Source organism: Armigeres subalbatus, chromosome 3, assembly GCF_024139115.2.
Source record: "Armigeres subalbatus isolate Guangzhou_Male chromosome 3, GZ_Asu_2, whole genome shotgun sequence".
Classification (NCBI taxonomy): Eukaryota; Metazoa; Arthropoda; class Insecta; order Diptera; family Culicidae; genus Armigeres; species Armigeres subalbatus.
This window is the reverse complement of record NC_085141.1, coordinates 328,664,184-328,736,272: the sequence shown is the minus strand read 5'-3', so window position 1 is coordinate 328,736,272 and position 72,089 is coordinate 328,664,184. Positions and strand designations below refer to the sequence as shown.

The 72,089-nt window shown below is 41.5% G+C and overlaps 3 protein-coding genes and 2 long non-coding RNA genes across 7 annotated transcripts; 1 reads left to right on the top strand and 4 right to left on the bottom strand.

Annotated features, from left to right (window-relative positions):
* Positions 1-3,403: 3,403 nt before the first annotated feature.
* LOC134221188 (large ribosomal subunit protein eL27) lies at positions 3,404-10,952 on the bottom strand. Its single transcript, XM_062700382.1, has 3 exons — positions 10,803-10,952; positions 10,214-10,435; positions 3,404-3,701 (listed from the first exon to the last, which is right to left on the bottom strand). The coding sequence occupies exons 2-3, from the start codon at positions 10,430-10,432 to the stop codon at positions 3,510-3,512; spliced, it is 411 nt and encodes a 136-aa protein (XP_062556366.1). The 5' UTR covers positions 10,433-10,435; positions 10,803-10,952; the 3' UTR covers positions 3,404-3,509.
* Positions 10,953-13,680: 2,728 nt separating this feature from the next.
* LOC134221187 (uncharacterized) lies at positions 13,681-14,508 on the bottom strand. The gene is made up of 3 exons (XR_009982247.1): positions 14,356-14,508; positions 14,219-14,296; positions 13,681-13,991 (listed from the first exon to the last, which is right to left on the bottom strand). It is a non-coding gene; the product is annotated as an uncharacterized LOC134221187 (long non-coding RNA).
* Positions 14,509-19,373: 4,865 nt separating this feature from the next.
* Positions 19,374-21,344, top strand: LOC134221186 (dynactin subunit 2). The gene is made up of 4 exons (XM_062700381.1): positions 19,374-19,558; positions 19,664-20,062; positions 20,306-20,828; positions 20,891-21,344. The coding sequence occupies exons 1-4, from the start codon at positions 19,523-19,525 to the stop codon at positions 21,076-21,078; spliced, it is 1,146 nt and encodes a 381-aa protein (XP_062556365.1). The 5' UTR covers positions 19,374-19,522; the 3' UTR covers positions 21,079-21,344.
* Positions 21,345-36,010: 14,666 nt separating this feature from the next.
* LOC134221184 (mitoguardin) lies at positions 36,011-38,587 on the bottom strand. 3 transcript variants are annotated; one of them, XM_062700377.1, is made up of 5 exons: positions 38,205-38,587; positions 38,047-38,135; positions 37,333-37,971; positions 37,063-37,269; positions 36,011-36,903 (listed from the first exon to the last, which is right to left on the bottom strand). In XM_062700377.1, the coding sequence occupies exons 2-5, from the start codon at positions 38,092-38,094 to the stop codon at positions 36,286-36,288; spliced, it is 1,512 nt and encodes a 503-aa protein (XP_062556361.1). In that variant the 5' UTR covers positions 38,095-38,135; positions 38,205-38,587; the 3' UTR covers positions 36,011-36,285. The 3 variants fall into 3 exon arrangements, with proteins under 3 accessions (XP_062556361.1, XP_062556362.1, XP_062556360.1); XM_062700378.1 differs by having other exon boundaries at positions 38,254-38,587; XM_062700376.1 differs by having other exon boundaries at positions 38,047-38,587.
* A 2,313-nt stretch (positions 38,588-40,900) lies between these two features.
* Positions 40,901-65,221, bottom strand: LOC134221182 (uncharacterized). The gene is made up of 6 exons (XR_009982246.1): positions 65,100-65,221; positions 64,997-65,028; positions 64,382-64,820; positions 44,337-45,308; positions 42,848-44,269; positions 40,901-41,108 (listed from the first exon to the last, which is right to left on the bottom strand). It is a non-coding gene; the product is annotated as an uncharacterized LOC134221182 (long non-coding RNA).
* Between the last annotated feature and the right edge of the window lie 6,868 nt (positions 65,222-72,089).

Genomic DNA, 72,089 nt, shown 5'->3' with positions numbered 1-72,089 from the left:
GACAGCTTACTTTGGAGATTCTTTGACACTCGTTTTGACTCTATCCGCAGCTCCCAGGCTGTGGCAGCTAATGCACAAACACGGATTTCCGGATAAACTGACACGGTTGATCAAAGCGACGATGGATCGGGTGATGTGCGTAGTTCGAGTATCAGGGGCATTTTCGAGTCCCTTCGAAACCCGCAGAGGGTTACGGCAAGGTGATGGTATTTCGTGTCTGCTATTCAACATCGCTTTGGAAGGGGTAATAAGAAGAGCAGGGATTAACACGAGTGGTATAATTTTCAATAAGTCCGTCCAGCTTTTTGGCTTCGCCGACGACATAGATATTATGGCACGTAACTTTGAGAAGATGGAGGAAGCCTACATCAGACTGAAGAGGGAATCTAAGCAGATCGGACTAGTCATCAACACGTCGAAGACAAAGTACATGATAGGAAGAGGTTCAAGAGAAGACAATGAGAGCCACCCACCGCGAGTTTGCATCGAAATCGAGGTGGTAGAAGAATTTGTGTACTTGGGCTCACTGGTGACTGCCGAAAATGATACCAGCAGAGAAATTCGGAGACGCATAGTGGCTGGAAATCGTACGTACTTTGGACTCCGCAAGGCGCTGCGTTCGAATAGAGTTCGCCGCCGTACCAAACTGACAATCTACAAAACGCTCATTAGACCGGTAGTCCTCTACGGACACGAGACCTGGACGATGCTCGTGGAGGACCAACGCGCACTTGGAGTTTTCGAAAGGAAAGTGCTGCGTACCATCTATGGTGGGGTGCAGATGGCGGACGGTACGTGGAGGAGGCGATTGAACCACGAGTTGCATGAGCTGGTGGGAGAACCATCCATCGTTCACACCGCGAAAATCGGACGACTGCGGTGGGCCGGGCACGTAGCCAGAATGTCGGAAAGTAACCCGGTGAAAATGGTTCTCGACAACGATCCGACGGGCACAAGGCGAGGTGCGCAGCGGGCAAGGTGGATCGATCAGGTGGAAGATGACTTCACGCACAGAAATGTATTGTAGAAACAACAATATTTCGGGTCAAATTCAACAATAAATATTGTTAGCTCAGGGCTAATAATATTTACCGTTTGAGTTAATCCAGAATATTGTTGTTTCTACAATCAAAATATTTAGAGTTCAATCTTTCGCTATTGTTGAATCAACAATATTATTGTTGAAATAATTCTAACTGCATTGTTGATTCAATATATGAATACGATAGATTCAACAATATAATATTGTTGAAATAAAAATCATTTATATCTAGCTTGTATTTTTTTTTTCAATTTAGAAGAAAAGTAAACAAAACGAATGAATGTTAAGTAAATTCTTTATTTTTCAATCAAATGATCATATTCAAATTTTTCAATTGTGGCAAATCTGTTGATGCTGCTGATCTGAGACTGCTGATGATCTGTAGGATGAACAATTGTATCAATGAAGACAATCCTGAAAATAAGATATTGTTATAAACCTATTTATGATTTTGCTTTCAAGGTTAAAATTTACATCTTTATTCACCAGCACTTTTTCGCCATATGTTTATTGGAAAACATAAAGTTATTCTCAGCCTCGTTCTTAGCAACGCGTCACAATGTAGCTTCCTTCATTTTTCAATCCGTTTTATTCTGAAAAAGTTCAAGAAAAATCCATATTTGATTTTTAATGGCAATGTGTTTCAAATATTTGAACTTACCTGAGTAGCCAGCACAACCAGATAATGATAATCTTCTAAAAAAATGTTGTCTTTAGGATGGAAAAAATCAATTTTTAAAATTTAATGGTTGACACAGGTTGACACAGGAACACAAAAGGAGAAAATACACGTAGAAATATACACGATTAATCATATTCAAGCAAGTAAGAAACAACAATAAATATTGTTGAAATTCAATTATTATTGTTGTTTCAATCAGTAAATATTGTTAAAACAACAATCAAAACTTTTTAATTCAATAATAGATGAATTATTGAAATCAATAATACATATTATTAATTCAATCGTGAGAAATTGTGCTGCGTGTTGCGGACCCTCCGTAGACTGCGTGGTTGGCGACGTGTAGCTATGGACCGAGCCGAATGGAGAAGACTCTTATATACCGCACAGGCCACTTCGGCCTTAGTCTGAATAAATAATAATAATAACCAAAAAGTGTGTCTACAAAATTTTGTACACATACACACACAGACATCACCTAGATGAGCTGAGTCGATTTGTATATAACACTATGGGTCTCCGAGCCTTCTATCAAAAGTTTGGTTTTGGAGTGACGTATACTTAGTATACGAGAAAGGCAAAAAGATCTCTTCAGAATCGTCATTGTCGTTTATACGGAAAAATTCGAAAAGTTAAGCCAAAAGATATTTTAGTTACCAAATAAAGATTGTCGCTTCAGTTCCCTTTGTTCTGCTGTCCGAAACATGTGTGGTACCTCACTGTCAAATCGTATGTATTTTTCCTTCATTGACATTTAGATCCCCTATCCTCGCCAGCAAAAGATGTTCCGGACAGCGACGACAGCGACAATCTTTATCTGGTAAATAAAATATCTTTTGTTAAGCCGAATAGTCTCTTTGTCTGGGTGAAGATTTTTCCCAACGGTCAATTCCTTTTCTTGGATAAATTGTTTAAGTCCTGAAAAGGACTGTGGGTAATGAATTCTCGAAGTTCCTCTCACTTTGCCACCGGCGCCATAGAAAACGATAAATACACGTACGCTTCCATCGCGGGCGGAAACCGAAAGTTACAAATAAATATATTTTCGTTTGGTTTCGCGCCACTTCCTTCTTCTTCTTTTTGCATTCGTATATCATGAGGCTAACACGATGATACTTTTATGCCCAGGGAAGTCGAGACAATTTCCAATACGAAAATTGCCTAGACCGGCACCGGGAATCGAACCCAGCTACCTTCAGCATGGTCTTGCTTTGTAGCCGCGCGTCTTACCGCACGGCTAAGGAGGGCCTCGCGCCACTTCCGGATCTGCTTATTTTTCCTTTATTTCGGACATTTTTGAGGATGGTGTCTTTTAGGATTGTTATGTCCTCCCATGAAGACCAGTCGAGTGGTTTCAGCGGCTGATGAGTCGTGTAAATCCCTTTCCCACGGTTGGAGACTTTTATCCAATTGGGAGCTTCTATTCGGCTTCTTGATTCAGTTGACCTCCGAGCAGGAACAAATTATGATGACAAAATACCTTCCGTTTCGTATAGCTATAGCTATTAGTATACGCAGTCCATAATTAACAACTGAAAGCTTGGTGAATACTTCGTTACGATTCGTTCCAATCGTAGGATTCAATGAAAATATTGTTTCAATATACCCTTTTTTCGTTATAAACATGTTCAATATTATACCTATTTCTTTCGAGAATAAAACTACAAACACAGGAAAGCTCCAGACATTTTCCATTCTTGTTTACGGTTTTATTACACAGCACTCTCCCTCAGAAACTCATTCTTCCTTAACGATAAAAAGAAACAAATGGGATTCCCGTTTTTTTTAGAACCGCAGCTTCTGGAAGAACCACTTGTTCTTGCCAGACTTGTGACGTTCCTCGAACTTGACGCGAACCTGGAAGCGGGCCTTCTTGCGCTTGACTGGGTCCTTCAGGTCCTTGGCGGAATATTTGTTATCCAGGCTGACGTCCGGGACGCTGTAGCGAGTGGGCATCAGGTGGTTGTAGTTCAGCATCTGTAAATAAGCATTATCGAATGATTAATTATGAATGATTTGTCTAGTTTACAACAACCAGGTCCAAGATATATCTCCCCCATCCCCCGCATTTTTGTATACCTAGTACATATATGTACTGTCACAGTATCTTAGTACACCCCCCCCCCTCCCAGTCTCATAAAACCTGTGACGTTATTTTTGAATGACCCATCTCGCTCTTTTAAATAAAAGTGACCAGCAAATGATTTCTTAGCGATTTATCACCTTAAAAAGAAAACTCTCATTGTTTTATATAATTCTGAGGTGATTAACTCCAAACAAATCCTTGTCACCTTTTGTTTAAAAGAGTGAAAATTTCAAAGCTCCATTATGCCATGAATAGTGTCTTGTGTGGTAAGAACAATAGATACACTATGCCCAGGAAGTCAAGAATGTTTCCCACCCAGAAACATCCTAGACCGGATCGAGAATTGTACTCGTCATCTCCGGACTGGTAATCCTACGCCTTTGCAAGGCTAACTTGAAAGACCCAGTTAGATCTAAAGATGCATCAGTTAGATCCAATAATCTTCGTAACATATTCTCACGATGTTTAAATAAATTCACCAAAATTATTTTCATTAGTGCTGTCCAATGAGTATTTCGAACTCGAAATTGTTCCCGTACTGCTCGCTTTTTTGTCAACAAATGGACGTGAGTGGATGGAAATAACTTCGAGCTGCTCATTGAACAGCATTATAATAAACATTTGTAAACCCTTAGAATTGGTGCTCTTATACTAAGGACACACCTGTGGTACTTGTACCATGGTACAAGAGAACAAGAAAATTATTCGAAGACTTTCTTCCATAAAGACAATAATTGGTATGGTAGGGGAGGAGGTTCGGTTGTGGGCATCGTTCGGTTATGGGCACCCCTATGTATCTTTTGACAGATAAGAGATGCTGTCATTCTGACAACCGTCATTTGTTTGCTATAATAGCATGATGTTTTGTGCTCAATATCAAACCGGATGGGCATCTCTACTTTGAACTAGAAACAAATACATAAATTTTTCGTACAAGAAAAACAACACGAAAGTTTTTTTTGGCCTTTTTCAAAGTATCATAAATTAAAGGATTTAATTCAAAAAGTGAGTTCTAATGCGTATTTACACAGTAAATTTAATCTATTTTGAGGCCCAATGTCGATTGCCATCAAAATTTTAGCGCGAATTTTTTTCTTCTCGTTCCAAAAAGGCTGCGAAATTCGGTTGTGGGCACCTTTATTGGTTCGGTTATGAGCACCCTCATTTTATTGACAAATCATTCAATATCGTTTTACTTGTCCTTTAACTTATTTTTAATAACGTTTTAAGGCAGTTTTTATAATTAGTTTGACATAATTGTTCGAAATAATGAGTTTATTTAATATTTTTGTTTTTTGGGCATGTCTAGTCATTATACACACACTTTTTGGAACAAAGCGTTGACCGATTTGCTTGCAACAAGTTGCATTCGACGGGGAATGCTTTCCCATTGTTTCCTATTGAAAATTGGTTAGATCGAACTATGGGATCAAAATTTATGGCCAAAATATAATTTTTTGTAATGAACGAGAAAGGCACTATTACCGCTAGGGTGATTAATCAGGATTTTTTGACTGTGATGCATACCAATAAAACGTAAATCAATGAAAAATTAAAACCCATTTACCTAAAGTGCTATTTTAAACCTTTCTTATGTGATTTTTTTCAACATCCTCCTTAATGCACCGAGGGAGGCATCATCACTGCTAGGTGAATTGATTTGAGTTTTTTTAGCGTCTCCTGGCTTTTAGAATGAATAAACTATTCCTTGTCTTTAAATCTTGGCACGGCAAATGCTGGGTAAAGCGTACCATTGGTACTTCGCGTACCTGAAGGAATAAAATAGACCCCATCTCGCGGTCCTTAGCCTCTTACCCAGCAACTCCTATCCCTACCTCCCCGCGGTGCTGGCCGGGATACGAGCAACCTTAGGGAAGATCGGGTAACCAACCCCGGTGGGAACTATGGTCGTATGCTGACAGGAAGGGGGGTTTGCTCTTCCGGAGGTGCAAATCTTATTGAGCGTCTGTTCTCCATGTCAGGATCGGCTCACAACAGCGTCTGTTCTCCATGTTAGGGGCGGCTGATCATCGTCCGAGTGCCAGCGAGGGACTCTATGAAATTGTGCACCATGGTCCACCGGAAATAAGGAGGAATGTTCCTCCGGAAATTTAGGGGTTTGGTGTCAGGCCCTGCAAGCCAGCCTTTAAAAATCATAAGCAACGAACAATCAACAAGAGAGTACGGACCGGAACCATCGGCGAAGACCACTGCGACGAAAAGGGACTAGCGATTGGAAACTCGGTTCGTGGAACTGCAAATCTCTCAACTTCATCGGGAGCACACGCATACTCGCCGATGTGCTCAAGGACCGTGGATTCGGCATCGTAGCGCTGCAGGAGGTTTGTTGGAAGGGATCAATGGTGCGAACGTTTAGAGGTAATCATACCATCTACCAGAGCTGCGGCAGCACACACGAGCTGGGAACAGCTTTCATAGCGATGGGCGACATGTAAAGGCGCGTGATCGGGTGGTGGCCGATCAACGAGAGAATGTGCAGGTTGAGGATCAAAGGCCGGTTCTTCAACTTCAGCATAATCAACGTCCATAGCCCACACTCCGGAAGCACTGATGATGATAAGGACGCATTCTACGCGCAGCTGGAACGTGAGTACGACAGCTGCCCAAGCCACGACGTCAAAATCATCATAGGAGATTTGAACGCTCAGGTTGGCCAAGAGGAGGAGTTTAGACCGACTATTGGAAAGTTCAGCGCTCACCGGCTGACGAACGAAAACGGCCTACGACTAATTGATTTCGCCGCCTCCAAGAATATGGCCATTTGTAGCACCTACTTCCAACACAGCCTCCCGTATCGGTACACCTGGAGATCGCCACTGCAGACAGAATCACAAATCGACCACGTTCTGATTGATGGACGGCACTTCTCCGACATTATCGACGTCAGGACATATCGTGGCGCTAACATCGACTCTGACCACTATCTGGTGATGGTTAAACTGCGCCCAAAACTATCCGTCATCAACAATGTTCGGTACCGACGACCGCCGCGGTACGACCTAAAGCGACTGAAGCAACCTGATGTCGCCACTGCATACACGCAGCATCTCGAGGCAGCGTTGCCGGAAGAGGGTGAGCTCGATGGGGCCCCTCTTGAGGACTGCTGGAATGCAGTCAAAGCAGCCATTAACGACGCAGCGGAGAACAACGTCGGGTATATGGGTCGAAGTCGACGGAACGATTGGTTCGACGAAGAGTGCAGACAGATTCTGGAGGAGAAGGACGCAGCGCGGGCGGTCGCGCTGCAGCAAGGTACCCGGCAGAACGTGGAACGTTATAGACGGAAGCGGAGACAGCAGACCCGCCTTTTTCAGGAGAAGAAACGCCGCCTGGAAGAAGCGGAGTGCGAGGAGATGGAACAGCTGTGCCGTTCTCAAGATACACGCAAGTTCTATCAGAAGCTCAACGCATCCCGCAAAGGCTTCGTGCCGCGAGCCGAAATGTGCCGGGATAAGGATGGGAGCATCTTGACGGACGAACGTGTGGTGATCGAAAGGTGGAAGCAGCACTACGAGGAACATCTGAATGGCGCTGAGAGTACAGGCAATGAAAGTCAAGGCAGCGGAGGAGATGACTACGTCAGTTCAGCGGACGATGGAAGCCAACCAGCCCCCACCTTGAGGGAAGTTAAGGATGCCATTCAACAGCTAAAGACCAATAAAGCAGCTGGTAAGGATGGTATCGGAGCTGAGCTCATCAAGTTGGGCCCGGAAAAGCTGGCCACTTGCCTGCACAAACTGATAGTCAGAATCTGGGAAAACGAACAGCTACCGGAGGAGTGGAAGGAAGGGGTTATATGCCCCATCTACAAGAAAGGCGACAAGCTGGAGTGTGAGAACTTTCGAGCGATCACCATCCTTAATGCCGCCTACAAAGTGATATCCCAGATCATCTTCCGTCGTCTGTCACCATTAGTGAACGAGTTCGTGGGAAGTTATCAAGCCGGCTTCGTTGACGGCCGCTCGACAACGGACCAGATCTTTACTGTACGGCAAATCCTTCAAAATGCCGTGAATACCAGGTCCCAACGCACCATCTGTTCGTTGATTTCAAGGCGGCATACGACAGTATAGACCTCGTAGAGCTATGGAAAATTATGGACGAAAACAGCTTCCCTGGAAAGCTTACCAGACTGATCAAAGCAACGGTGGATGGTGTGCAAAACTGTGTGAAGATCTCGGTGGTACACTCCAGTTCGTTCGAATCGCACCGGGGACTAAGACAAGGTGATGGACTTTCGTGCCTGTTGTTCAACATTGCGCTAGAAGGTGTCATGCGGAGAGCCGGGTGTAACAACCGGGGTACGATTTTCAACAGATCCAGTCAATTTATTTGCTTCGCGGATGACATGGACATTGTCGGCCGAACATTTGCAAAGGTGGCAGAAGTGTACACCCGCCTGAAACGTGAAGCAACAAAAGTTGGACTGGTGGTGAATGCGTCAAAGACAAAGTACATGCTTGTGGGCGGAACCGAGCGCGACAGGGCCCGCCTGGGAAGCAGTGTTACGATAGACGGGGATACCTTCGATGTGGTCGAGGAATTCGTCTACCTCGGATCCTTGCTAACGGCTGACAACAACGTTAGTCGTGAAATACGAAGGCGCATCATCTGTGGAAGTCGGGCCTACTACGGGCTCCAGAAGAAACTGCGGTCGAAAAAGATTCGCCACCGCACTAAATGTGTCATGTACAAGACGTTAATAAGACCGGTAGTCCTCTACGGACATGAAACATGGACAATGCTCGAGGAGGACTTGCAAGCACTCGGAGTATTCGAGAGACGGGTGCTTAGGACCATCTTTGGCGGTGTACAAGAAGACGGTGTGTGGCGGCGAAGAATGAACCATGAGCTCGCCCAGCTCTACGGCGAACCCAGTATCCAGAAGGTAGCTAAAGCCGGAAGGGTACGATGGGCAGGGCATGTTGCAAGAATGCCGGACAGCAACCCTGCAAAGATGGTGTTCGCTTCCGATCCGGCAGGTACGAGACGACGTGGAGCGCAGCGAGCGAGATGGGCAGACCAGGTGCAAAACGACTTGGCGAGCGTGGGGCGTATTCGAGGATGGAGAGATGCGGTCTCGAACCGTGTATTGTGGCGTCAAATTGTTGATTCAGTGTTATCTGTATAGATGTAGACTAAATAAATGAATGAATTCAAGCATAATTTTTCATAACGACGTATGTAACAATTATGAGGATTCGAGAAATCCTTTGCAGAAAGTTGGCAAAACTTTTTCTAAAACTGTTTTAAAACTAAATCGTTTTTCAATACTTTTTTCCGCTGGCATGCATCATTACATGACACGTAATAAGCGTGCTTCACAGCAAAGCTCAGTTCATTCAAATTCACTGTGAAAAACGATAAAATTATACATACCCCGGTATGCGGCACGTACGTCGGTGGACATTGGTCGGTTTTCCATAGATGCACGATTGACGCAACTGCAGTTTTGTTTTGTTTTGCTTTTTTGTTACATAGGTCGCTCTCAGTTCCCATATGTTAAAGCGACGTATGTAACAGTGAGACTTCAAAAATAGAAATTTTTACATACGTCGATTCGCAAAAAGATCGAATTAAAGAATTTTAAGATCTGAAATCAGTAAAATCGATGCGTATTATATAAAGCCGCGTGTGATTGTCACGTTGTATTAAAAACCCCGTTTTGTTTACTTTTGTTACATACGTCGTTATGAAAAATTTTGCTTGAATTGTCTTTAAATCTGGGTGGTTTTTATTCGTGCTTCTTTATTTTTAGCTAAGTTTTCAAGGTGCCCACAACCGAACCACGAAATGAAAATGTCCAAAAATGTCAAATTTTCTAAATTGTCAATATTTTTTTCTAAATCGATGAAATCATATTAATTTCTTTGCTAGTAGTAAGGTTATAAGTTTAGCTTTCGATTGCTATGCAAATGTCGACATAAGATCAACTAGGGCCAAAGTTATGGACCAAACACAAAAGGGTGCCCACAACCGAACCTCCTCCCCTACTCATTTCAAGATTCTTGATGGTACTTATACCACCAATGTGTCATTAGTATTACACTTATTCACTGAACGTAAAAATTTAAAAACAATTCAAAATGTATTTTATCCAAAAATAATATTTTTAAATAGATTCAATATTTAATTTTATAAATGAAAACAGAAACACAAAAAAGTGATCTGATCGAATGTTTGCTTAAAAAGATAATTTCAATATCTAGTAGCAATGTTTACTTTTGTGACTTGACCCTTATATACCAATATATAATTGTCTTTTAAATACCAGGCCTGTGAAGTTTCAAAAATCTGGTACATCTTGTATTGTGCTGTCCATTGTGACACGCACTGTCCTCGCAATAAAACGAAAAAACGTGAACCCACAAACACTACTCACCTTGATGAACGGCTTGATCTTGGAACGCTTGTGCAGGCGGGTTTTGTTCATGCGACGCGTCACTCGTCGGGGATAGCGATCGATACCGGCAACGAGGGCATGTCCGAACTGCTTATCGGAGGTACCGTCGTCGAACGTCTTGAGGATGATGGCCTTGCGGCCAGCGTACCGTCCGCCGAGGACGAGCACGACCTTTCCTGTTTTCATAATCTTGCCCATGATCTGAAAGTCACAAAGAAAAATCAAAATATAAAGATCAGTTTCCACTTATTGTATTTTTATTAGAACATAAAGAACGAACGGCATGAAAATGTACGGATTGTGTCGTCCCAGTTTCAAAATTTCATTCTACATCGATATCCAATGTTCCGATGCAATGTTTGTTTGAGTTGTCAAACGTCAACTTCAGCGCCGATCCAAAAATCTGTCCCAAACATCGCAAAAATGTATCACTTTTCACGCCAAATCCGGTACATTTCGCACTTCTCTGCACTGGCGCTTGCTAGCCGAACTCTTCCTTCATGGTTCCGTACATTTTCCGGCCGTCGTACTCTTAGAACAAAGCAATTTTTGGGAAAAATTTACTCACTCAGTGAAATGTGTTCACTTTCGATCCCAATGGCCGACCGGAAAAAGAACTAGAACGGGACGGAGTACGTTGACATTTCGAATGGATGTGTCAAACACGAAAGCTGGTATAAAATTCGATTGATTCGAAATTTTCGAGTACTTGGAACCATGTGGCAATTTTTAGCTACACTGAGGCAATTTTTGCTTGAATTTTTGCGATCGATGAAAACTCGTTTAACTTTTTAAAAGAACCTAAGTAACATTTTTTTCATGAATTAATTTGAATACCACTCGAAATATAATGTGAATATATTTGTTACAAAGAATGCAAAATTCAAACTATTTATTTATTTTTATTTTCCCCAGATAATATAACAATACTTCTCAATATAAGATCTAAAACGAACATAACCACAATTTTCAATGTTTGGCTCCGGCACAATAGAAAATTTTGGCTTCAGTTTGACAACCAAATCGATTCTATCCGCACCACCCAGATAAATATTATTGTCAGATTCCCTGGATGTGATACACTGCGCGGCGTTTGTAATGTTCCCAAAATGGGTACTTGCACAAAACTTCACGCGGCGAATCACTGTCGAAAGGTATTGCCTGATTTTCTCAAAATTGCACGCGGCGAACCCTTCATGAAAGGTACCGCCGCGCTTTATGCACCCCGTTTTTTTTTGTTCGGGATGAACCACTGCGTCCATTTCATTGAACTTTTGTAGTATACCCGTGTCATTTGTTTTGTGCATGTCTTTCTGCTCCATTTCTATTGAGAAGAAATGAAGTAGTCGTTTTTTATTCAGATATTTTCTCAAGCTTAATGTAAGGCCTCTTTAGATAAAGGTACCGCTATTTACACCCTTCCAGAAACGGCTTATACCAACTCTCAAAGGCGCGCCCCTCAATCAGTTTCGGCTCAACAATAAGTGGGATAATACTGATTTTAACCATGCATCGGTACTGCAGTTCAAACATATTTTTGCGTCTTCTTATAAGTTCCGGATTCATTTTTGTACAGAGATCTGATTTCATTGCGTTTGGCAATTCTGAATCTCACCTTTACACAGAGCTCTAATCAGTCAGAGGGTTCAGCAGATCCACCGAATTCGTATCCGCTTCTTTCCTAATTAATCAGCGCTCTGGAGCTTGGAGATTCATGTCATCGACTTTAAAACCAGCCTAAGATTGAGTTACGTTTTTATAATTTACTCCATTGACTCCATCCAAAAGTGGCAAAAGTTGGGTCATCTAAAAGCAGATTATTGTGTCGCCAGCACTAAATTGTATTCCGACTTCCGACGTTTTACTTCCGAACTTACTTCCGACATCATGAACGTCAGAACAAAATTTGAATTTGCTACCAAAACATTGTCGGAAGAGCGTTCGGAAGTGTGAAAATCGACTTCCGAACCTCAATTTGGTGCCAGCGACGTTGTCAGCGACAAAACAAACTCGATTTTGTGACAGATAACACCGTGCAGTGCTGCATATTTATTTTATTTTTCCGTGTGAATCTCGTCGGAAGTGGGCCTTGCTGCCAGTTCATCAGCGTCATATAAACAGTTTTGGTCTAAATGCACAATATAGTCGTTCCATACTCTTCCGACCATCACTCATAAGTATTAACAAGAATAGTAAGAACTAGAGCACAGTGTGGTAGATCTTTCACCATAATGCACCACAAAAAAAGGTGTCTACCCAGCATTACAGGCTCCGTTAACTGCCTGGCTAATTGTTTCCCCCCAGGCCATTCATCCCCTCGGCACGGGTCGCCTGACACCTTGGGATTCGGGGTTAGGGACGTCATATTGTCAGTTTCAGTGTTTAACCGAGCCTGGCGATATGACTGGATTTACACCGTTACGCACTACACTGAGCTCAAAACTCCATTATATTTTATGTGCAGCAAGCATATAAAACTGATTCACAGTATTCCTTCTAGATTTTATGTGCAGCATTTAAACTGTATTATATTCTATTTGCCTTAACTTCAAATTTTATTGGTACTACAGATAAAATTTCAATGTATCGACTAATAGTTAAATTCTATCTGTTCTCGCATATATAATTCATAACCGCACAATGAACTGAAAATAAAAACAAATGTCAGAGAATCTTCTCGCACTCCCAGGTACATTATTCAAGTTTGTCTTGGAAAACAGGATATCATCTTGTCCAATTTAATTTCCTTCATTTTACAGCAACGAATAGTTGGTAATTGTTAATTTGGTGGTACATCTATTCTACTTGGAAAGAAGATAATACGACAGTACGGGGGTCCGGATTCGGATACAGGCACATCAACAGTGGAGATGATTCCCCTAGCTAAAACTGAACCTACCAGGTAAAATTTCAATTTACAAATTTCTGCTGAATCGAAAAGCTTACCAGAAATCCCGAATAGAATGAAATTATACAACTATTTTTCTAGTTATCGTTTTTAGATTATAGTGAATTGAAATTGAATTATTGATGGAATCATAAAAAATATCGAACGTTAATTACACCATGAATAATATTTATGATAGCGTTTATAATAATTTGATTTTAGACGATACACTGAACGGGTTGTTAAGTATCGTTACCATTAAAAATGTCAACATTTCCATACATTTTTGTTAAGCGATTTTACCAGATATCGTTAATTTATCATCATTATTTTTCTTGTTATGATACGGATTATAATTGATTTGAACAAAGAAGATAATTAGTATGATTTTTCAGAAAAAGATGTATAGATGAAATAATGATTCAGTGGTTAATCCAAATTGATAGGTGTATAATAAACATTCAGTTATATGATAACCTTATTATAGGATGTATCATGCTATTCTCTGAGCAACGATACTGAATATGATAGTCAAAGGAGGTGCTTTCCAGTTATTAATAAATCATTGAGCATTTAACAAGTTTTATTTACATTGTATTATCTTTTTTATATTTTTTTAACTGTTTTCTTATACTATTCAAAAAGATCACCGGAATGTATGTGATTCTCTTATTATCGATGCATCACCGAGCCGTACCGGTCTCATAATTCCTAAAATTGTTTCTTTTTAAGTTTTTCTAGCTTTAAGTTCACTTGTTAAACTTCTGCCTCATGATTATTTGAAAGCTTTGCGCTTTTTTGTGCGTTACTTGGATCACCTTCCATCTTCCATCAGTGACTCTTCGCAAATTTCGATCGTGCTGCTTGATCCTGTGAACAAAAATCAAAGAAAGCAATGAATAAAAATATAGGTGTTGAGTCCAGCGGTGAGCATTTTTTATGCCTGTTTTCTTGATAGGCATACCCCGGAAATAAGACCATTTTAACTAATCAAATTTTGGTAGTAGAATAGAATAAATCTAATCACGTCCGAGATCACGTCAAAATTTGAAATAGACTTCTGACCCATCATCTTGCGCTTCATAGGCAATTCTTACCGTTTTTTCGCGGCTCAACCAAATCCGATCGTACAATGACATACCCTTCGAGTTTTTTATTTTTTTTTGTAGATGCATCTGAAAATAAACAACAAATATATAATATTTATATTTTGTATAATATTGTTTCCACTTACATGAATTCTGATCCGTTTTATTTTCGTTTTCGGCATACATATTTCGTTTTATATGCTCCACCTCGTGCTCCACATCGTTGTTGACTTTGTAACAAAAACTTAAATGGCAGTTGGAACTGATGCCGGTGCATTTGTCACTACTACACTGAAAAAGAAAACAACTAAGTTTTTGTGTTGGTGAAAAGTTATCCAAATTATTAATGGTATGATATGTTTACAATGAAATGATATCAGGTAATCCTTATTACAGCATGTATAATCTGCAAATAATTGTATATGATCGGGTTGTTATTTCTGTCAATCAAAAAATTATACAAGTATCATACAGTTTATAATGATTACAAGTGGAATGGAAAGCTAATAATATCAACCATTAGGCGTACAATTTATTTCTATTCGGGATAGTGGTTCACAATAAAATGTTTTCATTTTGATCTTACAAGACGAAGGAATCCAGGAGGAGCGGTTACTTAGCCATTTAGTAAAGTGCAGGGCATAAGGTGAAGTGATGGCGTCCGTTTTACCGATGAGATCACGTACTGCACCTTGAACTGCCTGCGTCGTTTTGTAACCGGAAGCCGCGGATATCAAGTTAATCCTTCATCATGTTCAGCGAAAGAGAACCGCATGTTGTTGAAGTTTTCTTCTACAGCAGGAAAATTACCAACGAATCGGCGAATCAAAAGGCCTGCTCACAAATTACGTAACGCTAAATAAAGAAATTTTATATCCCTTTCCTCTCTTATGTATCACCTTTTGTATGGATAATTAAATTTATTCGTATATGAAGCGTATAACAACTGTACTGACCATTACCGCGTTACGTAATTTGTGACCGGTCCTGAATGTTCACATGTCGGCGAACTTCGGCTAGAAGACGGGAAGTTTCCGAAAATGGTAGCAGGCAGTAGAGGCCTGAATCCAGGCTTCTAGTAGGCAGTAAGTTGTGTAAATGATGAATTTAAATAAAATGAGAGTTTCTTCGCATTTATTGTTTTTTTTTTCGTTTCAAGGAATTGAAATGCTAAATCAGCTTAAACGATTTTAAAAACCGGGTAAATGATTATTATTAGTTGTTGCACTTAAAACATATTGGAATGAACTAATAATAAATATTTCAAATGCATTTGAATTCTATTAATGAGTGCACATAAAATATAAGGGTAGCAAATTTTCTCATTCTATGTGCAAGACCAATAAAATATATTTGCGAAGCTTGATTGCAAAAATATATATGCAGTGCACATATATTTTAAATGGGGAATTATCTCAGTGTACTTCAGAGTATCCATATCCCAGCGTAACGGGAACCCCGTTTACTTGATTCTTATGGGTGAATCGAGGGTGAATAGCATTGCGGTGTATCGTTTGGCGCGGCCGTACCTTTCGACAACCATTCGCCGCGTGAAGTTTTGTGCAAGTACCCATTTGGGAACACTACAAACGCTGCGCAGTGTATCATATCCAGAAAATCTGACAATACGGCCGCGCCAAACGATACACCGCAATGCTATTCAACCATAAAAATCAAGTAAACGGGGTGCAGAAAGCGCGGCGGTACCTTTCCTAAAGGCTTCGACGCGTGCAATTTTGACAAAATCAGACAATAAGCGTTGGAAGAAAAATTGGGATTCACGCCAAACCACATCAAACTAATATTTTCCTGGCAAATGATCAAAGGCAGCTTTGCCAAATTATCGTTACTATGTTTACTTACAATGTGTCATTCAGAGGACTAAGTACATAAAGTTGACTCATATGTCATATCAGAACTATAGTCGGGATTCGCTGGTTGGGATTTTAATACTTGGAACACTTTTCAGTTGGAGCTCCGCTGGTTGGGTCATGGCCTTGGTAGCGGCGCGTTTTTCGTAGGGCAGCATGTTGTTAGTTTGACCGTTTTGCAGGTTTGTAAAGTTGATATTAAGCAAAATACGTAAATGTCCCGAAAACATCCTAGACTAGCCCGAGAATCGAACTCGCCATCTCCGGATTGCTAATCCTACGCCTTTGCACGAACCAAACTTTCTTCCGAAGTTATATCTGTCAAACCTATTTAGGCGAATCCAGCGCACTACTTCTGAAGTTGGGAAAGTTGCCTGTATCTTCTTCTTATTGGCATTACATCCCCACACTGGGACAGAGCCGCCTCACAGCTTAGTGTTAATTAAGCACTTCCACAGTTATTAACTGCGACGTTTCGAAGCCAAATTACCATTTTTGTATTAGTATATCATGAGGCTAACACGATGATACTTTTATTCCCAGGGAAGTCGAGACAATTTCCAATCCGAAAATTGTCTAGACCGGCACCGGGAATCGAACCCAGCCACCCTCAGCATGGTCTTGCTTTGTAGCCGCGCGTCTTACCGCACGGCTAAGGAGGGGCCCAACTTCGGTATAAATAATTGCGTTCTTTGTTCCGGATAGACAATATCAACACCTGTTCGGGGTTGTTCAAAAATTTCGTCCAAGGTTTGAGGGGGGAGGGGGTCTAGAATTTGTGACAGTTTGGTGAGAGGGGGGTATCATCTTTTGTTACGTCCGACAATAAAAAGTACTTAATTACATTTTAGAAACAATTTGATTAGCAAAAAAATTCTCAAAAGTTTTTAGTAAAAATAGTGCACGAAGACGAAACATTATATATTGTCAGATTTTCTGGATATGATACACTGCGCGGCGTTTGTAATGTTCCCAAATGGGCACTTGCACAAAACTTCACGCGAATGACTGTTGAAAGGTACGGCCGCACCAAACGATACACCGCAATGCTATTCACCCCAAGATTTACTCATAAGGGTCTGTTCACAAATTACGTAACGCTTTTGGGGGGAGGGGGAGGTCCAACTTGTGTTATACTTTGTTACACTAAAAGGTGGGGGAGGGGGTGGGTACTACCAAATGTTACGCATAACGCGAATAAAAAATATTTTAAATGTTTTTAACACTGATTGAAGTAATTGCTGACATGTCATGATCAAGTCGATAAATACGCATCAACCTATCCTCTTCAAAACCATACTAACCATAATTGTCCCATGTTAGTCTTTGTAGTTTTTTACTTTTTATCTCAGAGCTTACTATTTTGATGTTTTTTTTATTCTAAAAGACATCGACTTTTGTTCGAAAAATTGTTGCTACATTTCGAGGATTTTTTGTCTCACGAAGAATATTCACGATTTTTACAGATTACATTATTTGATGGAACGACCTCGGGAACGTCGCTTTGATTGGTATTGTATTTCATGATTAGATCTTCCAAACTAAGCCAAAGTTAACAGAGGAAACCCAGAGAGTTTTCATTCTAAGCAGTTGCATTTTACACTAATAAAAATCCACACATTTTTATTGGCAAAAATCTAAAGAAATTTACAAATAAATTTTATGTGTGCGTTAATAACCACCCACTATTGGAAAATCCACATAAATGTTAATAGTTAATAAGGGTTATGTGTGTTTCCACATATATGCTATGCAAATTCATATAGCCGTTATGTGGAAAATGCTATAGTCGAAATTTATGTTTGCCACACATAATGGATATGATTGGATTTTTGTCAGTGTAGCTCAACCACTTCAAACCTGTTCAAAAATAGCAAAACCCACATGCTTCAGAGAAGGAAAACAAATCTGCCTTTAACATTTTCACACTTACATACACGTTACATAAGGGAGGGTGGCGGTATGAAAAATTTTACTTTTTGTTATAAGGGGGTAAGAAGGGGTCAAAAACTCGGATTTTTGCGTTACGTAATTTGTGAACAGACCCTAAGAATCAAGTGCAGAATCAAACGGGGTGCAGAAAGCGCGGCGGTATCTTTCATGAAGGGTTCGCCAAAAGATATTTTAGTTACTAGATAAATATTGTCGCTGTCGTCGCTGTCCGGAACATCTTTTGCTGGCGAGGATAGGGGAGCTAAATGTCAAAGAAGGAAAATCCATACGATTTGACAGGTATGTACCACACATATTTCGGACAGCAGAACAAAGGGAACCGAAGCGACAATCTTTATCTAGTAACTAAAATATCTTTTGGTTCGCCGCGTGCAATTTTGAGAAAATCAGGCAATACATTACTGTTGTACGTGCAGGGGGAGGAAGGGGGGTCAGTAATTTGTGACTGACAAGAGGGGGGAGGGAGGTTGAAAATGCTGAAAAACGATGGACATAATTATTGAACGATCCCTTCCGTGCATGAATTCAAGAAAAAAATTCAAAACGACTTATCTGCTTTTGTAATCAAAGATTCAAACGACGATTTGACGAATCTGATAGCTCTCCCACGCAAACCAACACCATCAACAGGTAGCGGAATCCTTCACCTACTTTTTGATGGTATAAGCCATTTTATGAGACAGATTCGAACAGCTGATCGAAATTTTGAGTGGAGGGCTCGGTCTTTGTTTTGGTAAATTTGCATGTAAACCATCATCATTTCGTCATCATCATCATCATTTCATTTCATTTTCGCAAATGTTCCTTGTAAAATGTAAATATTACACTGGCAAAAATATCTATATAAGATATATGTGTCGCCGTTATAAATTTTTGCAATAGCTCCACCCTAATATAATCGATATAGAACCACACATAAATTAAATAATTGCTAACTCGAGACCACACATAAAGTTTATTTGGATATATATTTTATAAGTAGTTCGCATGGAGAATGGTTATGTGTGCGCTGATATACATCATAAGTTAAATCTATGGATTTTTGCCAATAAATATGTGTGGATTTTTAGTAGTGTAGTATTTGGTCTCCTGTCATTTGAGCTTTCTATGAAATGGCTTATTGGTTTGCGTGGGAGAGCTATCAGATTCGTCAAATCGTGTTTGAATCTTTGTTTACAAAAGCAGATAAGTTCTTTTGAAAATTTTGTCTTGAAATAATAAAATGACCACGTGGCACTTTTTATTCGAAGTATTACTTCCGTTGACAATCCCCCGACTTTTATACCACTTTGATATTTCAAACTTTTAATGCAAATTTTTACAGTGCAAGTTTTGACAGCTGTTATTTTTTAATATTTTTGATGCAGAAAATTTATAGTTCTCTGGCTGATGTCATCAGTTTTTCGAAAAAAATTGATTTAGATCAGGAAATACGTTCAAAGTTGAAATATTATAGCAAAACAATAGCACTCAGCTCTGTATTATTGTGATGGCAGATCCAAAGTTCCAATTTTTACCTTACATCGTAAGTAGTTTTACTAATGGTTTGTGCTGATGGTGTTTACACCCCACATCGAAGCCCAATAATCATAATCGTATTTAATACAATAATTATGATTTCAAAAACTAGGCTCACGATCAACCAGACGTGTACGAAACACCGGACGCACCAGAATCGGAAACATCGGATTTCTACGAGGAGGAACCTTCGAACGATAGTATTGAGCGGTTGCACATCTCCACCAAGGATTCGTACAACAAATTCAAGGGAAAGTATCTGACGGGAAATGTGGATTTTAGCGACCGAATCGGGGGAAAGATTCGAATCGGATACGATGCCACAAGTGGAGAGTGGGACCTCGCTGGCGAAGGAGAGAGGGAAACGCCAGTTCAGAAGTGTCTGCGTTTGCAGTGCGAAATGAACGAGCTGATGGAGGAGATTGCCGCTTCGCAAGCGGACGACAGCAAGACAAAGGAAGAAAAGGCTTCTTATGAAGCCGTGTTCGAAGTCGTTGGCACTGCCAAGAAGGTAATATTTTGGGTGTATGAGTTGTTCCATAATTTAAAATCATGATTTTTTTTATTCTTATAATTAAAACTATTGACAATGTTTTTAAGAAGTGGATACTATTCTAACAGTTCTGTAAATTTATATAAACCATTGAGTAAAAAAAAAATTAAGAAATGAAGGTGTTTTTTAGTTTTTTACAGATATGCTTATTATTTAATGAGTAATAAATTATGCATTAACAAAAACAAATTCATATTCCAGGTATTGGAAAGTCTGAAGTTGGAGCAAACATTGGGTAGCGAAACAGTGGCTATGGGGTCGGACACCGAAGCGAAAAAACTGTTGACGAAAATTGAAGGCTATAAGAAATCCGGTGGAACTGATCCTATCAAGACGGCAACCGAGTTGGTCTACAGCACGAGAATTGCCGAACTGGAGCATCGCCTACATGAGCTGGAAGTAGCCGTAGGAGCCAAGCCTGAAAAAATCAGCCGCTTAGCTGGTTCGGCTGGGGCCGGAAATCTGATTGAAGCCGTGCAATCAATTTCGGCCAAGGCAGCTCTTTTGCAGCCTCAACAGTTGGATCTGATCGAAGCCAGGCTTGGCAATTTGGTCACCAAGATGGATGCGTTTAACGAGAAATCGGCTGCCAGCGGGCAGGATGCTAATCGGGAGCAGAAGATATTGGAACTGTATGAAGTAGCCAAGACAACGGAACCAATTGTGCAGATTCTACCTGATATGCTGCACCGGATGCAAACACTGGAATCATTGCACAAATATGGTACAAATACACAGGATTTTGCGATAGAATATTTTTAAAAAAATCTATACTTTTCTTCACAGCTACTAATTTTAGCAAATTGTTCGCCGAATTGGAAACAACTCAGGCAAGCATTTTGAACGGGATTGCTTCGAACAAGACGCTGTTGACGGGAGTCCAGGAAGCGTTTGCTCAAAATCTCGAAAACGTAAACAAGGAGGTTAAGAAACTGGAGGAACGCATGAAAACGCTCCAGGAGAAGGTCAAGTAAGTCTGGAACAAATTATCATTCCCCAAGCAGGAGCATCTCTTATCGGTAGTTATTATTATTATTATTTTGAACGAGTTTCACAATTAGAAATGCTAGATCTAACACATTTAATTATTTATTACTCAAATTTATGCTTATGACGAATGTAGTTTATAAAAGGCAAACAATTTTATATTTGATTTGATAACGACTGCATTCGTCTTTACTAGAACTATGCTAAATAAAATACCAATGTGATGAAATCGCATTCGCTGGAATGAGGAAAACATAGTCTACCAAAAACAGTTCTTTTGATGACCTTCCTTGTATTTCGAAGACATATTGACCACATGTTCTTGGATTCGAAGTCTGATAACAACTTGTTGATCGGAGAAGTTCCTCTCCATGAAGCGGAAACACTCAACAATCAACGTCATACTTCCAGAACTACGAGATTTTCAACTGCTTTTGCTAGTTTGATTTTCGGTGCAGTTCAATCAAACACCCCATCCAATGACCAAAAACTCAAAGGTGCAGCCCAAACGGGTTGTACGCAAAGGTGACGTTGAACTACGTAGCTGTATGTAATGAACAGTGCGTAATGAACTTTTCTGTGCGATGAGACCAAAGCAAGCGTTTTTCAAGCCCAGTGTGAATCAGCATTCGTTGTTTATCCTGTGCTCCTGAGATTGAGTGAACATTACGAGCCCTGGTGATGTATATAATTTTCTAACCAACATTTGAATTAAGAGTAAATAAGAGTAAGAATTGTTCGATAATTGTATCTCGATTGGAATCATTGGTAAATAATACTATTGAACTTATTTTCATATATAACACCAAAACACAATGCCAAACATCCGATTGAACTTCATTGTTGACATTAAATTGGTATTAGTTAGGTTTACATTAAAATTATAATTTCTTGGATAATTTTGTGTTAATTATCAAACAATTCCAAAATTTGAAAAGTTATCGTCGATGACAATTCGCCTTCTTTCACACCTGAGAAGTTATCAAATGATATTCCCAATAACTATCGTATGAGAATGGTTCAGCACAACCCTGGTTGATAGTGTACCGCTACAACCATTACCGACGCAAACTGGAGCAGAGACTAAACACCCCCACTAAGTCAATTTAAGACCCCGGTAGCTTAATACAGTAAAGCCCATTGTAAAAGCTAAACTGTCAACGGCGTTTGGTGGTCATCCTATGGAGGAAGTCAGAGTAGACACGACAATGCAGTTCGAAAGCTTATTGGTAATAATTATTATTCCTTCACGTGAGTTGCGTCGGACTTTGCCAGACACCTAGGAATTAGCGAAAACGAGCTGAAGAAAGTTTCCCAGAACGCATCCACTGCAACAGCGAAGAAGATTACGAGCCCCCCACAGTAGGGTGCCAATGGAATGTATGGGAAAAAAATTGGACATGATTTAGGGGTGCCTAAAATTCATCAAAGTTTTGAAATTTTTACCCAGGAAAATTTTCCCATGGGGCGACCAAAGGAAAAGTCGAAAATCGAATTTTTGTTGTTGGGAAAATTTTCATGAGAAAAATTTCAAAACTTTGATGAATTTTAGCCACCCCTAAATCATGTCCGATTGAGCTCAAATTTTGTATGGGGTCATATTTTGGGGTAATGAAACTTGTGAGCAATGTCGTTTTTCGAAAATGTCATTTTCATTGGCACCCTACTCTACAGGCATCAACAACGAGAAGCTGCTGTCAAACGCCCCCAAGTTTTCGAGAGAATACGCGCGTGTAAGTTAGCAGACACTAACTGCACCAACTAAAAGCCTTGTAAGTTGCATTAATATGACCTCTATACTGGCTATAGTGTATCCATTGACTTTGCTACACAAGATACATACTAATGCAAAGACGGGCATAGAAAGCTTTCAATTGATATTTAACTAAAGAAATGCTCATAGATTACTAAGTTGAAAAGCAGCCCAAGTTCCAGTTGGAATGCAGTGCTATGGAAGAAGAAGCTTACGATGCCCTTACGAGATTAACTGATTCACCGAAACCGAGTGCTAAAGTTTTAGCAAGTTTTCAATAGTAAATATTATCATACATAAATATTGCAACACACTGGAGTTGGTTTTTACGCGGATGATATGGGGCGCGTAAAGAAAAACAACGTGAAAAACCGCGTAAATCCCAAAATATGTCTGAATGAACCGCGAAAATCCCGAAATTCGAGTGAAAAAAATCGCATAAAAAATATGCCTGTAAAAATAACCGCGTAAAAAATGCCTTCGGGTATGGAGCGTTGACTCGTCCTTGATCGAATGGTCCAAGAAAATTGGAAATCCATCGAGAAATGGCTGAGATATTAACGATCAAAGTCTATCATATTTTCGTGACGTTTTTCGATTTTTTGTATCCAATCATGGTTTGAACCAAATGGCAGGAATCAGATGAGCCGTCAGAACAAAGTTTATTTATTTCATTATAGAGACATGTTACAGCTGCGATTTCTAGTTTATATGGAAGCTTAGTTCATTATCTTTCTAAAAACATCCTGGGTGCACATATTTATGCTTAGTTTCATTGAAAAAACTTAATAATTACATAACTTTGATTCGTACCATGGTTTGAACTACCCAAGTAACCATGGAGCTATATATGCTTGCAAATAATACAGCCATTAAAGTTGACTTAAAGTGGAAAAAGGCCCTTTTACGACCGAAATAATGCTTCATTACCTTGACATGTTGAAATAAAACATAAGTAATGCATCGCTGCATTCGTGATGCTGAACTACTGTATCGTTGCTTGACAGTTGATGAATAAATGCATCTTTAAATCGTTAAGACAGATCTAATGCAAATAGCATTTATTATGCTGATCTGTGATTGATTACATGCAATAATTAATGCTTGGTGGTTACTTGGGTAAATGCGTACCGTGGTTTAAACTACTGTAGCAGCTCTTAAATATAATACTAATCACATGCATGAAACGCTGAGGAAATCTATAGAAAAGCAAATTTGATTTACTATTCATCTTCTCGCATTAGATTAGTAACTCTAAACGTGTGAAAATCATCTAAATTATCGATATGAAAATTGCGATTTTTTCATATTGGAAATGTAAACAAAATGCTCCCGCTAGGCGCATGCAGCGCTCCTAGCGGACAGCAGCAGAACATGACTGCATTTACAAGTTCAAACCATGGTACGAATTTAGTTCAAACCATGATCAGTTTTTACCTTGTATAAATGTTACTATTTTAAGTATTTAAAACTATTTCTCAATTGTATGATGATGTCAATCGATTACAGAGAAAAATAGCGTTCTTTTGATATATTGATCTCACTCCTGTGTCATAAAATGCGTCCTTTACGAGCTTTTTGAAATTATGCCACTGGTGGGGGGGGATTTAGCGCAAATTCAGGACGTTTTTAAATCGCTCCATTTTGTTACTTAAACAATATGTACGAATGTTTTAATAAACTCTATCACTTCCAGTATACCTAAATATTACATTCATTCTGTTTTTGGTTCATTTCCTGCCAATGAGATGGTAATTTCTACTGATTTCAAAATGGTTCAAACCATGATACGCTTTTCACTAGTTCAAACCATGATTGGATACCCTAATGGAATAAAAAAATTCTATTTGGTGCTGTAGATAGGATAGGAGGATCAATAGGAGACTAGGGTGTTATATGTAGCTTTGAATCCTCTCAATCGGTCCATCTAAGGGTTTTTCGAAGTTCTTGAAAGCGGCTATTATGAAGTGCTTTAGTGAAAACCTCTGCGTATTGCTTGTTGGATGAAGCAGATTTAACATTGATATTGCATTTGTTTACAAGGTCTCGTGCCCATCTCTCGCAGTTCCGCGACTGCTGTTCACACAAAAGATATTTTAGTTACTAGATAAAGATTGTCGCTGTCGTCGCTGTCCGGAACATCTTTTGCTGGCGAGGATAGGGGAGCTAAATGTCAAAGAAGGAAAATCCATACGATTTGACAGCTTGGTACCCAACATGTTCCGGACAGCAGAACAAAAGGAACCGAAGCGACAATCTTTATCTAGTAACTAAAATATCTTTTGTTCACACGCTTCAAATAGCGATGGGATGGTCTACGCGTTGAAACGACGGCGTGGTACCACCCGATCATCCCGTTCGAGGCGGAACTGGTATTCCGGAAGGCTGCTACGTTTCGAATGATGGGAGCTGCGCCATCTACTAAATCTTCGTAATTTATTCGGCTTTGTCCCCGACGGCGGATCTAGCCTACTCCGACAGAGAATTCCTCGGCTAAGGATTTTCTTCCGAAACCGACACTAACAGGCCGAGCACCAAGGTCAGTCCAGCGATTCCGGCGAGCTGGGCATCTGGTTTATTTATGCTTTGACGACTCGTAACTGGTGATAATTTGTCGTGATCTACTTGGTCTAGTCCCCGACGATGGATCTAGCTGACACCGTTTCTCGTTGGTTAATCGTTACACCATTTCCTTTGCAATTCGGATAATATGCGTGAGACTGCCTTGCAGGCAGCATTCCATGTGCTTTATTCACGACAAACCTTGGCCATACAAAGACCACGTGCTCCAGCGTCTCCTCGACGTTTCCTCATTCCGGGTACGATGAAAAAGCGTGCCCGAACTGAACCAATGTAGATTCTTCCTGACGCATCCATGGCCCGACAGGAACTGCGTCAGGTGAAAGTTTACTTCGCCATGCCTTCCGCACATCCACACCGAGGCGACAGGCCCATCTTCCCTTCTCCGTGCTGTCCCATTCCTGCTGCCACCTCGCCATCGAACGAATTCTTATAATCTTTCTTACGTTTATAGTGTCTATCCACTAGTAACACTTATGATGTCTTTCTCCAAGGTGTTGCAGATGGGTAGCATCCTATCAATAACGCAAACTTACTCCAATAAGATCGTTTTGTACGAGCTCGTGACTCGTATGACCATCAGCCACCACATAGGATTCACTTTTCAGCTTTGCGTAGTCAGCTGTCGAAGTTGAACCGGACATCAATCATCACTCCCAGTGATCGCTTCGTCACATGCCCTCCGATGTCGATATCCATCCGGTGGACCAACTTTTTATTTATTTATTACCAGATTAACCGTACGATTTCCAGCCATTATAGGGTATCTGTTCCTATATCAATAACAATAAGGCAATGCGCATATGAAATGCATTGATTTCTCACCCAATAATCAAGAAACATGAGAATAATTATGCTCGGCTCACGTAATTTTTAATTGAAAACAATTTGGTAACTTTAAAAATGAAATTATTATCACATTATAGAAGTAACCCAAGTAACCACCAAGCATTAATTATTGCATGTAATCAATCACAGATCAGCATAATAAATGCTATTTGCATTAGATCAGTCTTAACGATTTAAAGATGCATTTATTCATCAACTGTCAAGCAACGATACAGTAGTTCAGCATCACGAATGCAGCGATACATTACTTATGTTTTATTTCAACATGTCAAGGTAATGAAGCATTATTTCGGTCGTAAAAGGGCCTTTTTCCACTTTAAGTCAACTTTAATGGCTGTATTATTTGCAAGCATATATAGCTCCATGGTTACTTGGGAAGGTACCCCGGGGCAAGTGAAAATACGGGGTAAGTGGGTACTATGGCTGCCGATTAATCGGTGAACGTTTTTAATGGTAACAATGTTCTAGAAGGCACGGCGAATGCTGGGTAAAGCGTACCATTGGTACTTCGCGTACCTGAAGGAATAAAATAGACCCCATCTCGCGGTCCTTAGCCTCTTACCCAGCAACTCCTATCCCTACCTCCCCGCGGTGCTGGCCGGGATACGAGCAACCTTAGGGAAGATCGGGTAACCAACCCCGGTGGGAACTATGGTCGTATGCTGACAGGGAAGGGGGGGTTTGCTCCTCTCCGGAGGTGCAAATCTTATTGAGCGTCTGTTCTCCATGTCAGGATCGGCTCACAACAGCGTCTGTTCTCCATGTTAGGGGCGGCTGATCATCGTCCGAGTGCCAGCGAGGGACTCTAAGTGAAACTGTGCACCATGGTCCACCGGAAATAAGGAGGAATGGTCCTCCGGAAATTTAGGGGGTTTGGTGTCAGGCCCTGCAAGCCAGCCTTTAAAAAATCATAAGCAACGAACAATCAACAAGAGAGTACGGACCGGAACCACCGGCGAAGACCACTACGACGAAAAGGGACTAGCGATTGGAAACTCGGTTCGTGGAACTGCAAATCTCTCAACTTCATCGGGAGCACACGCATACTCGCCGATGTGCTCAAGGACCGTGGATTCGGCATCGTAGCGCTGCAGGAGGTTTGTTGGAAGGGATCAATGGTGCGAACGTTTAGAGGTAATCATACCATCTACCAGAGCTGCGGCAGCTACACGAGCTGGGAACAGCTTTCATAGTGATGGGCGACATGCAAAGGCGCGTGATCGGGTGGTGGCCGATCAACGAGAGAATGTGCAGGTTGAGGATCAAAGGCCGGTTCTTCAACTTCAGCATAATCAACGTCCATAGCCCACACTCCGGAAGCACTGATGATGATAAGGACGCATTCTACGCGCAGCTGGAACGTGAGTACGACAGCTGCCCAAGCCACGACGTCAAAATCATCATAGGAGATTTGAACGCTCAGGTTGGCCAAGAGGAGGAGTTTAGACCGACTATTGGAAAGTTCAGCGCTCACCGGCTGACGAACGAAAACGGCCTACGACTAATTGATTTCGCCGCCTCCAAGAATATGGCCATTCGCAGCACCTACTTCCAACACAGCCTCCCGTATCGGTACACCTGGAGATCGCCACTGCAGACAGAATCACAAATCGACCACGTTCTGATTGATGGACGGCACTTCTCCGACATTATCGACGTCAGGACATATCGTGGCGCTAACATCGACTCTGACCACTATCTGGTGATGGTTAAACTGCGCCCAAAACTATCCGTCATCAACAATGTTCGGTACCGACGACCGCCGCGGTACGACCTAGAGCGACTGAAGCAACCTGATGTCGCCACTGCATACGCGCAGCATCTCGAGGCAGCGTTGCCGGAAGAGGGTGAGCTCGATGGGGCCCCTCTTGAGGACTGCTGGAATACAGTCAAAGCAGCCATTAACGACGCAGCGGAGAACAACGTCGGGTATATGGGTCGAAGTCGACGGAACGATTGGTTCGACGAAGAGTGCAGACAGATTCTGGAGGAGAAGGACGCAGCGCGGGCGGTCGCGCTGCAGCAAGGTACCCGGCAGAACGTGGAACGTTATAGACGGAAGCGGAGACAGCAGACCCGCCTTTTCAGGAGAAGAAACGCCGCCTGGAAGAAGCGGAGTGCGAGGAGATGGAACAGCTGTGCCGTTCTCAAGATACACGCAAGTTCTATCAGAAGCTCAACGCATCCCGCAAAGGCTTCGTGCCGCGAGCCGAAATGTGCCGGGATAAGGATGGGAGCATCTTGACGGACGAACGTGTGGTGATCGAAAGGTGGAAGCAGCACTACGAGGAACATCTGAATGGCGCTGAGAGTACAGGCAATGAAAGTCAAGGCAGCGGAGGAGATGACTACGTCAGTTCAGCGGACGATGGAAGCCAACCAGCCCCCACCTTGAGGGAAGTTAAGGATGCCATTCAACAGCTAAAGACCAATAAAGCAGCTGGTAAGGATGGTATCGGAGCTGAGCTCATCAAGATGGGCCCGGAAAAGCTGGCCACTTGCCTGCACAAACTGATAGTCAGAATCTGGGAAAACGAACAGCTACCGGAGGAGTGGAAGGAAGGGGTTATATGCCCCATCTATAAGAAAGGTGACAAACTGGAGTGTGAGAACTTTCGAGCGATCACCATCCTTAATGCCGCCTACAAAGTGATATCCCAGATCATCTTCCGTCGTCTGTCACCATTAGTGAACGAGTTCGTGGGAAGTTATCAAGCCGGCTTCGTTGACGGCCGCTCGACAACGGACCAGATCTTTACTGTACGGCAAATCCTTCAAAAATGCCGTGAATACCAGGTCCCAACGCACCATCTGTTCGTTGATTTCAAGGCGGCATACGACAGTATAGACCGCGTAGAGCTATGGAAAATTATGGACGAGAACAGCTTCCCTGGAAAGCTTACCAGACTGATCAAAGCAACGGTGGATGGTGTGCAAAACTGTGTGAAGATCTCAGGCGAACACTCCAGTTCGTTCGAATCGCGCCGGGGACTAAGACAAGGTGATGGACTTTCGTGCCTGTTGTTCAACATTGCGCTAGAAGGTGTCATGCGGAGAGCCGGGTGTAACAGCCGGGGAACGATTTTCAACAGATCCAGTCAATTTATTTGCTTCGCGGATGACATGGACATTGTCGGCCGAACATTTGCAAAGGTGGCAGAACTGTACACCCGCCTGAAACGTGAAGCAACAAAAGTTGGACTGGTGGTGAATGCGTCAAAGACAAAGTACATGCTTGTGGGCGGAACCGAGCGCGACAGGGCCCGCCTGGGAAGCAGTGTTACGATAGACGGGGATACCTTCGAGGTGGTCGAGGAATTCGTCTACCTCGGATCCTTGCTAACGGCTGACAACAACGTTAGTCGTGAAATACGAAGGCGCATCATCTGTGGAAGTCGGGCCTACTACGGGCTCCAGAAGAAACTGCGGTCGAAAAAGATTCGCCACCGCACCAAATGTGTCATGTACAAGACGTTAATAAGACCGGTAGTCCTCTACGGACATGAAACATGGACAATGCTCGAGGAGGACTTGCAAGCACTCGGAGTATTCGAGAGACGGGTGCTTAGGACCATCTTTGGCGGTGTACAAGAAGACGGTGTGTGGCGGCGAAGAATGAACCATGAGCTCGCCCAGCTCTACGGCGAACCCAGTATCCAGAAGGTAGCTAAAGCCGGAAGGGTACGATGGGCAGGGCATGTTGCAAGAATGCCGGACAGCAACCCTGCAAAGATGGTGTTCGCTTCCGATCCGGCAGGTACGAGACGACGTGGAGCGCAGCGAGCGAGATGGGCAGACCAGGTGCAGAACGACTTGGCGAGCGTGGGGCGTATTCGAGGATGGAGAGATGCGGCCTCGAACCGTGTATTGTGGCGTCAAATTGTTGATTCAGTGTTATCTGTATAGATGTAGACTAAATAAATGAATGAAATGTTCTAGAAAGATGAAGCAGAACTATCAACGAATTCGCCTGACACAAAAATATTTGGAATCAAAACCATTTGCGGCACCATACTAATGGTATTGTTTAATCATGACTTTAAACTACCGGCAAAAGCTATTACTTATATTTTCATTCAATGGATTCCCAACTAAATAGTCGTTTTCAAATTGATCATTGATGTGGAAAGCGAATACTTTGAGCAATGAAATAATTGTGTGACACCGAAAACGATTTAAAAGTTTTGATTAACACCAAAATCTGCAATTTTCACTTGCCCTTGAGTTTTAACATACATGGGGCAAGTGGGACATATTTGAACAACATTTTCGATAGAGCCAGTTTACCTGTTTTTAGATTGTTGACTAGTGAAAAATAACTTCGACACTCATATATTATATGGATCTGAATCAAATGCAGTTGATATCGTTGGTTTCGTTGTTTAGAAGTAGTATACAGTTGATTTACCAAATGTGTAATTTACTTTCTGAAAATTATCTCCCCCATGGAAAAGAGCAATGGTTATAACTATGCGAAATTTTCCGTTTACAGTGCAAACAATATATTCATTTAACAATAGATTAACAGGTTTTGTCTAGTGTTTTGTTATTTTTAAACTTTGCATCAGATTGACAGATTTTCAGATAAATAAAGTTCTTAAAACATAAATTGGCCATTTCGATCTTTTAAAAATTTACAACACTGCGCATAGCCTGAATAAAAACGTTCCCTTTAAAGTTCTAATTTATGTAATAATTTGTGTTCTAAACAGAGAAACATTCATTTGAAAAGTGAACAAAGATTTGCTTATCCTTTCTATCAAACACATTTGGTAAGAAAGTAAGCGAATGGAAAGCCAGACAACAACCAATTAAACAGTAAACCGGATGTTGTCTTGTTTTTATCTGCTAACCTTGAAATCCCTTTCTTTTTGCAAAAACAAAAGTCTGACAAGCAATAAACCTCCATCCATGATCTGAAATACTACGATTCAGAAATTACATGAACATTATATCTACATTCTTCAAATTAGTTTCGTTCGACAGTTTAAAGCAGAATAGGTCCCACTTACCCCGTTTGAAGGGGTTAGTGGGTCCCACAGGTAAATTTATTTATATCACTACCAATATTTTTTGTAACTGAATAAATGGCTTACAACACGTCTACACTTCAACAACGGAAGCATATAATGATGTATCCGTGGTTAATGTCCTGAAATACCCTGTTTTCTAAGTATGCGTTAACCATTTTGCTGAACTAGCGTTTTTTTAGGTCCCACTTGCCCCGGGGTACCTTATTTAGCCAAAAAACATCATCACCGCCATGTACCTATTTCAATAACATTCAAAAACAGTTAATCCTATGCTTGTACCTATATCAATAATACTGTTTCCAACATAAAATACGCACACTATTACTTGTGTGTATACGTAACGATATGATTGCAGTGATGCCGAATTCTTCAATGTTTTGTATTTGAGTTGAAATATAATTACAAAATTGCAGTTTTTGTTGTAGTTTTTCAACTTATCAGTTTAATTTTATGTTTGTCATAGATTATCTTTTCGATATACCTTATTTTACAAACATAATAGTTGAATTTCACAATGAAAGTTTATTCAAGAATTTTTTAAATAAAAATCTAGGTCGGCAACCCTTGAGAGTACTGCAAGCCATGTAAACAGTTTGGAATACGGACAAGGATAATTTAGACGTTGTTCGAAATAAACCTATATCAAACTAGGAAATCGCGTTGGTTTTTCAGATATAATTATATTTATAGTGAAAATGTGATGTGCTTTATGTGTTGTGAAGTGATTTTTGAAAGAATACATTTGTGTTTGCCTGACATTGAGTGGAAAACAACGGCGTGAAAACAGATGAATTTGCTAGTAGCAATCGAGCAGTGCATCAAACCATTAGTTCAGAGGTAGGAAAATGAAAATAAATAAAAGTGCTTTATAATTTTATCTTTTAATAATTTGATTCTTGTGAATTAAAACATAACTTAAACAAAATCTTGAATAAAATTCCAAACATTCAAGAATGTGTTCCATCCATTATTGTGTACATACGATGTGAGAAATTATAGTTAAATTGATTTTTTATTTGGTTTATCGACGGTTGGGATTAATATACGGGCTGTTATTAATATGGGAACAGATACCCTACGCCTCCGAATTTCTCTGCTGGTATCGTTATCGGCGGTCACCAGTGAGCCCAAGTACACGAATTCTTCAACCACCTCGATTTCGTCACCACCGATAGAAACTCGTGGTGGGTGGCTTACATTGACCTCTCTTGAGCCTCTTTCTATCATGTACTTCGTCTTCGACGTGTTGATGACTAGTCCAATCCGTTTAGCTTCGCTTTTCAGTCTGATGTAGGCTTCCTCCATCCTCTCAAAGTTACGTGCCATGATATCAATGTCGTCGGCGAAACCAAATAACTGGACGGACTTCGTGAAAATCGTACCACTCGTGTCAATCCCTGCCCTTCGTATTGCTCCCTCCAAAGCGATGTTGAATAGCAGACACGAAAGATCATCACCTTGCCATAACCCTCTGCTCGTTTCGAAGGGACTCGAGAATGCCCCTGAAACTCGAACTACGCACATCACCCGATCCATCGTCGCCTTGATCAACCGTATCAGTTTATCCGGAAATCCGTTTTCGTGCATTAGCTGCCATAGCTGGTCCCAATCGATTGTATCATATGCGGCTTTGAAGTCGATAAATAGATGATGTGTGGGCACGTTGTATTCGCGGCATTTCTGCAATACCTGACGTATGGCGAACACCTGGTCTGTGGTAGAGCGTTCACCCATAAATCCCGCCTGGTACTGCCCCACGAACTCTCTTGCAATTGGTGTTAGTCGGCGGCATAAAATTTGGGAGAGTACCTTGTAGGCGGCGTTCAGCAATGTGATTGCGCGGTTGTTGCTACAATCCAGCTTATCGCCCTTTTTGTAGATGGGACATACGACACCTTCCATCCACTCCTGCGGCAGAACCTCATCCTCCCAAACCTTGGTAATCACCCAGTGCAGCGCTCTAGCCAGTGCCTCACCACCGTGTTTAAACAGCTCTCCTGGTAGTTGGTCAACTCCAGGGGCTTTGTTGTTTTTCAACCGGCCGATCTCCTCCTGGATTTCCTGGAGATTCGGAGCCGGAAGTCGCATGTCCTGCGCGCGTGCTCCTAGGTTCATTACCATACCGCCACCGCTGTCTGTCATCTCGCCATTCGGGTGCTCTTCGTAGTGCTGCCGCCACCTTTGGATCACCTCACACTCGTTTGTAAGAAGGTTCCCGTTTATGTCCTTACACATATCGGGCTGTGGCACGTTACCCTTACGTGAACGGTTCAACTTCTCATAGAATTTTCGTGCGTTATTAGCGCGGTACAGTTCCTCCGTCTCTTCACGGTCTCGATCTTCCTGCTGGCGCTTTTTCCTCCGGAAAATCGAGTTTTGTCTGTTCCGCGCCCGTTTGTATCGTGCCTCGTTCGCCCTCGTGCGGTGTTGCAGCAATCTCGCCCATGCTGCATTCTTCTCCTCAACTAACTGCTCACATTCGCCGTCATACCAGTCATTTCTCTGATCCGGAGCCATCGTGCCTAGTGAAGCGGCTGCGGTGCTTCCAATGGCGGATCGAATATCTCTCCAACCATCTTCAAGAGATGCTGCGCCTAGCTGCTCTTCCGTTGGGAGTGCCACTTCCAGCTGCTGCGCGTAGTCTACCGTCTTGTAGCCGCCCAATGTTTAGCCGCGGCGGACGACTCCGACGCGTGTTGATCACCGTCGAGAGTTTTGAGCGCAGGCATACTGCAACGAGGTAGTGGTCGGATTCAATATTCGCACTGCGGTAAGTGCGTACGTTCGTGATGTCGGAGAAGAATTTACCGTCGATTAGAACGTGGTCGATTTGGTTTTCCGTTACTTGATTAGGTGATTTCCATGTGGCCTTGTGGATATTCTTGCGGGGGAAGAAAGTGCTTCGGACTACCATTCCGCGGGAGGCTGCAAAGTTTATGCATCGTTGGCCGTTGGTCCGATGACCGGTCTATACATTTCCTCCCTTCCTACCTGAGCGTTCATGTCACCGATGACGATTTTGACGTCCCGCAGTGGGCATCCATCGTATGTCTGCTCCAGCTGCGCATAGAACGCTTCTTTCTCGTCGTCGGATCTCCCTTCGTGTGGGCAGTGCACGTTGATGATGCTATAGTTGAAGAAACGGCCTTTTATCCTCAGCTTGCACATCCTTGCGTTGATTGGCTGCCACCCAATCACGCGTTGGCGCATCTTTCCCAGCACTATGAAGCCGGTTCCCAGCTCGTTGGTGGTGCCACAGCTTTGGTAGAAGGTAGCCGCTCGATGCCCGCTTTTCCACACTTTCTGTCCTGTCCAGCAGATTTCCTGCAGCGCTACGACATCGAAGTTTCGGGGATGTAATTCATCGTAGATTATCCTGTCGCAACCTGCGAAGCCTAGCGACTTGCAGTTCCATGTTCCAAGCTTCCAATCGTGATCCTTTATTCGTCGCCTAGGTCGTTGCCGATTGTATCGAGTCGTATTATCTTCTATGTCGTTCGTAATAGTTGTTTTTAAAGGCGGCTTATTGGGCCTGCGCAAACCTCCTGTCTCGTCGGAGGGCCAACGTGTCAGGGCTGTTTAGCGTCCCACCTAACACCAGGACTTGGGCTTGTGCGCTTTGAGCGGCACACGGTCGCTTTGGCGGAGCCTACTTGCGGATTCATTTTATAGAGGTTTAACAGGGCCCACTGTCTCTTTCACTTGCATTCTCTTTTTGCATTCCGAGACTCGACTGGAGTAACGTGAGGTTCATTTAATTGCGAGAAATGAGAAACATCCAAGTGCTAGTTCATTAGTCAGTGCGTTACCTGTGTATATCATGAAATCAGCTTTGAGCATCTCGGCTGATATGCCCCATGGGGCTTTGTTCAATTGTATGCTTCCGATGATCGTTTCAATCTTTAGCAGTTCTGGAACTTCGGTATTAGTGTGTGTTATACGGCGGATCCTAGGCAGATCATGCCGAGGTGGTGGTGTCCTGGCTGGCAGGACCAGCGTTCTGGCTTGTCATGTGAGTCGGTCTGCAGCTTGAACCATCACAGGCATCGTTTCATCTTCACCCGCTAATCGTCGTGAGATATCGTAGAGGAAACGAATGTCCTGAGCTGCGGCGTCCTCTCCTTCGTCGCTCACACTCAATTGTCTCATCGACATGAATGCTTCACTTTCTTCTCCAGAGTATCGTTGACTGGATCGTGTTCGCTCTATCGCGGCTTTGGCTTTTCTTGCTCCTCTATTTTCTTCCAGGTGATTTATTGTCCTTTTTTCTGGTTGCGCAGCTCGCCCAGATTATTCTCGCTGATGGCGATGAAGACGATCCATTGGTCTTCCACGCTGACACCTTCCGGAATATATGCAGCACAAGTCTCCAGTTTTTCAAACTAAGGATCTTTTCACTGTCATCTTCCAGTCGGCGTGTGTTGAATCTCTATCCTCCTGCCGACAAATCCGCGCAATGCGGTTTTCTGAAGCAATAAACTATTTACCGACTATTTTTTATCTCTCACTAGTTTTGATAGAAACTACTCGTTGAGCAAAAAATTTCAGACATAAACTAATTTAAGCCTTATGTTCAAATTAATAACCTTGATTAGGGGGCATTTCTATGGGGTTCAAATGCACATAAAGCACTGACTGCCTCTTTATCAGCAGATATTACAATAATTCTAATTCTGAGGATGGTGATACAAAATGAAACTAGGATATGTTTTCGAAAACCTCTATAATGTCTTTACAGGATTGATTCTAGTACTCTTAATTACTAAAGCTATCTACAATCTACGAGCCACTGAACCCTAACGAAAAATACCTATGAATGTAGTCTTTGATCAATTATTTGTGATCATGTTTGAATTGTAAAATGTTCACCCTCAATCTCAAATTTCGTTTGCGAAACGAAATGAAAACAATTCGGCAGAATAAAATTAAAAACTTCAGCAATAACTAAAACATTTGAACTGAACCGCGCCGCATTGCACTTACTGATTGAACTTAACGCCTATATTGTTCACCCTGAGCTTCATATTGGACAGGATGTCCTCGGCCAGCTCTTCTACCGTGGTGTAGCGGCATTTTTGGAAGTTGTAAATGTCCACCATAAAGCTAATCATTTGCTCCTTGAAATACTTACACACCTCCTTGAGGTTCTCGTCCGGTCCGAAGAAACCCCACACCATCAGCGGTGACAGTTGTTCCGTGATGCAGTAGAAGTGCGACATGAACCCGTTCGGGAACTTGAGCATGCGCTTCTTGGCCTTCAGAACGGACCAGACGGCCGTCGTAAGTGCCGTCTCCTTGAAGCTATTCGAGAGGAAGCGATTTTGTATGACAGCGAGAACACTGTTCGGGGGCGAATCGAGATCGCGAAATGCATCCAGGATGATGAAATCAAGCACAATGTCGTAGAAGGTCATTGCCTTGACATTGCGCGATTCAAGCTCCAGCTCGATGTCCTGCCAGTTGTCCATGTTCTGCAGGAATTCCAGCATCGATTCGTAAGCCACCAGGAAGTCTTTCGGATCCTTGTCGCCCAGGCAGAGTAGGTCGGTTAGTACTTGACGGCCAGTGTCGGCTACCCAACGGCAGTTCTTTGGGTCCTGTTAGTAAAGATTGAAATTTGTAATTTGCCAAAGAAATAAAAGGGTGTAATTTAGAAATACCTAAAATGAATGTATGGGAATGCATAAAAGGAACAATTTTGAATACATTTGTATTTGATATGCAGAATGATTTTACGAATACTATTTGTACAGTACCTTAAATAGCAACTGGAAAGCAAGCCGAATGCAGTGTAGCTTCGAATAGTATTCCGAATCCGAACTACAGCCGACCATATCCGTTCGGATTGTACGACAAGGAATGGGTTGATCGTCCAACAGCTCCAGGGCACTCTGATAGAGTGGATAGTTTTCCGCGTCAGAGAAGACTTCACCGTAGTCTTCGAACTCTCGAAGATCGGCAACCTAAGATCGAACAGTCGAAACGATTAAGATCATTTAAATATAACTGATTATAATAGCAGTTACCTGATCCAACGCGGATGCGAAGCTTTCGGCAGAATCAAAGTTTGGATCCGAGCTGGATCGGTGGCCGTTGGAAAGACTGGCTCCAGCTTCCACGGCTTTGTTTTCATCATCTCTGAACAACACCGATCGCTCATCCAGGAAGAGTAATTCTCCTTGCTCTTGTAAATTGTACGCTGCTTCCAACAAGTTTTGCAATTCCCTACAAAATTCCTCCTGGTCGGCAGTGATCCTCGATGGTAGACCAGTATTCCGATCGGTCAGAGCATCTTCCCAGTAGCTGATGACCGTTTCTAGCGCTTCCATTCCCATCACGCCCAACTGTTGCGGTGTGAGCGGTGTCGTCGCTCCAATTATCGATGCAGCATTGACCCCGGAAGCTCCTCCCGCCAAGGAACCGGAAGCCAACGACAATCGATCGGACACGCCATGAATAGAGCCACCCGGGCTGTACGACCGACCGGAAGCTTTCGATCCTGCCAGCGAGATAATATCATTGGGACTGCGAACACTGTTTCGAGTTTTCCGGCCTCCTGGTTTCCGAAAACGTCGCTGCTGGGGCCTTGGGGTCCGCCGACGACCCAAGTAACTAGCAATGGCACCGAGCACGGCAACACCGGCAGTAACGGACACAATGATTACCTAACAATTCCAGTGACATTTATTAGTACACATTATTCCAGAAGTCCATCCTAAAGCTATAATTCAAGTACTAACCTTCTGTGAGGTCGTCAAATTAAATGGAAGCAATCTTGAAGCACTCATCTTTGGTCAAGTTAAATTTCGATCTTTAAATTTTCGATGCACTACTGGATCAAAACATTAACACAAAAATAAAATCAAATCGATATTTTTTCGCCAATTACAAATATTACACAATCGGAAACTTTAAATCAAGATAATCCGCTTCCGCTCAGCACTGACTCTACTTGATCCGATCCATTCCTCTTCCAAATAGGATATTCCTTCGACCTCGACGGAATAGACGCACTTTTCTAGGTTATAGAACACCATTCGAGTTGCGTAGCTGTCAGAATCGAGAAACATTCGCAGTTTTCCAGCTGAAAACTTGAACTTCTCTCCACCGCCAGTCAACAAACAAGAAAAACTTTCACTTTTCGACTGAATGAAACGTGTGAAACAAGGCCACAATAAAGTAAATTTGGAACTGTACGATCATCGATGTTTGTCCGTGTTCCACTATTTTTATGTCAGCCAGATGCAACGTAATCGTCTGCCGTCGCGGCGCACGCATCGGCACTCACAGCAGGCTTTTCTTCGACCATCAGCAGACGAAGCAGAAGAAACAGAATCAAAAGCAAAACATGAAACGCGATGAGCAGCCAATCGGGTGCGGGTGATGCACATGCAGCAAGGGAGGGTAAAAATGCAGTTGTTTTGTTTCATTTTGCTTTTGATTGACATTCGTTGTAGCTTATTCGAGGGGTGATTAGATACAGAATCACGTGCTCTTTGACGTTACACCCGGTACTGAAAATATCGACCCTGATGTCTCGCGTAACATTTCTAAAGGGCCTACAGCCAAAACGTGAACATTGTGAGAACGAAGAAAACCTTGCCCGCTGCGCACGTCGCCTTCTTGTGCCCGTCGGATCGTTGTCGAGAACCATTTTCACCGAGTTACTGTCCGACATTCTGGCTACGTGCCCGGCCCACCGCAGTCGTTCGATTTTCGCGGTGTGAACGATGGATGGTTCTCCCAGCAGCTCATGCAACTCGTGGTTCATTCGCCTCCTCCACGTACCGACCGCCATCTGCACCCCACCATAGATGGTACGCAGCACTTTCCTTTCGAAAACTCCGAGTGCACGTTGGTCCTCCACGAGCATCGTCCAGGTCTCGTGTCCGTAGAGGACTAGCGGTCTAATAAGCGATTTGTAGATTGTCAGTTTGGTACGGCGTCGAACTCTATTCAATCGGAGTCCAAAGTACGTACGATTTCCAGCCACTATGCGTCTCCGAATTTCCCTGCTGGTATCATTTTCGGCAGTCACCAGTGAGCCCAAGTACACAAATTCTTCTACCACCTCGATTTCTACACCACCGATGCAAACTAGCGGTGGATGGCTCACATTGTCTTCTCTTGAACCTCTTCCTATCATGTACTTTGTCTTCGACGTGTTAATGACTAGTTCGATCCGCTTGGCTTCCCTCTTCAGTCTGATGTAGGCTTCCTCCATCTTCTCAAAGTTACGTGCCATAATATCTATGTCGTCGGCGAAGCCAAATAGCTGGACGGACTTATTGAAAATTGTACCACTCGTGTTATTCCCTGCTCTTCGTATTACCCCTTCCAAAGCGATGTTGAATAGGAGACATGAAAGACCATCACCTTGCCGTAAAGCCCCAAACGCAATGCAACGGAACGGCGACGGAAACGGCAAATTTGACAGAAAATGTATGGGCTAACTGTCAAATTTTCCGTTTCCGTCGCCGTTCCGTTGTATTGCGTTTGGGGCTTAACCCTCTGCGCGTTTCGAAGGGACTCGAGAACGCCCCTGAAACTCGAACTACGCACATCACTCGATCCATCGTCGCTTTGATCAACCGTGTCAGTTTATCCGGAAATCCGTGTTCGTGCATTAGCTGCCATAGCTGGTCTCGATTGATTGTATCATATGCGGCTTTGAAGTCGATTAATAGATGATGTGTATTCGCGGCATTTCTACAGTACTTGGCGAATGGTGAACACCTGGTCCGTGGTGGAGCGTTCGCCCATAAAACCCGCCTGGTACTGCCCCACGAACTCCCTTGCAATTAATGCTAGTCGACGGCATAAAATTTGGGAGAGTACCTTGTAGGCAGCGTTCAGCAATGTGATTGTGCGGTAGTTGCTTATCGCCCTTTTTGTAGATGGGACACACGACACCTTCCATCCACTCCGGCGGCAAAACTTCCTCCTCCCAAATCTTGGTAATGACCCAGTGCAGCGCTCTAGCCAGTGCCTCACCACCGTGTTCAAATAGCTCTCCTGGTAGTTGGTCAACTCCCGGGGCTTTGTTGTTTTTCAGCCGGCCAATCTTCTCCTTGATTTCCTGGAGATCCGGAGCCGGTAAAATTATGTCCTGCGCGCGTTCTCCCAGGTCCATCACCATACCGCCATCTTCGTCTGCCACATCGCCATTCAGGTGTTCTTCGTAGTGCTGCCGCCACCTTTGGATCACCTAACGCTCGTTAGTAAGAAGGTTCCCGGTTTTGTCCTTACACATAACAGGCTGTGGCACGTGGCTCTTACGTGAACGGTTTAACTTCTCATATCACAGCAAAAAAAGTTGTTGAATATTACATCGAAATCGCTGCAACCCGTTGAATGCATCGGTTGTGGAAAATTACATTCTACGATGTACCCATGAGCTTCCTGTGTAATTCACGATACCGATGTAATAATTTTCGATGTAATAAAATGCAACGTAACAAACGTGATGTATTCGCAGTGATGTAATCAAATTGCGATGTAAAACACCCTTCAATGTTGTTCTTTCAATAACATCGATAACAATAACGATTTAAAAAAAAACATGTTTTTTATTATTCTTTTAATTCTTCCGTAGAATAATGACTCTCACTCAGTGTATTTAAATATATTTCCTTAAGGGGAATATCGATGAACCATCAGTGCGATGCACATTAACCGACACTGTACACCAGCAGATCGAACTCCAGTCAGTGGCATATTGGCAAGTGGCACGGGTGGGTGACAAAGGGTGTCCTGAGCAGCAACTGCTTACAGCCTAGAAATGTTGGCACCGCAATCCTACCTAAAATAATGATTGACTACACTTTTAATCTTGAACTGGATTTTGAAAAGAATGAGGTTAAACATATAAATCCTTCCAAGACTTCGAAGAAAATTCTTCTGGTATTCCAAGCGAAATCCTTCTGGGATACCGAATGAAATCTTTTTGATATTTCTAATAAAATAGGTATTTGGATTCCGAATGGAATCCTTTCGTGATTTAGAAGGTAAATTTTCCGGGATTCTGCAATTTCAGGGAATCTGCAGGGAGCCCTTGCGGTATTCCGAAGGGAATCCTTCCGATATTCCGGAGATTTCTTCTTTCTTTCCACAGGGAATCCTTCTAAAATTCCGCAGGGAATCCTTTCGAGATTCCGAGGAAATCATTCCGGAATTTCTTCAGAAATCTTTCCGAGATTCCTGAGCGAATCCAACCGGGATTCTGAAAGGGTTTCAAAAGGAATTTCGAAATAAATCCTTCGGGAGTCCGAAAGGAAATAATCCTTCTAGGATTCCGAAAAGAATTCTTTCGGGATTCCGAAGAAAATCCATTCGTATTCCCGAGGGAATCCACTGAAAATTCTGAATTCTGAAGGGAATCATTCCGGGATTCCACAGGGGATACCAAAGGGAATTCTTTCGGATCTCCAAAGATAACTCTTCTGGGATTTCGAAGGAGATTTTTCCGGCATTCCGAAAGGAGTCCTTCCGGGATTCCACAGGGAATCCTGTCAAGATATCGGGGGGAATCCTTCAGGGATTCCAAATTGAATCATTTATGGATTTCGCAGAAAATCCTTCCGGAATTTCGAAAGAAACCTTTCTAAGATTCCAGTGGGGATCCTTCCGGGATTCCGAATGAATTCCGATGATAGTTCTTCTAGGATTCTGAAGAGTATTCTACCGAGATTCCGAAAAAATCATTCCCGGATTCAGAAGAAAATCCTTTCGATATTCTGAAGGGAAGGATTTCTTGCAAATTCCAGAAGGGATTCCCTGCAGAATCTCGGTAGGATGCCCTGCAAAACCCCGGAAGAATTTCCTGCAGATTCTAGGAAGGAAGCCCTGCAGAATCCCGGAACAATTTTCTTCAGAATCTAGGAAGGACGCCCTGCAGAATCATGGAAGGATTTCCTGCAGAATCTCGGAAGTATTCCCTGCAGAATCTCGGAAGGATGCCATGTAGAATCCAGGAAGCATTCCCTGCAGAATCTGGAAGAATTCCATGAAGAATCTCGAAATGATTCCCTAAGAATCTCGAAAAAAAAAATCAGAATCCCTGAAGGATTTCCTGCCGAATCCCGAAAGAATTCCCTGGTTCCGAGAATCCCAGAAAAAATCCCTGCGGAGTCTCGGAAGGATTTCCTGCAGAATCCCGAAAGCATACCCTGCAAAATCTTGGAAGCATTTCCTGCGGAATCCCGGAAGGATTCCCTGTGGGATATCGGAAGTACTCCCTGTGGAATCCCAGAATGATTCCTTGCGGAATCTCAGTGAGGTTCTCTGAGTCATCCTAGATGGATTATCTATTGAATCCCAGAAGGATTGCCCGCGGGATCCCTGAAGGATTCCCTGCAGGGATACATGCAAGAATCTCTTAGGGATCCCGAAAAGATTCCTGGCTTAATTTTGGAAGAATTCGCTATAAGGGATCCCTTCGGAATGCTGAATAGAAATTGCAAATTATAAAGAAATAAGTCAGTTCAATTCTATAGAACAATTCAGATAGTTATATATAAATATTTATATGTTCATACATACCTAGTGCACTTTAGCACTACTGATCTGATACACTTCGAACCCATTGATCAATAAAACGATACTTTTGCCAGGATCGTTCGGTTGTCCACCGTGGTTCAGCGTCTCAACCGCCATCGATTCCACCATGTTCGCATTGCTCTTATCGTTGCTTGTGGTGTTGTTAGCGGTGCCATCTTTGGCCTGAAGCTGGATGATTAGATTGCTCTTGGTGGTCTTATTTATGTTCGGCCCAGTGGCACTGATATTAGCGGTTGAACACGTCACCGGTTCCGCGGTCAAACTGGGCGAAGCAGCCACTGGTGAGGCGGCAGCTGCGGCAAATTTTCAACGAAGTGGTGGCAGATTTCCTGCCATTCGGTGCAAACTGCTTCCGTTTATCGTCTTCGGAGTTTCATCGCGTAACCTTGGTGATGCTGGAGGAGGGAGCGGCAGATGTTTTTGATACCAATGCTGAGCTGGGAGTCGATTGCAGACTAAAAATCCATGTTGTATGTAGTTTCGATTATAAGTTTTAGAATAAACTCCCATCCAATGGTATTTTCGGGTCCGTCAAACCTTATTTGACCAATACTTGTTTGTTTACATACCAACACATTTTGTAGGATTTTCATCCTGATACTTTCGGGCATTACTTTCTCCCTCGCCCCTTCACTTAGTCCAGTATGCCAAGAATTCTTTTATTAGCAACTTTCGATTCAGAGCACTTCAGTGAATGAGTGTAATCAGCTCCTTTGCACCTTCGTCGAGCAGTTTGATCTGTTTCAGCTTTCCGCTCGGTTTGTTCCTTTTTTACGGTGATAAACTGTTCGATTCCTGCCCATTTTTATGCACCGTAAACGAAATAGGTTCCTCTGGATCGAACAACATGGCTCGAGCTTTGAGGATCTCCCAAATCATAGCTGAACATTCTGGTTCCTCCCCGGGTCCGTTCTCCCACAAGCAATCGATAAGTCGTGATTTGATTTTTTACGTTTTCATTTTCATTTCGGCAGCAAATTCTTGGCGCATGATTTTCAGCTTGGCCTTCTGGGTTTCCGGACTGCTGTCTGCAATGACGTTAGCCCCTGCTTGCATCTCTTCGTCGCTCAAGTGACCAAGTGACCATGTGGAACGCCGTGTCATGTCGTCACTGTCGTAAAGCGATTCACCCGGTTCCTCCTCTTCACATTTGTCATCCGAGTCGAATTCGTAATCGAAGTATTTTTGGAGAAGTTAAAATTTTTGTTAGCTCCATAACACGAAGCGTGTTACTCACAGTGCCCTGAGCAAAGGGACGTCGTAGCTTGGTCTGCGTGCTTTGCTTCCGCTACGTTCCCCGATACGGCGGTCGGCGGTTTTCTTCAAATAGGAAGTTTTTGGCACGATAGCTGTGAGTTGGGGAAGCTGCCGGGTTCGCTTCGATCTGATGGCACACATTGTCATCTGAAAATAAATTGAAATTTGCTTTTTTTTTCTACAGTTTTAACGGAAACATTAGATTTCAACTCACCTATAATCATTACATCGTCATCGTCTCCTTCGTCATCCGGTGCCGTCCTCGTTCGCTCCCATTTGCCAACCACGTAGTCTTTGTTTTTAACTGCTTCAGGTAAAATCCATCCCGTTCATTCTTTTCTGCATCCGCTTCAACCAACACTTCTTCCAAACGTTTCATGCGTTCCATTCCCAGGAATACTATGCACACTGGAGCCAATCGCATATCGCCCTCCACAGTGTAGGGCATAAATGCCAATCGAGAAACCTCATAGCTACCATCTCCCAGAGATTGACAATCCATCGACTTTTCATCGTTCGATTGTTTTACATCTTTTGGCACTGGTTTCTTCACAAAGAAACTCTAAAAGGCCTGAGCAGCCTTCACCTCTGCTCCAATTTCCTCTTCTTTCTTTGTACGCTCTTCCTCCTTTAGTTCCTCTTTCTTATGCTTCTCTTCAGTTTTCGCTTAAACTTCCGCTAATCTTTTCCGCTCCTTCTCTTCCTTTTCTGTCCCTCCTTCTCTTTTTTTTTATTTGCGTTTCTGCTCTGCTTTTTGTATGCTTCTTTTCTTGTGTTTTCAGAATCTTCACACTTTTGCATTTCAGATTCATTAGTTTTTTGTAGCCCTGTGTGGAAGGATTCGTGACCCGAATGGCAATGTTGTTGAAGTTCAACTGATCCTTGGTCTCGCATCAACTTCAATGATGCCCTGCTCCAATCCAGAGCGGACATTTCCGGCACGAAGATAACTCGGTGTTCATATTATTTTTCCTGCCGCTTGATGGAAAAACTATGCTGACGCAGCTTGGTAAGAAGCGACGAAGCTTGTGGCGATCTTTCGTCAGTCGCTTGTTGTATTTTTCATCCTCATCCATCCTCCAGCCTGCAGATGAGTGAAGTGTGCCAGGAATCATACGACCGGTACCGCCTTTGCGATACTTGTCAAACAAATCGTGCTGGGTTCGCTTACGGTGTCAATTGGTTTCTGGAAAGTAGTTGAGTGTTAAGGGTAATGACGGCTTTGGCAGGTTTTGTTCTATTATTGGCAGGGGGGTTTTTGTTGACCAAATATTATGAAATTTGGCCACAATATTCTTTGAAATGCAAAGAATGTTTAGGCCGAATTTGAGCATAATTGGTTATAGAAAACCCCCCTGCCAATAATAGAACAAAACCTGCCAAAGCCGTCATTTCCCCTACTTAATTTAAATTTGCATTAATTTTTTTGTTCTTACTCTTTTTGTGTAATTTCACACAGCCATATTATAATCATCTTTATCTATGTATTATGTATGTATTCATACACAGACAAAAATGCAATCCAGAAAGTGAATTCATTTGTGCATAATTTGAAGTGCGCTGTGATATTGTGATGAAATGAATGTAAAGATACATCTGAAAACTCCTATCAATTCCTATCACATGAAGTACATGCCAACTACCACCAACGTTTGGGAGAATGTTGTTTTGCCGCAGGAGCAGCTAATGCACGAACACGGATTTCTAAATAAACTAATTGATCAAGGCGACGATGGAACGGGTGATGTGCGAAGTTCGAGTTTCAGGGGCATTCTCGAGTCGCTTTGAAATGTTAGGGAAGCAAACCCAATCACGATGCAGTATGCCATGTTTAATATGTAGTTACTAAATATACTTTCATTGAAACCACCGACTCGACTAGTCACCATTTGTTTTACTCCGAGAGGTTATGGGCTCAGGAGTGGTGCCCTAGTAACGAGTCAACAAAGTTGAAAAAAAAATTCACATCACACGCAAGATGGAGAAGTTAGGAATTCAAAAGCTCAATGGAACAAACTATAATTCCTGGAAGTTCAGCATGGAATTACTTCTCATTCGCGAGGATTTATGGAAGTTTGTTACTGGTACAAGACCTACCGCGGAAGGAGATGTAGCCAGTTGGGACCAAGGCGATCAAAGGGCGCGTGCGACGATCGGGTTGCTGATGGAGAGTACCCAACAAACGACCACGGCCAAAGAAGCCTGGGGGAAGCTGAAAACTCATTTTGAGAAATCTACCTTTACTTCGAAAGTTTCGTACCTTAGAAATCTCATATTGAAACGGTACTCCGAAGGCGACAATATGGAGCGGCATGTCACTGAAATGGAAGAAGCATTTGAACGACTATCTCTAGCTGGACTTGAACTCGACAAGAAATTACAAGTTGCGTTAGTATTAAGCAGTCTTCCGAAGTCATTAAACACATTAACGACAGCTCTCGAAGGACGTGCAGATGAGGAACTTACCTTGGAACTGGTCAAAATGAAACTAATCGATGAAGTCACGAAGCAAGGAAGTTTCAGCGACGAAACTGTTCTCAAGGCAGGCACGAGTAAGAGAAGTTTAATTTGCTATTATTGCCAAAAACCTGGACATAAGCAGCGGGAATGCCGTAAGATGATGAACAGTCGAAATAGATACATCGAAAGATGATCGCAAAGGACGGAAGAATTTTTCAAGAGCAAAAACTGTACGTGAGAACACTGATTTCGCTTTTATGATGTTCGATTCCGGAAAGTCTTCGGGGAAAAGGATTGTTGATTCTGGCGCAACCTCGCATATGTGTGGAGATAGAAGCTACTTCACGGACCTGGTGGAATGTTCTACTGAATACATCACTTTGGCAGATGGTAAGACAACGAAGGCGAAAGGTAGAGGAACCTGTAGCGTTATGTGCTATGACTCTGCAGGTAACAAGAACAACATCACTCTTTCTGAAACACTGTTTGTACCGGATCTGGAAGCAAGCCTTATATCGGTTCGAAAGCTTGTTGCAAAGGGAGCGAATGTCGCCTTCGACGCTAGTGGTTGCAAGATCATGAAGGGAAAACAAGAAGCGGCCTCTGCTATACTAAAACGTGGATTATACGAGTTGAATACGGTAAATGAAGCACTGAAAGTAAATGAAAAGGATCATTGCGCAGACTGTCAACATCAATGGCATCGAAAATTGGGACATCGTAACAACGACGCAGTTCAAAAAATGCTGAAGAATAACTTTGTCACGGGAATGCAGATTACAGATTGCGGGTTGCGTGCTGTATGTGAATGCTGTTTGAAAGCAAAATCAGCCCGTATTCCATTTCCGAAGCAATCAATGACAACGAGCGGACAAACTTTGGATTTATTACACGTGGACGTATGCGGACCTATGAACACAGTTACACCTGGAGGCTGCCGCTATTTTCTTACGGTAATAGATGATTATTCTCGTTATTGCACTGTTTATTTTCTCCGCGAGAAGTCGGAAGCAGAAATACGTTTGAAAGAATTTGTGAGGGAAATGAAAACGACTTTTGGGCGGCCACCAAAGATATTTCGTTCGGATAATGGCGGAGAATTCAAGAATAAGTCATTAGAAGCATTTTTCAAAGCCGAAGGTATTCGTCAACAGTTTACCACACCACATACCCCACAACAGAACGGAGTTGCTGAAAGGAAGAATCGGACGCTGAAGGAAATGGCCAGATGTATGATGCTTGATGCTAAACTACCAATGAAGTTCTGGGCAGAAGCCGTGAGTACTGTCAAATATCTTCAAAATAGGCTTCCATCGATACCAATAGAGCGTACACCATATGAAATGTGGTGGGAAGAGAAGCCAGACCTGAATCATTTACAGATTTTCGGATCCGAAGCGTATGTGTGGATTCCGAAGGCAAATAGATTTACACTGGAATCAACAGCACAGAAACTTTTTTTTTATGGATATTCGACGAACCAGAAAGCCTATAGATTCATCGATTTGAAGACAAACCGTGTTGTGAACAGTAGAGATGCCAAGTTCCTACCAACCAACAGATCTCGTAAAATAGATGGAGACGAAAGTTTCGTAGACTACCCGTTATTTACAATTTCAAAAGCTACTTGCAAGACTAGTGAACCATCAACTGTTGCAGGCGACGTAATAGACGAACATTTACATTCTGAGGAGGAGCCTGAATCTGATTATGAAGATTGCGATGAAGCTAATGAAACTCTTATCGATGACAATGGAAGTGGACCTCTACGTCCTAGCAATACACTGATTGAAGCTACTCACACACCGGTACGGATCTCAAATCGCTCGACGAAAGGAGTTCCTCCATCGCGGTATAAAAAAAAGTGGTCGACTTGTAAATGGAAATTGTCACGAACCCAGAAATTACACCGAGGCTATATCAAGCAATGAAAGAGATGCGTAGAGAAAAGCAATGGATGAAGAATTTATATCGTTACAAGAAAACCGAACATGGAAAATTGTGAAACTACCATCGGATAGAAAACCCATTGACTGCAAATGGATATATAAAAAAAAGATCGATGAAAAAGGAAATGTTTTACGTTGGAAGGCCCGCCTTGTAGCTCAAGGGCTTAGTCAGAAATACGGAGATGACTACGATGCTGTATTTGCCCCAGTTGCCAAGCAGGTTACGTTTCGGGCACTATTGTCGGTAGCTGCTGAACGTAAATTGATAGTTAAACACATCGACATAAAAACTGCCTACCTCTATGGAGAACTGGACAAACCAATATATATGCGACAACCTCCTGGCTATGAAACTGGCAACGCTGAAGATGTATGCTATCTAAAGAGAAGTTTGTATGGCCTAAAGCAATCAGGGAGAATTTGGAATAAGAAAATCACTGATGTCCTGAAGATACTTGGCTACACACCCGCAGAAGCTGATAACTGCCTATTCGTGAAGGAGACCAAAGGAAAGATGACGTTTATTCTGCTCTACGTAGATGACATGTTCATTGTAACTCCAGAAGAAGAAGAATACGAGAATGTGGTAGTCTACTTGAGAAGTAATTTCAAAATAACATGCCTCGGAGATATCAACAACTACCTTGGAATTCAGGTCAATCAAAACGCAAACGGTAAATATATGCTGAACCAGATAAGCTACATTAAGTCACTAGCCATCAAATTTCAATTGGATCAAGCCAAGCCGTCTGCAATACCGATGGATCCTGGATACCTTAACATCAAGCAAAAGGAGGCGATAATGCCCATCAGAGAAAAATTCATAAGCTTTGGGCAGCAGGGACTATGTCCAAGGGCTTGACGATCCCTCCCCAGGCCATCTGCGAATTGTGGCGCCTGCCTAGGATGTGGTGGGGTTTGACAGTGGGCCCTGTTAAACCTCTATAAAAAGCTGCATGAATCCGCAAGTAGGCTCCGCCAAAGCGACCGTGTGCCGCTCAAAGCGCACGAGCCCAAGTCCTGGTGTTAGGTGGGACGCTAAACAGCCCTGACACGACGGCCCTCCGAAAATCAACCATTACGAACGACATAGAAGATAATACGACTCGATACACTGCAAGTCGCTAGGCTTCGCAGGTTGCGACAGGATAATCTACGATGAATTGCATCCCCGCAACTTTGATGTCGTAGCGCTGCAGGAAATCTGCTGGACAGGACAGAAAGTGTGGAAAAGCGGGCATCGGGCGGCTACCTTCTACCAAAGATGTGGCACCACCAACGAGCTGGGAACCGGCTTCATAGTGCTGGAAAAGATGCGCCAACGCGTGTTTGGGTGGCAGCCAATCAACGCAAGGATGTGCAAGCTGAGGATAAAAGGCCGTTTCTTCAACTATAGCATCATCAACGTGCACTGCCCACACGAAGGGAGATCCGACGACGAGAAGCGTTCTATGCGCAGCTGGAGCAGACATACGATGGATGTCCACTACGGGACGTCAAAATCGTCATCGGTGACATGAACGCTCAGGTAGCAAGGGAGGAAATGTATAGACCGGTCATCGGACCGGATAGTCTACATACCGTATCGAACGACAACGGCCAACGATGCACAAACTTTGCAGCCTCCCGCGGAATGGTAGTCCGAAGCACTTTCTTCCCCCGCAAGAATATCCACAAGGCCACATGGAAATCACCTAATCAAGTAACGGAAAATCAAATCGACCACTTTCTAATCGACGGTAAATTCTTCTCCGACATCACGAACGTACGCACTTACCGCAGTGCGAATATTGAATCCGACCACTACCTCGTTGCAGTATGTCTGCGCTCAAAACTCTCGACGGTGATCAACACGCGTCGGAGTCGTCCGTCGCGGCTAAACATTGGGCGGCTACAAGACGGTAGACTAAGGGGCCCTCCTTAGCCGTGCGGTAAGACGCGCGGCTACAAAGCAAGACCATGCTGAGGGTGGCTGGGTTCGATTCCCGGTGCCGGTCTAGGCAATTTTCGGATTGGAAATTGTCTCGACTTCCCTGGGCATAAAGGTATCATCGTGTTAGCCTCATGATATACGAATGCAGAAATGGTAACTTGGCTTAGAAACCTCGCAGTTAATAACTGTGGAAGTGCTTAATGAACACTAAGCTGCGAGGCGGCAATATCCCAGTAGGGGATGTAATGCCAACGAAGAAGAAGAAGAAGAAGACGGTAGACTAGCCCAAGACTACGCGCAGCAGCTGGAAGTGGCACTCCCAACGGAAGAGCAGCTAGGCGCAGCATCTCTTGAAGATGGCTGGAGAGATATTCGATCCGCCATTGGAAGCACCGCAACCGCTGCACTAGGCACGGTAGCTCCGGATCAGAGGAACGACTGGTATGACGGCGAATGTGAGCAGTTAGTTGAGGAGAAGAATGCAGCATGGGCGAGGTTGCTGCAACACCGCACGAGGGCGAACGAGGCACGATACAAACGGGCGCGGAACAGACAAAACTCGATTTTCCGGAGGAAAAAGCGCCAGCAGGAAGATCGAGACCGTGAAGAGACGGACCAATTGTACCGCGCTAATAACGCACGAAAGTTCTATGAGAAGTTGAACCGTTCACGTAAGGGCCACGTGCCACAGCCCGATATGTGTGGCGGTATGGTAATGAACCCAGGAGCACGCGCGCAGGACATGCGACTTCCGGCTCCGAATCTCCAGGAAATCCAGGAGGAGATCGGCCGGCTGAAGAACAACAAAGCCCCTGGAGTTGACCAACTACCGGGAGAGCTGTTTAAACACGGTGGTGAGGCACTGGCTAGAGCGCTGTACTGGGTCATTACCAAGGTTTGGGAGAATGAGGTTCTGCCGCAGGAGTGGATGGAACAACTACCGCGCAATCACATTGCTGAACGCCGCCTACAAGGTACTATCCCAAATTTTATGCCGCCGACTAACACCAATTGCAAAAGAGTTCGTGGGGCAGTACCAGGCAGGGTTTATGGGTGAACGCTCTACCACATACCAGGTGTTCGCCGTACGTCAGGTATTGCAGAAATGCTGCCAATACAACGTGCCCACACATCATCTATTTATCGACTTCAAAGCCGCATATGATACAATCGATCGGGACTAGCTATGGCAGCTAATGCACGAAAACGGATTTCCGGATAAACTGATACGGTTGATCAAGGCGACGATGGATCGGGTGATGTGCGTAGTTCGAGTTTCAGGGGCATTCTCGAGTCCCTTCGAAACGCGTAGAGGGTTACGGCAAGGTGATGGTCTTTCGTGTCTGCTATTCAACATCGCTTTGGAGGGAGTAATACGAAGGGCAGGGATTGACACGAGTGGTACGATTTTCACGAAGTCCGTCCAGTTATTTGGTTTCGCCGACGACATTGATATCATGGCACGTAACTTTGAGAGGATGGAGGAAGCCTACATCAGACTGAAAAGCGAAGCTAAACGGATTGGACTAGTCATCAACACGTCGAAGACGAAGTACATGATAGAAAGAGGCTCAAGAGAGGTCAATGTAAGCCACCCACCACGAGTTTCTATCGGTGGTGACGAAATCGAGGTGGTTGAAGAATTCGTGTACTTGGGCTCACTGGTGACCGCCGATAACGATACCAGCAGAGAAATTCGGAGGCGCATAGTGGCTGGAAATCGTACGTACTTTGGACTCCGTAAGACGCTCCGATCGAATAGAGTTCGCCGCCGTACCAAACTGACTATCTACAAAACGCTTATAAGACCGGTAGTTCTCTACGGACACGAGACCTGGACGTTAAACCCTGACTACCCCACATTATACTGGCCCTTTTGGAGTCATCCAGTGGCACTTGGTCTTAGCATTCGTTTTCTTTTTAAATTCTATAACAATTGACCACGCTTACCCCCACATTAGTAATATGTAGAACGAATAATGCTTGACTATTACTATACTAAGTATAGTAAAAGACCGGAAGTAATAATTGGGCCAGCCACCACCACCAACGCGCACTGGGAGTTTTTGAAAGGAAAGTGTTGCGTACCGTCTATGGTGGGGTGCAGATGGCGGACGGTACGTGGAGGAGGCGAATGAACCACCATCCATCGTTCACACCGCGAAAATCGGAAGACTGCGGTGGGCCGGGCACGTAGCCAGAATATCGGACAGTAATCCGGTGAAAATGGTTCTCGACAACGACCCGGCGGGAACAAAAAGGCGAGGTGCACAGCGGGCAAGGTGGATCGATCAGGTGGAGGACGATTTGCGGACCCTCCGCAGACTGCGTGGTTGGCGAAGTGCAGCCATGGACCGAGCTGAATGGAGAAGGCTTTTATGTGCAGCACAGGCCACTCCGGCCTTAGTCTGATAATAAATAAATAAATAAATAAGGAGCTTTGCTATATTTGGCGGTAAGTACCAGACCTGACATCGCTATTAGTGCTTCAATATTAGGACGTAAGGTTAGCAAGCCAACCGAAGCTGACTGGACAGAAGCTAAGCGAGTCTTACGTTATCTACATTCCACCGTTGACTTGAAACTTCTTCTTAACGGATCTGGAGAACTAATTGGATATGCTGATGCAGATTGGGCCGGAGATAAGTCTGATCGTAAGTCAAATACCGGTTTCGTTTTTCTACTCGGTGGAGGACCTATTTCATGGACAGCAAGAAAGCAAGCATGCGTAACACTATCTTCAACAGAATTCAGCTTCTGTTGAAGATAGTGTTACGCATTCTTGCCTTCTTGCAATTTCTGAAGCAAGCAAGGAACTGCTATGGTTATTAAAATTTATGTCGGATCTGGGAGTGAAGCTTCAAAAACCAATTATATTACAAGAAGACAACCAGAGTTGCATTAATCTGTTATGGACTGAAGGAGGAAGTCAACGTACAAAACACATAGATACAAAATTCAATTTCATCCGTGACTTGCAAAATACTGGAATTCTTGAAGTTCAATACTGTTCAACCGAATTTATGCTTGCTGATATACTGACAAAACCATTATCACGCATCAAACATGGAAAGCTGAGAGAATCCTTCGGCCTACAGTTTATCGCGCTTGAGGAGGAGTGTTAGGGAAGCAAACCCAATCACGATGCAGTATGCCATGTTTAATATGTAGTTACTAAATATACTTTCATTGAAACCACCGACTCGACTAGTCACCATTTGTTTTACTCCGAGATGAAACGCGTAGAGGGTTTCTTGCCTGCTATTCAACATCGCTTTGGAGGGAGTAATACGAAGGTAAGGGATTGACACTAGTGGTACGATTTTTACCAAGTCCGTCTAGTTATTTAGTTTCGCCGACTACATCGAAATTATGGCACGTATCGATTCGATTCGTATTTGAGAAGATATGGAGGAAGCCTACATCAAACTGAAGAGCGAAGCTAACCGGTTTGGTCATTAACAAGTCGAAGACGAACATGATAGGACGAAGGTACAAGAGAATACAGCGTGAATGAACCACCCACCACGAGTTTGTATCGGTTGTGACGAAATCGAGAAATTCGGAAACACATCGTGGCAGAAAATCGCACATACTTTGAATTACGCAAGACGCTCCGATTGAATAGAGTTCGCCGGCGTACCAAACTGACTATCCACAAAACGTTCATTAGACCGCTACGGACACAAGACCGGGACGATGCTCGTGGAGGACTAACGCGCACTTTGAGTTTGTTTTCAAAAGGAAAGTGCTCTGTTCCATCTTCCATCTATGGTGGTGTGCAGATGGCGGACGGCACGTATAGGAGGTGTATGAACCACGAAATGCTTCAGTTGTTGGGAGAACCATCACACCATAAAAATCAAATGACTACGGTGGGCTGGGCACGTAGCCAGAATGTCGGATAGTTATCCGGTGAAAATGGTTCTCGACAACTATCCGACGGGCACAAGAATACGAGGTGCGCAGCGAGCAAGGTGGAGGACGGATCAAGGCGGACCCTCCGTATACAGCGTGGTTGGCGGCGTGTAGCCATGGACTGAGCTGAATGGAGAAGACTTTTATATACTGCACAGGCCAATCCGGCCTTAATCTGTGAAAATAAATAATAATTATGTTCAAATGAGAGACTCATTTTTCATTACTGTCGAAATCATCAAAGGATTCCCATCGAGATCTTCAAAGGCTTCTCGTCGGAATCATCAAAGAATACGTGTCGGAATTCCCGTCAGAATCGTCAAAGTATTTCCGATCTTCAAAGAATCTTTAAAGGATCCGAAGAGTCAGTGTCCCCAAAAAATTCATGTTGAAGTATCCAAAAGAATTCCAGTCTGAATTTCTCAAAGATTTCAACGTAATCATCGAAAGATTACCGTCGGTGTATCTAAAGATTCCCATCGGTATTACCGTGTGAATCTCATAATTATACTTGTTGGAAACCCCAAAGGATTCCCGTCGGAATCCTCAAAGGATTTGTGTTGTAATCCCCAAAATATTCCGGTTGTAATTCCCGAAGGTTTTCTATCGGAATTCTCGAAGCTATCTTATCACAATCTACAAAGGATTCTTGTCGGAATCCCACAATAGTTTCTGCAGAAATCCTTTTAGGAATCCTGCCTGAGTCCCCATAATATTCCTGTTGGATTCCCCAACGAATACACATCGGAATTGCCAACGAATTCCACTTATCATAAGACGAGTTTGTACAATCCCATTGAATTCCACCACTTAATTGTATCTTGACAGATACGTATTTCGACCTCAACAGTAAGGCCGTCTTCAGTGTCTCGTACTTGACTCGACTGTAAGAGACACTGAAGACGGCCTTACTGTTGAGGTCGAAATACGTATCTGTCAAGATACAATTAAGTGGTGGAATTCAATGGGATTGTACAAACTCGTCTTATGACAAGTGAAGACATTCCACTAAAAAGCTTAAAATAATTAATTAGCTCAAAATCTTAACGAATTCCAGTCAGATGCCCAGCAGAGTCCCATTAGAATCCATCCCTGACGCATTACTACGAACTGCGAAAATGTTTTTCGTCGGAATACGAATACGATTCTTGTGATAGTCCGAAAACGATTCTCGTCGGAATCCTAAGAGGGTTCCCGCACAAAACAGATAGGCATGATAGAACAAACTGCAATTTTCAAAGTAGGCTCTTTGCGTAACAACAATCGACGAACGGTACTCCCGTATATCCAAGGTGAAAGAAAGAGACATCGAAGCATGTGATGCTGCTCTGTCTTATGCACGTTGTTCAGTAAAGTTTGACTTCCACCGCTAGGTTCGCTAGCGTTTCAAAATCATGGAAGGACCACATTCCATGGCGAAGATGCCTATATGTTATGTGGTTCCCGTCTATCTCAAAATGATTTCCATTCGAATCACAATCGGAATCTCAAAATGAATCGTTTTTTGAAACCCAAAAAAATACCCGTCAAAATTCCAAAAGCATTTTTGTCGGCATTTCAAAAGAATTCCCGTCAGAGTCCTAAAACGAATTCTGTTGGGATGCGAAAAGGTCTCTTGTCGAAATCGAAAAAGATTTCTCGTCGGAATCCTAAACGTATTCCAGTCGTAATCCCAAAATAGGTTCCAGTCTTTATCCCAATAGATTCGCATTCGAATCCCAGTAGAATTGCCGTCGTAACAGAAACCCAAAAGAATTCCTTAAACGAATCTCGTCAAAACGCGGAAAGTTTTTAAGTCGGAATTAGAAAAGGTTTCTCTTCGAAATTCGAAAAAAAAAGATTTGCTTAGTAATATGAAAAAGATTTTTCTCGGAATTTTAATTGGATTGCCTTTGCAACCCCAAAAGGAATATCAAAACGATTTTCTTCGGAATCTCAAAGGGTTGTTCAGAACTCCAAAAGGATTCCGTTCGGAATCGCATGATTCTCTATGGTTTGGTTTTTAGTACGGATTTTGATAAGGTTTTCAAATAGGGATTGTGAGGAAAATCCCACTATACCAGTGGCGTAGCCACGGGGGTGGTTTTGGACGTAAACCCCCCCCCCCCCCCCAGAGACAAAATTTTTAAAAGAAATTTTTTTTCTCGAAGAACAAAATGTTCGGAAACCACCACTACCAGGGTTGTTACGACTACGCGGATTTCGCGATTTTCGCGAATTTCGCGGTTTTCGCGGATTTGGCGCGGATTTACATAACGATTTGAAGACTTCGCGCGGATTTGGCGCGGATTTAGTTTTAGGTGCTAATTAACTAAAAAAAATCTGGATGTAATGCATGGAGCTTCCTTTCTATAGTAAAATAATGTTGAGAATAAACTTTACGTTTGAAGTCCATACTTCCACAACTTTTCGGACATTTCCAAGTCCTTATTGAATGTTATGCATTACACTTTTGTTCAATCGTTCAACAAATATTATAAGAGGATGCCCGTCACTTTTGGTCATTAATTATTGATTCCTAAAATCCATTTTTTTTTTAAATCTCGTCAAATCTTCCCGTCGGGATTTAGTTTCTTATCTTATAGTATTGAAGGTTTTATATTGCTTTCATAGCATTTCTCTAGAATGAATCAGAGAATATACAACAAGCGCAAACGTAAACATTGACTTTTTCCGTTGATTCCACGAAGATTAGAGTCTGCTCACGGTATTTTCCACTTCCATTTCCTAATGATAGTTAGCAGAGAGCGATCCTAATTAATGAGAAATTTGCGAGAAAAGTCAAAGTTTACGTTTGCGACTTTCGCCCTTATGAAACAACCATGTCGAAATGTTCTTTGATTTGATGCATATGTCTCATTATAATTTTTCGCAGTGATTGAAGAGGAATTTTGTTCAGCAATTGAAAGGTTAATTTTTACAGATATTTTCGGAATAAAATCCACAGGACTCGTTCAGAGATTTTTGCGTTATTTTCGGATAACTATTATATAAGTTTTCCTTAGAAATTCCAGCCGAAAAATTACGAACGAATTTCCTCAAGGATTCTATGAGAAATTTAATAAATAAACTTCCACAGCTTGGAGAGGATTTCTGCAGAATTTTGTTATGAGATTTAAAGAGGAATTTTCACGGTAATTCCTGCAGCGATAACAACAGACAAAATTTAAAAATTCCACCTTGAATTAGGAAAAGAATTGATTTTTAGTAGGAATTGATCAAAAAATGTCTTCAGGAATTCCCAAAGCGATTTATTAAGAAATTTCCACATGCATTTTCAAAGAAATTTGTGCAGGAACTACTGGAGCAGTTTTCTCATGAATTCACGTGGCAATTTCCTCGGAAATTCCTGAAGCTATGACAGCAGGAATGCCTGTAAAAAATCCGCTTTGAATTTATGAGAGATTTCTCGGAAGTGTTTTTACCAACGTATTTATGTAAACAAATCCAAAGCAATTTCAGCAGGAATTCATAGATGGATTCTCGCATGTATTGTCGTAAAAAGTCCTGCGGATTATTCTAGATAAATTCCTCTTCCTCCAGATTAAATTTATGAAAAAGTATTCGAATGAATTTTTGCATAAATTCTCGGAGGATCTACCGCAGCATTTTCCAAACAATCTTCGACAGGAATCCCTAAGAAAATTTGTGCAGATACCTTTGGAGATTTCCAATGAAATTCAAGAAATACTGACACAGGAGTTCCTGCCACATTTTTCTTCTTCTTCTTCTTCTTCTTCTCTGTTTGAGCTGCCTCCTGACAGCTCGGGGAAAGGGCAAAGTGACGGTGACTATAAAGCCCTGTGGTTCTCTTGGTGGTGCGTTAGTTGATTGTCCAGATACTAGGTGACTCTGATGCTGGGGTTCCCCAATTAATCCCAAACCATCAAGCATCCACCCACTGGGATTCACTTACTCAATTCAAGATCGAATCAAAGCATAATTTTACTGAGTGTATATTTTTGTTAAAAAGTAAACATTTTTTTTTATGTTTAGATGTCCATTTCAATTTCTGCTAAAAAGTCGCAAATTTCCGTGAAATAATTCAAATCTCTAGTATTAAACAATTCTATTAATGTGCGGAATTTACAGTCGAAGGAATATTTTGCTCGCGTTCGTCCAAATCTATTACAGTGCAACACAATGTGGCAACCGTTTTCGGGTTCGTCGCAAATTTCGCAATTTTCGTCGTCAACTATTTTCATTTTGGCCTTCCAGTATTTTGACCAATCGTGACCGGATAGCAATCTATTCAACAGCCTTGTTTGGTGGTTAGTTAGATTCTTATTGTAAAACCATGATTCATTTTCAATTGTTTGTTGAAAGTTAAAGAAGGTTTTTCCTTTATTTTCTGAATATTCCCGATACCACAGATTAGTTTTAGTGTATAATTTATGTTGAAAAATACCAAATGCATCTTTCAGTAAAATACTATTGGATATGGTACTTGTTGCGGTTAATCCCTGCTTTGCTAGTTCATCAGCTATTTCATTACCTAAAATATTAACGTGACTGGGAATCCACTGAATAAGGGTTTGCCATTTGTTTGCTTTAATGATTATTTGATATAGTAAGTTTGGGATTCTATTGCTATGTAGTCCTGCTTCTATCATTTGACAAGCTGATTTGGAGTCTGTGTATATAACTGCTGACAAAATTTGGTTTTTATCTATGAAAGTAAGAGCTGTTTCTAGTGCGATTAATTCTGCGGTGGTTATGCATGTTTCGTTATCTAGTTTGTAAGAGTACCTATGTTTGCTATGTGTAATGTAAATTCCTATGCCACAAGAAGTTTTACTTTTTGAAGCATCTGTAAATATTGAAGGTCTATCTTTGTATTTTCCGTAAATCACACCTAAAGCTGTCTGTTTCAGTTTGATTGGGTTTGTTGAAATTTTGAAGTTGTTATGTCTGGTAGTTCTGGTTCTATTGTTATTTGATAATTGTTTTTGTTGATGTCTTTCATGGGTGAGATTTTATTAAATATGTCCTTTTCTTCTAGGTAAACTGTTTCTAAGTAAGTTAATATATTTGAATCATTATCATTAACAAGAGTTAATTGTTTTGCAATTGAATTTTCATTAGCAATACATCTAGCTATTTCCTTACAAGCAACAAAATGATGTCTCAACTCTAGCGGTTGAGTTGCAGCTATTGCCATTAATGAATTCAAAGGGGTAGTCTTAGTACATCCAGTAATTTTACGTAAGCATTGGTTATTTATTGTATTTAGTATTTGTTTATTTGTTTTTCTAGCATTATTGTAAATAGTTGATCCATATTCTATTATGCTTCTAAATATTGCTTTGTATATGGTTATCATGGTTTCTGGGTGTGCTCCGTGTTTTATACTGCTAATTACTTTAATCATATTCAGTCTATCTACTATTTTTGTTTTGTGTTTTTATATGAATTCGAAACTTAAATACCTGTCTATTGTTATTCCTAAGTATGGATGTGATTTAACTGTTTCTATATCTATACCGTCAATTTTGATTGTTAGGCTATTGTTACTATTTTGGAATAAAATTATTTTAGTTTTTGAAGGGTTTATAGTGAAGTTAAGATCTTTTAGTTTTGAATTTAGTATGTCGACCTGTTCCTGAACTTTGATATTTAACTCATGAAGATTTTTGGCTCTGACTATCAAACCAAAGTCATCTGCATATTGTACCAGAATGGCGTCTGGGTTCTCTGTATTGTGTAATGCTGCTGTATAAATATTAAATAAAGTTGGTGATAAAACATCTCCCTGTGGCAAACCGTTGGATACGAATCGTGTCAAAGTGTGATCTCGAGTTTCAAATAAAATTTTTCTATTTCTAAGGAATTGAAGAATCCATGATGAAATTTCTATTGGGATGTTAAAATTGTATAAAATTTGTTCTAAAATGTCAGTCTTAACGGCGTTAAAAGCATTTGTCAGATCCATGAAAACTATTGCAGTTAGTGTTTTGTTTCTTTTGTTACTTTGTACTGAATTAATTACATAGTTAAGACAAGTTATTGTGGAGGTATGTTTACGAAACCCAAAAGAGGTTTCCGGAATTAAACTGTTTTCATTTAAATATTGAACTAGTTTTTCTAAAACGGCTGCATTTGTTAATTTAGTTAGGGTTGGGACTAGGGATATTGGTCTCTTACCTTCAACTGTCGCTTGGTCCCTACCGGGTTTAGGAACTGCAACTATTTTTATAGTTTTTAAGCTCATGGGAAGATAACAGTCTTTCCATATCGAGTTCAGTTGTTTAATTAGACCTATTTTAATTTCAGGTTTAAGTTCTCTAAGCATGGAATATGAAATAAGATCTTCTCCAGGAGCACTGTGTTTCTTTTTTCTTAGTAAGATGTTGTTAAACCTGTTAAAATCAAACAGATTATAATCTATTTTAAAAGTTGAATCTACATTAAAATATGGATCATTCGCACCAAAGTGTTTGTCGAGAAAACTGTCAGCTAGAATATTATCCTCGTACAGAATGTTGTTAGTTTGATTTTTCTTTCTTTTACCAGTTAGTCTACCTATTTTTAACCAAAGATCACTAGAACTCATAGTAGGATTCAGTTCTTCAACGAAACCTTTGAAATTCTTTTCTTTTCTTCTTTTTTAATCTATTGAAAACTGCTTGTGCTTTTTTAAGGTCAAAAGATTTTCCAAAGTAGATATTTTATTAAAAGAACTTCTAGCGACTTTTTTATCTTCCCATGCCTTGCTAAGTTCGTCTGACCACCAATGTTTTGGTGTATATTTGTTTCTTATTCTATTTCTCTTATGAATATCGAAAACTTTGGTCTGGAAGCTTTCTATGTCTGGGCAGTTGTTTATATTTATTAGATTGACTTCCTGTCTAATTTTTTTTTGTAGTTGTAGCAATACTTAGGTTTTCTGGTAATCTTGTTTGGACTTCTATTTCGATTAATAAATGGTGACTTCCTATACTAGAATCGAGGGTTTTCCATGTACTATCTGTGACTAGATTTGGAGTGCAAATGGTTAAATCTATGGATGACGGTTTCTTGTTTATTTGAATGGGTACAAAAGTTTTTGAACCGTCGTTGAGTAATATGACATTGTGATCATTTACTAAATTCATTATGGTTACTCCTTTCAAGTCATTGTTATCATTACCCCATGTTACGTGATGGGCATTGAAATCGCCTGCTATGATAACTTTGTTAAACTGCCTTAAACATTGGAATAAATTTTCTAAATCTATTTCTATCTCTGTTTTGGTTGCCGATGGTGATATGTAAACCGCTACCAGTACCAAATTCAATGTATAAACTTTTACTGCTACTGTTTGAATTGAGTCGTTGGTTGGAGGTAAAGTTATAATGGTATATCCAAGATTTTCTTTTAGAAAAATGGCACATCCGCCATAATTATCTGCTCTAGATTTTAGAAATCTGTGGTATTGGGAAATATTGTACTTACTAGTTTCTTCTAGATCTAAATGAGTCCATGTTTCTGAGATGAAAGCTGCTGAATAGTTGCCGTCTTTCAAAACGCGTTCTAATTCTTCCTTGTTTTTTGCCAAACTTTGAATGTTGCACTGTAAACACTTGAACTGAGCCATTTCTGAAAAGGAAAAGACAGATAAGTTGATATGACATCTAAACATCAATGTATGATCTGGTCTAAAGGTAAATATTTTTTGGAACAATCTTTGATTCTCTCTTTCATTTCTTCAGTGACCTCGGGGATTTGGAGGAGAGCCGAGTAGAAGCTCATTATATTCTCTTGGGCACTTCTTCCCGCTATTGTACGGGCTTCCTCCTGTGCTTTTTTGAGCATTTCTTGCATTCTCTCTGCTTGTGTGGTAGCGTGTGGGTTGTTCAATCCGGTACCTCGAATTGATTCGGATTTGCTTTTAGCTTGGTTTGATGGGCTGGGCTGTGTACTTGTTTCCAAATTGTAGCTGATGTTTGGTACTGCTTCGTTGTCGGTTTTCTTTCTTTTCCACGTATTTTGACTGTGGGCTTGATTCTCCTGGTTTTGAGTTACATTCCTTGCTGTTCGATTCCTACTGGCGCTCTGTTTTTGCACGTAGTTTCCAGCTGTCATTTTTGCAAAACTTTCCGGAATGGTCGGGAAATCTTCGGTAGTTGCTAGAAGTTCGTACTTGTTGCTGGATAGTACCGTCGGTACCAATTCCCTTGCTTCAACATACGTCAGGTTTTGTTTGGCCATCATTCTCTTTATTCCTGCTTCTCGTTCTCGTGCCGGGCATCCGGGATCAGTGGTGCGGTGATTAGAGCTGCGACAATGCAAACATTTTACGTTGTTACTGCATTGCGTCGCACTTTCGTCGTGTATCTGTGAGCACTTCTCACACCTGCTCTTCGACTTGCAGTTTTCCATTTTGTGACCGTAGCGATGACAGTTTTGCACATTTCCGCTCGTCGTACAAACGGTAGCACTTTTGCTGTTATTCCGAAAATCCTAATCTTCTCCGGCAGGTTTTTCGCTCTGAACGTAACGCTCACACGATTTGATGGTTCTTTTCTTTGCTTCTCGTGCACCCAGCGGTTCATCCTGTAGACGTCAACCACTGGTGTGTTGCTTTCAATTTCCTGTTTTATGTCCTCGATGTCTATGTCCGAATCTACTCCACTCACTACTCCTGTTATGCAAACCAGATGACGTGGTACGTACGCGTTGTATCCTTGTTCGTTCAAGATTCTTTCTCCCACCAGTAAATTTGCTTGAACCCATGAGCTGATAAAGATAATGATTTTCTTCCGTCCCAGGTACTTCATGTCTTCGATGTAGTTTCGATAACGTGGCAGCTTTCTCAACATTTGTCCGACTGAGAATTTGTTGATCGATTTGGTTCGGTCCATGATTTCGATGAAGATTCTGTATGGTCCTTCGTCATTTGCCGTGTACAGGTACGACTCGCGTTGGTCGTCCATTTTGTTGTCGCCATTTTCTTTTCGAGCCGTTCTATCCGGGGGCTCGTGGCCCCCGCCTCCTGTCGCCATTTTGTTTCACTCTATCACGCTTTTTTGTTAGATACTTCTTATTGAATTGTCCAACACGCGATTCACTTTATTAATTTGCACGAAATAAAAGCTTTTCTTCGACGATGCGCCTCAGAAGCACTAGCGTTTGCAAATCTAGATTTTTCGAAAAACAAAAAACACTCCGTAAGCACTCGACACAACCTTACGCGATGGCGTTCACTTTTCGAATGTGCCACATTTTTCAGTAGAATTTCTGTAAATAACCCTTAGAGAAATTTCTGCAAAAAATCTTGTTGGACTTTCCGCATGACAACTTTCTTCAGGAGAGCTTTATATTTTAGAAAATTTAACATTCAACGAAACCTAGGCAAGTATGTTAGATTTTAAATTATTTCTATTTGGATATGAATTCAAATAATTTTTACTCGGAAGTTTTGTTCAAAAACGAATTTACATGATCTTTTTACCTAATCTCTACGCAAGTTTGTGTTATGAACAAAAATTACAACAAAATTGCAACCATCCTGCTTCTATAAAACGGTGAATATAGAAATTGTTTAACTGCTTAATTTTGGTTTACTTAGCCTTGCTACTTCTATTGGTGAATAAGACCATCTAGAAGGGTTGTAATACAAACTGCGATATTATTTTTTTCAATTTGATACAAACATGTATGAAGTAGCTCATATTAAAAAAATGAATAATATTGTATAATACGTACATCAAAAGAAAACGTTCAAAAAATTGTGATAATTGTGATACATTATAAAAAATGATATTTCGCGCGTATTGGGCCAGAATTTAGCTTTGAGTCGCGCGGATTTAGCGCGGATTGAATTTCATGCCGCGCGGAAATGGCGCGGATTTGATTTTGGTCGGCGCGGATTTGACGCGGAAAATATTTCAGGATCTCCGGAACAACCCTGCACTACGAAACAGAAATGCAAGCATCGTCCAAGAGTCAGGAGTATAAGGATATAAAACTAAAATTTATACATTCAACTAAGTTCTTAATATTTTGTTCAAACTCACCTGTAGATGGAGAAGTACTAACTCGTCTCATGGCAGCAATTCTGCGAAAAATGATGAAGCTTTACGAAGGGCCAGGTTCTATAGTTGATCCATACAAATACATCTATGTCTGGCTATGTCCTACTCAATGTCCATGATCACGTTCAGCAAGTGCTGCTCCATAGTGAATTCCCTCAGAGGACCCGTTTACGTTGCATTTGACTTCCTATGCCAATAAATCCTTGCATTCGTTTTGAACTGCAATATTATGTACTTTTCCGGATAGGCGAAATTGGTTGGTACATCGGGAATGCTTTCTCCATCCTCCACTTTGCCGAATAACAAACTCTGGGTGGCATGTTATAAAAGAGCACAGGATTGCTTCACGGAAGTAGACTGATGCTGTTTTTTTTATCGTTTGCTTCCTCCGAAGTTAAATGTCGATTAGTTCGACACAAACCTGAAAAGAATTATTTTGCTAAATATATTTGAATTTTATTATATTACGGGAAACAATAACGGACCAACATAAAATAATCGAAGGTTTTTGGAAATAACATTTTCTACAAAATTTCCCATACGAAAACAAAGAAAAATATCTCGATCTTTCTAGACAAAAAAGTGCATTAAACTCACCTTTATCGAAACAGTTTGGGGCCATTAATATGCTGCAAGAAAAATTTATATTTATGGCATGTTAGAATTATTTTTTAATTTCAAATATTATTACAAAACTTACCTGAAAAAGTCAAACAATTCCCGAGACAATTATCTCCCATTCTCACTACTTGAAATATGGCGGCGTCACGATCGGCAGTCGACCGACAACGTCAACATCTGAGCAGTGTTGCGAAATTTAAAAGTACATTATTAACGAATATAATAAAGCATAGAATGTGTGTAATTTTACACAAATAAATTAGAACCATTTGGTTGCATTTGATTGTATGTAAAATTTGCGTTATTTGTGATGTGAATATTAAAAACCCAAATTAATCCACCTAGCGGTGACGATGCCTTTCTCGATTAAATCAAGATATACTGAAGGTAGTAACTTCGTTTTTTTCCAATTCCTATCTACCAAAAATGTTGGCAATTTTGTTTTTCTGTAAAATAAGCATAATACATTATGTTATAATCAAGTTATGACGATCGTGAAATTTTCTTTTATCCATTTTTGACAGAGACAGTATTTCAAGTACATACTGTTATTTCTAACACATATTGATATAATTGTTATGACTAACTGGTCGGGTTGGTATTTAACATCATGGGTCTCCAAGACTTCTATAAAAGGTTCGATTTCGGAGTGAAATGTACACGAACATTTTGAAAATTAAGCCAATAATTCTCAAAGCCGACTAGAATATGACGTCAAATACATTTAAGATTATTCAACCAGCGACACCCCCACCTCCCTTCGCCAAGGCCCCGATGCCATTTTTGAACGATTCCTAAATATAAAATAGAAGCCTAACAAAACCGCATACATAATATAATATGGAAATAAGGAGATGTATAAACCGAAAACTATATTCAAATTTGCCCTTGAAATCACCCAAACTTCACCATAACTCCACACCACCCAAACCAAACAGCATGTTGAAGCATCAATGAAACCCCTCTTTTTCCCCTTCCAATGTATGACACAAAACAAACGCAAACACCACCATGGCTACGAACGTACGAACCAGAGTCTATTATATAGAGTTGCGCAAAGAGGATCTTCTTACTCTTATTCTGAATGATGCTCTTGTTATTATGTTGAAAACTTTCATTTTTGTTCAACCCTTCAAGTGACTTCACGGGAGTGATCACTACTAAAGCTTTTTAATTCGATAACCAAAGTCACCTACAGAGTGCAAACACGTGAGTTTCTTGTTGCAACTTTATTGGGGGGTGTATTGAAGTTTTTTGAAGCTGTTTCTAGAACAAATCTAATACATTTCAATTCACGAGTTTTAATTCGCCATAATAATCATCAGGCGATAACAATACTTCCGCCTTACCAACAATCATTTGTTTACTTTGCTCGATAGGTAGACGGTTTGACAGTTCAATAGGTAGATTTGGCTTCACTCTTTGCGTAACTCTATACATATATAATAGACTCTGGTACGAACCAGCAGTTAATCGTGTCGTTATCGAGTGCAATTTCTGTTGCCAGCGATGAAACTTACAACTGTGTTGGTGCGAATGCTCCGATAAAGTATAATGGCAATAAACATCATCAAGTCGGCTCTAAACTTAAAAGCGCGTACTTTGTTCTTCGATTAGTTTTCGTGTTCAACACGTTCCACTTTGCAAGATTTGAAAAGCTTTGCTCGTTGCGTTAGCGTTATCGATATTGCCGTAGCGAGGATTCTAACCCATCGAGCGAACGGAATTTATATTATAGCATGGTAGCTGCTTAATGCTCGTAGTCCCGATTATATGGGAAAAAATGGAAAACTGTCTAAACCATTTTCCTTGTCAGCTGCGAACGCATTAATCAATCTTGATGAAATTAAATAGCATGTAATTAGAAGAGTGGCTCTGTGGAATGCAACTTGTTGCGATAAAATCAGTTAAGTCTAAGTACATGAAAATCGTGTGAGTTTTTGAGGTTGAAAAAGTGACCATACAGACACACAAACATACACACACACATACATACACACACACACACAGACATCACCTCGATTCATCAAACTGAGTCGAATGGTATAAGAAACTTTACTATCAGATGTTCCTGTAAAAAGCTCGTTTTCAGAGTGAAATGATAGCCTTTCGGTACAACTTTGTTGTACGAGAAAGGCAAAAATCGTTCATTTTCTCGAACAAAATTTTCCACATACACTACAACAGAAGGTTGGCATATAATCCACTCTCGTGGGTTCAAACAATAAGCCTTATTTTGAAGTTCTTCTTCTTCTTCTTCTTATTGGCATTACATCCCCACACTGGGACAGAGCCGTCTCGCAGCTTAGTGTTCATTAAGCACTTCCACAGATATTAACTGCGAGGTTTCTAAGCCAGGTTACCATTTTAGCATTCGTATATCATGACGCTAACACGATGATACTTTTATGCCCAGGGGAGTCGAAACAATTTCCAATTAAAAATTGCCTGGACCGGAACCGGGAATCGAACCCAGCCACCCTCAGCATGGTCTTGCTTTGTAGCCGCGAGTCTTACCGCACGGCTAAGGAGGAGGGAAATTAAAATCAAACCATATTAAGAGAATTTGTACAACAGTACACCTTGCGTTTAATTTTTGCTTTCGATTCTTTTTGCAATTTCTTTCGTTGTGTAATAATTAATACTTACGTTTGTATAGCATATGTATGTTTTATTCTTATAATTATTCCTTGAGGTTTCATAAAAACAGAGCAAATTCTGGATACAATATTACGCGCTCTGATTCTGGAATTCCACTTGAGAAAAGCTGCAACAATAATTGATAAAACGATAAACACCAGAACGCCGACCATGGCTTTACTGGAATCGGCCTCCAGCAGATCCGATATCGTCTGCACCAAGTTGCCTCCCTTGGGCAGATGGAGCAGTGACTGCGCGGTAGCGCCGGCATTCGGACTAGCCCACAATGTCGATCCGGAATGATGGTGCTAATCGGAACTGTTGCGGATCAACTCACCTCGCCGGTTCACTACGTTGCCGGCTTAGTACTTCGTGCCGGATTCACCGTCCACCTCGTCATGGGCCGAGTGACGCGGATGAGACTCGAACGGGATCCTGTGCGAGGTCAATTGATGGTGAAAAAGCGGGGAAAATACGCCGTGAATTTTCTTTGCCATTGGACCGGATTCGCACGGGGCACACTTTGAATAGGTAAGGCAAGCCGTAGATCAGATTTTGGATGGTGTGTCTTGTGCCAGGACCGCGATAAACCTCGCTAAACTCTTGATCATTCGCCTTCGCCATTCGTAGTACGTACTCAATCGGGTCGGAGAACGGATTGTTCCGACTAGTTTGCCACTCGATAGTTAGTGGAGTCCAAGCACCTGGCGCCGGCGCCCCCGTCGTTAGATGCGTACGGCATTTACGTGTACGGCAGTGACTCACATTACCATTCGACGAAATCGTCGTCGTAGCCGAAGGATGCTGTGGAGAACTGTTGGTGCTGTTGCCGCTACCACCCAGCGGTTCGACGTACACTCGTGGTGCCTTGATGGTGTTTGGTGTGGCTGCTTATAGAGGTATCAAATTGTGATCCATTATCAGTTGCTTTATCGGCTTTAGGTGCCGATTCAGCAGGTTATTTCTGGAAAAAAATATTTGTAATTAGGTCAGAAAAAATACTATTAGGTTTCTACAATAGACATGAAAATAATGGATGAATTTCATACCTCAAATCAGATCAAAGTTGCTATCGTATTGTCCACTTGGAGTCGAGCCTGGAGTAAAAAGATGCCCTTGTTGATGAAAAGAGAAGCAGCCGGTAGTGCTATGGAACCGACGGAACAGGAGGATTGACGATGTTGACTGATCCGATGACAGCTCAACAAAAAAAGAAAACATCAATGCTGCCAGTTATGCACGGCAAGCAATTTATGCGTGAATGTTAATAACTGACAGCGTCTGAATCTAGGATAGGATGTGACAATTGGGTCCTAAAATGAAGAATCGATATTCGATTTTCTTTAAGGAAACGATGAAGGTAATCATTCTAAACGTGTCAGTTTTTCTCTAGACTCAAAAATCGAAAAGAACATTGTTTAATTTGAAATTGAAAAATAGGTGAAAAATGCTTCCTTGACATTTTCGGTCTTGTTTGACGTACGGATTCAAACGCATTAGCAAAACACCACAGGGCACTTGACTCAACCTTTGACAGTTAATATATGGGGCTGACGTTTTGGGCTGATGGTTCATTCGTTCTGAAATGTTGCACAGCCCAAAAAATGTCCTAAACACGAAAATATTATTTTTACTGATTTAGAATTTTACCAGAATTTTTATAACAACGGTACAAGTATTCTTGACCGATGCACTATCGTTTGCAACCATAAACGAGGTAGGGCTTTAGGACCCAATTGAATTGCGACTGCCTTGTTGTTTCCTCAGTCGATTGCTTCGACGAGGTGGTGGCCAGTGCTTCCAAATAATTTTTATGCAAAATCCGCCGAACAATATATGTGAAAAAATCATGTTTTCTCGTTCATTTCTTCCATTATTCTTAGTGAAAGACGCTACGTACTATCAGAAAAAAGTTTTAACATGGAATTAGATGAGTTTTATAGTGAAATGGGTAAAAAGTTGATAAATAATGCTTCAAATCAAGTGTTTTAAATTAGCATAACACTAGACAATCATGCATACATTATTTGCAGTCTAGCATAAATAAATTTTACCAAAAAAATCAAAAAGCAATCTTTTGAATTTTTTCATAAATTTCAATTTATTTACCCAGCAACACGGCCAAGGTAATAATAAGCTGCCCTTTTGAAAATGCGATACCGCCGATCGAAGTAATCGATTGTCATTTTCACCCAATCAGCAACCGGTACGATTTTCAATGACTAATTGGCACATCCTATCCTAGGTCTGAATTAGCGTCTTTTCATTTGTATACCTAGAGCTCTACACACCAATGGAGACTTCAAACGAAACACGGAAAAAATCCGAGTGTCGGGTCCCGGTTATTAGTTCCTGACGAAACAATGATTCGTATGACATTGTCACCAGAAGGCGCTGAAGTGAAATGTCAAACTCGAAGGATTAAGTTAAAAGATATTTTAGTTACTAGATAAAGATTGTTGCTTCGGTTCCCTTTGTTCTGCTGTCCGAAACATGTGTGGTACTAAACTGTCAAATCGTATGTATTTTTTCTTCATTGACATTTAGATCCCCTATCCTCGCCAGCAAAAGATGTTCCGGACAGCGACGACAGCGACAATCTTTATTTAGTAACTAAAATATCTTGTATCAAGTTAGTTAAGGATCAGCGGGGGGATACTGTATACAATTTCGAAAAAGTGAAAAATACCCGAATAAAAAAGTCCAATAGAATTACAATAAAAGTATTGTAACAATACGATAAATTTAATTGTAATTACAATAAACTCTATTGTTGCTCACAACAGAATAACAATTAAGAATATTGTTTTCCACCATAAATCCTATTGTAAATGGAAGTTTTACAATAGAAAATAGGGGTTGTTAGTTACCGTAACAATAAAAAAGTCGTTTATTTCTCGAACAAATTTTCTGCAATTACAATAGAATTTATTGTAATTCTATTGTCAAAATTTTTCTGTCAATAGATTTTATTGTACGTTTATTGGAACAACAATAAGGAAAATTAATTGGTACAATAGAAGAACAATAGAATTGGTTGTTCATAAATAAAATCTATTGTAATTTTTTAATATTTTAATGTAATTCTATTGTATTTTCTATTCGGGTACTCCTCGGTAATAATAAATATAAAGGATCGCATTTTTTAGGTATGAGCCTGTTCATATATTACGTAACGTGGAAAATGTTGTTTTTGAGAAGCCCCCCCCCCTTCGTAACAATCCGTTACAATTTTCAGAACCACTCCCACCCCTATGCGTAACGCGTAACAAATGCTATTTTATGAAAAAGATCCTAATTTGTGTAGAATTTGAAGGTTCCGTCGACGATGCAATAAATTATTATCTATTGTATGATTCATGCTTTTTTAAAGATAATGAATATTTTTGGAATAATTTTTTTTCTCTGTGCAAATAACTTCTTCCGCGTAACAATATTTCGAAGGACCCCCACTGCTATATTTTGCGTAATAAAGCGTAACAAAAATCGAACAACCCCCCACCCCCTATTGCGTTACGTAATATTTGAACAGACTCCATTTTTATTTAAATTGATTAGTACTCCGAAAATTGAAAGTACTCCGAAAATTAGTATTCCAATTTTACCGTGCGTAAAACCTTAAAATGGGTATTTTTTTATCTCATTATGGGTTTATATTTTTCTGTGTAGCTACATTTTCTTCCGGTGTACGATGGAAAAGGCCTTTTCATGTGACATCATGATGCTGAGACTGAACTTGTTATAAAACTGAATGCTGTCAGTTTCGAATTGTGTCTTGGGAGAACATAACCTTGTCATCCGAGAGCATTTCATACCGAAATAATCATATGTGATAACTATTTGAATATTTACTATTTTTTGCAAAGTTCAACCGTTTTGAAATTCAATAGTGAACAAAAAGAAAATATTCTCCATCGAATGCAACTTGCTGCGGTAAAATCGATTAAGGTTTAGTACTAGAAAAGTTGGCTAATGTTTTAGTGTGCACACACATACGCACACACACACACGGACACACACACGGACAGACAGACATTTGCTCAGTTCGTCGAGCTGAGTCGATTGGTATATAACACTAGGGTCTACGAGTCCTCGATAAAAAGGTCGTTTTCGGAGTGAAATGATAGCCTTTTCGGTACAACTTTGTTGTACGAGAAAGGCAACAAGCTCAACGCAATGGCGAAAAGATATTTATTTCCCGTGTAATTCGAAGCCGATGTAATAAATCATAGAAATGATGTAATTTTGCATCAGACTTTTGCGTTTACATAGCTTTTTTATTACATCAACATAGAATACGTCGAAGCGTATTACAATTCTTTTTGCTGTGTAGAACTTTCGTGTTTTATTAGCGCGGTACAGTTGCTCCGTCTCTTCACGGTCTCGATCTTCCTGTTGACGCTTTTTCCTCCGGAAAATCGAGTTTTGT

Coding starts and splice junctions, on each gene's coding strand:
- LOC134221188 (XM_062700382.1), bottom strand. CDS start 10,432: ATGGGCAAGATTATGAAAACAGGAAAGGTCGTGCTCGTCCTCGGCGGA. Junction 3,702..10,213: donor AGATCAAGCCGTTCATCAAG/GTGAGTAGTGTT, acceptor GCTTATTTACAG/ATGCTGAACTACAACCACCT.
- LOC134221186 (XM_062700381.1), top strand. CDS start 19,523: ATGGCAGATCCAAAGTTCCAATTTTTACCTTACATC. Junction 19,559..19,663: donor TCCAATTTTTACCTTACATC/GTAAGTAGTTTT, acceptor TTCAAAAACTAG/GCTCACGATCAACCAGACGT. Junction 20,063..20,305: donor TCGTTGGCACTGCCAAGAAG/GTAATATTTTGG, acceptor TTCATATTCCAG/GTATTGGAAAGTCTGAAGTT.
- LOC134221184 (XM_062700376.1), bottom strand. CDS start 38,094: ATGAGTGCTTCAAGATTGCTTCCATTTAATTTGACGACCTCACAGAAG. Junction 37,972..38,046: donor ATTTGACGACCTCACAGAAG/GTTAGTACTTGA, acceptor TGGAATTGTTAG/GTAATCATTGTGTCCGTTAC. Junction 37,270..37,332: donor TCGCATCCGCGTTGGATCAG/GTAACTGCTATT, acceptor GTTCGATCTTAG/GTTGCCGATCTTCGAGAGTT.